Raw genomic sequence first — 62851 nt, forward strand, 5'->3', positions numbered from 1 at the left:
AAATCAGAACTACTTATATGTTAAATTCTATCATTTTTGTGCGTCCATTATTTATACATAGGAACAAGAGTGTCCTGATTTTGCCTAAGTTTCTGTAATTCTCGAATTTTTTATTCACATTGATCGATAGCAAACGCTTAAGTACGGTTGTCATAGACGAATTGAGTATCCTGAACACACTTGGTCGTGTACTTGGTGCCGTACTTGTCGAACTAATTACTTTTATGATGAGCTTATGAAGGGTAACTATGAACTAATGCCTAGGAAAGGGACCAATCTAATTGGCAGATGGCGTACACGTGTTTTCCATCTGCCCATGAGATTGGTATTAGTTCTTAGTTCATTCATTTATTTTGTAGTTTCATAGGGTGACTTGGGACAATGCCTGCGCATTGGCAGCAGGAAATATGCCGATTTTTCTCCGGATATTCTTTTTACTAATCAAATTAATGCAGATGCATAACATCCGCAGATAATGAAATCAACAAATGTTACGATCTAAATCGAACTAACAAACTACCATCGCTCGAAGTATTACCAGAAATTTCATTTCGTCAACAAAGAGTAGATGCTGACCATGGTTGCAGTCTTATTTGACCTCGTCAGAGCAACAAAACTCATTCGTCAACGACGTGCTTTTTTTTGTGTAGCAGGAGGAAAATCTGCAAAACAGACGAACACACCCTCTGCTGAGGGGGAACAGTGTGGGGATTCTCACTCTCTGAGCTCAAGACCCACTAAAAACCCTTAACTGCTTCTTCATAGGTTCCGGGCAATTTGCCTATTAATCAGTTGACTCTTATGGTTTCTGGACTCTCACACGATCATAGTCGTGTTGATAGTTGTATGCTGCCTATATCTTTTATAGGTTAAGCTCTTCTTTGGTTACAATTAAATCCTTAAATGATCTCTCGGCCTTCGGTGGTAGGTTCTTGACCTTCTAGTTTCTTCTATTGGATCGTAGTCGACTAATCTTCGTAGTTCCTCATTTGGATGTTGTTTGGCTTAGTCGAATATCCTTTCCGCCTTTCTCCTCATAAATTCTGTAACTGGTTCCCATTCCAAGTCCTTGTAGATTTGTTTGTTCCTAACAAACCAGGGTACGTCCATCGCCATTCTAAGGAGTTTATTCTCAGTGGCCTGTATTCTCTTGATGTGGGTCTTGGCTGCGAAGCCCCATGCCGCCGATCCATATGTGAGTTTTGGTCGCGCAATAGTTTCAATCATCGTCAACTTGATGTTCTTATTCATATGACTTCTTCTGCCTATGAGTGGATAAAGTTTACTCATTGCGGCTTTTGTTTTATCAACATCACATTTGATGTGGTTTTTCCATGTAAGTCTTCTGTCAAGCGTCACTCCTAGGTATGTTGCTTCATTTTTCCATTCAACCTCTTCTTCATCAACTTCCAGGTTTTCTTCCATCCTCAATCTTCTCTTTTGCAGTAATATTGCTTGAGTATTTCTTCTATTGATTTGGATTTTCCATTTGATGCACCATTTGAGTAATTCATCTATGGCTTCCTGCAGTCTCCGGTGATGATCTCTGGGCGTCGATGTCTGAACGCTATTCCTGTGTCATCTGCGTACAAGGTGAGCATATTTCTAGCATTCTTCGGCATATCATAAACGTATATTACGTAAAGCAGAGGTCCAAGTACCGATCCTTGAGGCACTCCCGCTTCCAATTGTCTGGTTTGAGAGGTTGCTCCATCTATCTTCACATAAAAGTTTCTATTCCTCAGATAGTTCCTTATAATCTTGCATAGCTTGGTCGAATATCCTGCTTTTTTCATCTTGTAGATTAGGCCTTCGTGCCATACTCTATCAAAAGCTCTCAATATCTGACTATGCTTATTCAGTTTCTTCTTGTCTTCTTCTCTTTTTGTTGTTCTGTAGATTTTTCTGAGTCTACTGTTCTTTTTTATAAGTTCCTTTATATCCCTTGGCGTATCTCCATGTGAATGTTTCGGAATTGGTTTCCTTATTCTCTTGGTGCTTTCTTCATAGGCTTCTTTTATTTGATTTTCCAATTTTTCAACTGCTTCATCTAATTCATCCCGGGTGTTTATTTGGGGAATTTCCGTGATTTTCTCCTGAAGTAAATTCTTATATTTCTCCCAGTCTGTGCGATCCTTGGTTTGTGTCTCTTCTTCGTTTCTTGGGCCATGTCCCACTATGAATTCTATGGGATTGTGGTCTGAAGTTCCGTCTTCTATTGTATCAATGCTGATTTCTTCAGTGATGTCTTTCATTACGACAATGTTCAGTACATCGGATAGTCCATTTACTCTTGGTATGTAGGTCGGTATATCAGGTCCTATCACAACTGCATTAAGTTTTTCAGCATAAATCTTCAGTCTTCTACCGTTGCTATTTTCCACCCTACTATTCCATTCCTGCGATTTGCAGTTAAGATCACCAATTATGATTTTAGGGTGTCTTCCTTCTAGTAGCATTTTTAGATCCTCTTCCAGCATGTCCTTTTCCGGTGATTTATAAGTTGAAATAATCTTCATTTGTCCTCGATTGGTATTCACAATAATCGATATTGCTTCTACTTCTTGACCATTGAATATTTGGTCGAAATGGTGATCCATATTCCTTCTAGCCAGTATAGCAACGCCACCTGTGCTGTTAGGTCTATCATTTCTGTAGATACCGTAATTGGGAAATGCTATCCGAACGTTGGGGTTAAGTCTTGTTTCTTGGAGAGCTATGACATCCGGTCTCTTCTCTTCAATCAGTTCATCGAATTCTGGTCTGCGGACTCTCAATCCTTCGACGTTCCAAGAGACGATTATGAGATTGTTCTTTATCGTCGTATCAGCCATTAAATATTCTTAATAATTTGCTGCATCTTCTTCTCAATCTCTTTCTCCAAATTCTGCATCATCGTGCTGAGGAGGTTTTTCGTGAACTTATCCAGTTCCTCAGTGATTCCAGAAATTCCTTTCCTGGTTTCGGATTTTTTGACGGTTTTTGCCTTTTCGGTCTTTTTCTCTGGTTTCTTCGTCTCTTTGACTACTTTGGTTGCAGTTTCCTGGGGTTCCTTCACTTCCGAAGAGTTTTGGGCTGGCTTCGGAGTATTTTGTGTTGGCCTCGAGCTGGTTTGGTTCGATCTTGGCGATCTCTTGGTCTTTTTAGTGACCAATTTCCATTCTCTACATCCCTTGTAGCTGGCTGGATGTCCTTGCTCTCCACAGAGAACACAAGAAGCATTTCGCTCCTCGCTCCCAACACAGTTCATGTTGTAGAGCCTTCTCACCTCGAAGATACCCGTATTCTGGGTTTTAACCAGCAATAAGGGCATCGGCCTCTTTGTTATATTTGAGGTAATCCTTATGACCTCAGCATCGACGATCCCTTGATCCTTGAGGTCGTCAAGGATCGTCGGGATATCTGCATCCAGCGGTAGATATCTCACTACCGCGTAGATTTTCTTTTCTTCCTCCCGTTGAAGAGTGTAAAACTCCCTATTTATTTTAAGAAGGAAGTCCGTCATCCTTCTGTGATCATCGGCGGTTTGTGGGACGATCCTTATACCGTCCTTTACTGTCGTCGCTCTTTGGTATTCAATACCGTTCCGCATCAAGGCGTTTGAAATTGAAGTCCATTCGGACGTACCTCTCAGGGTGACTGGGGGGATTTTTTCTTTCCTTTCCTCCACTGGAGTGGTTTTCTGTTGGGCTGGGGTTTCCAAGACTCTTTTTTTGTTCGAGTCTTCATTGGACGAGGAGCTATCCTTTCTCACTTTTTTGGCGGATGGGGAAATTTTGTTTTGAGGGGTTTTGACCACCTCCATCTTCTGTTTTTGAACCGGTAAGGTCACTTCTTCGACATTTTTCAAAGCAATGTTCTTTTTGAGTGCTTTGGAGTAAGGACTTTCCTTATGTCCCTCCTGCCCGACATGCTAAGAATTGCCGGCTCCTTTTATTCCATTTCAGTAGCGGGTATGATGTATAAATACATCGTACCGACATCTGACAGAGAAACGGGAACCAACCCAATTCAATTTCCTAACTCTCAGAGCGAAGATAGCAGTATGCATCCATATGCTTTAGGCCCGGTACTTTCACCTTCGAATAAATTTTATTCAATGTCAATAAGTATCTGTCAATTAATTTCCTATCTGAAGGATACCTTATTTTGGTGCTTTCAAATGAAATCATTTGACGAATAACAATTCTATGAAAACACGGTATACTACTTCTCACTGATTAATGTAGAATAATACACCGCATTGTAGAAATTGTCGTAATTTCAACTAGAAAGCAAATATTTCGTGAAAATCACACAAAGAATAACCATATATCAAGAATCTAAAAAATTCAACCAATAATGATGTACCGACATTCGATCTATGACAAATAAACTCTTTTAATTAAGTTTCAATGACAGATTTATTCGATGACTAACACTATCTAAAACTGAAAAGACTGCATTTTTACTTATCCTAAGAATAAGACCTATCTTTCGAATAAATTTAGTTATTCGCACGTGAAAGTACCGGGCCTTAATCCCATATTGCAGATATCGTAGATTACGATAATTAAGCAAGGAAAAAAGCGCGGAAAGGTTCGGATCATAGCAGTAACCGATCCTCCGCGGACATGGAAAATAAGAAATGGATCACGCCTTCATAGTAAGGCAGGTAAATAATAATCAAATTAGATCGTAACATTTGTTGATTTCATTATCTGCAGATGTTATGCATCTGAATTAATTTGATTATTATTTACCTGCCTTACTATGAAGGCGTGATCCATTTCGTATTATTATTTACGTTATTTCCACAAAGAAATCACCAAAGAATGGAATAAATCAAAGTTCCCTTATTTTGTTCAGTTTTTTTACATTTGAGTTGCAATATATTTACTTTCCCTGTAATAGGGGTTTATCATTTAATTTCCTTACTGAATTTCAACTATATAATCGCAAATTCTAATTTTTCAAAACTAAGCACTGACTACTACTGGCTGCGCGTTCGATTGTCTCTTTCCTATTTTTCTGTCATATTTACTGTGTATCTGAATAGGGAATGCTCAGTCTATTCTCTATGTCGAATTTATTATTATTTTTTGATTAGTTCAGAAAATAGAATACAGCAATATAACTCTAAAACCTACGTTTTGTTATTTATCAATGAAACGATGAACCTTTGTTCTGTGCCCCTTAAATCGGCATAATCTAAATAATTGCATAAGCTAATATTTCAGTCCGTGTCAAATTCGTTCAATTAAAGGGCACGTGTTGAGGATAAAATGGAACAAGACCTCAAATTTCTAGGTGCAATTCCTCAGTTCAAAATTGGACGGCTTAATAGGCTGGAAGGTTGACATTCGAAACTTGGGTTATTAGGTTCAAACCCTTTGCTGACCGCCACATTAAACTATCATCTTTCATTGAACTCATAGCACATGGGAATTACCAATCTGCATACTAAGGATGATCTGTTGTATTTCATCATTGTATATAATATGAGGAATATGATACGAGATTAACGCTTCATGAGTAGGTCCAATTCATCATTGGGGATTTTTTTTCCCTCACACTAGAGATACCTACTGGAAAATGATCTAAACCTGTTAATCAATTGAAATAAATGGACCGCTTTTAGAAAAGTTCAAAATGAATTTAATATAAATTTTGATTTCACAATAATTAAAGTTTAGGAAGCGATTTCGGAAAAAAATAAGATATTCAATATTTTATGTTCCCAACAGTAAATTTCAAAACGAATGAAAAATGTTTCCAAGTACACAGACTTTTTTTCGAAATAATCCACTGCGGGTGACTTAATTAAATTCGTTAGACAAATCATCCACAGTGTTTCTTCCAAATGTTGATTCTAACAGACCCATATTGAAAGTAAAAATAAGAGAAAAAATGAAGAATTGAAGTTTCCTTAAATAAATAACCTGATCAGGTTTTTATCAAACCTGTTTTCATTATAGGGATAAAATGGTTACACATATTGTCTTCGAATTTAACATCACACTTTAGGAAAGATTGATGCTTTTGAGATTTTATTGAAAATATACCTTTGAGTTATCGGCCAAAATATAAATTTGGGCGATTTCGACTTTTTTGGTCATCATCTCCGTTTCTGACACTTCTTTGAAAGCAATCCAGTAGCGTACTATGATTCTTCCTACAGGCTGATTGGCTGAGATATAACATAAAGTTGTTTTTTCTTATGAAAACAGAGGTTTAAAATGACTCAGAAAGAAACGCCATTTTTTACCCGTTCAGAAATATATCATACATCGCCCAGTCTTTCTAAGTCATTTTAAACTACTGTTGTCATGTTCCTGTTGGAAAAATCATAGTAGCATAAAAGTATAATAAAAATTTCTGAACTGGTTTTTTCAAAAGGCAACCCTAGCTGGAATTCGATCATATTAATTCGACAATCCCAACACATCAAAACCAGCTTGAACTCCTGCATTTTTGACTTTATGATACAATCCGTTTGGTCTTGTCAGGTATTCCTTTACACATTCCTCATCAATTTTAGATGTATTGACAAAATCTTTTAGTAACTACAATGCGTGCTATGTATCATATAATATTTTGTATGAATTTGTCTCAAAGTTTCCCAAATTCCCCTTGCACTTTTATATTCGATCACGTCATATAAATCTTTCTTGATCATTAAATATATTATCGACTTGTCACTATGATCGAACTTTTTATTCTCAGCTATCATCAGTTCGGCGTCGGTAAAACCTGGATCAATTATAAACTTCTAAAATGAGGGGAGCTGTCATTGACCAGTATTTGTAATTTTCTGCATTCAGTTTTTCCGTCCATTTTCTGATTTCAGCTAGTCATTACTAGGTTGACTTCTTCAATCCCTTGTCAACTGGCGATTAGAAATTCATTTCAACCAGAAAATCAAAAACCAGTATAATTTCCTATGGCTGGGCCCATAACCTGTCAGATTTTAACTGATTTCGCAGTGTACAGGAAATGTAATATATTGAAAAGGAAGATGAAATAATTTTCACGTCTTTTTAAGTTATATTTTATTGACAATTAACGTCACACTTAACGTCTAACTCAAAAATCCATAGTAGCCCAAATACTACCAAAGATTATAGAGTATAAAGATAGGAAACGCCCTCAAATGTCTAGTGCTAAAATCCGACTATATTTTGGCCAGTAAAAACACATTTGACGATGAGATGGCGCTGAAATCCTACTATCAGTACAATGATTCTATCAAACACAGTGGCGACAATTGGAAATTTAGCAAGAATATGGCGGCTTAGAAGCACATATTTCAATGCTATAATCTCTTATTCGGAATGCAGATTGGCTCACGTCACGTCAAGTGACCAAGTCCGCCATATTCTTGCTAAAACGATGAAAAACGAGACCACAATTGTCGCCACTGTCTCGTTAGAGTCACTGTAACTATCAGAAAAACTGTTTAATTACAGTTTTCTATTTTATAATTGAGAGTCTCGAAATTCGAATTCTATTCCTTGTATTGAATTGCAATATCGATTTTGTTGAGACGAGAAAACATCCTGAGCGACAAAACAAAATTATGGTTTTTTGTGTGACTAGGATGTTAATTTTCATCTGAATATTGTTTGGAATCAATTGATATCAATGAAATACTCTGTCGGATGAGCTACATTTTTATTCCTCAATTCATAAAAATTTACAAAAATTTGAAATTATGGACAACGAATAGAGCTTTGACTAGGACAACTCTTGTGATCTGCTCTACGTCAAAGGTGTTATTTCTGCGCAATGCATTATTTTGATATATTAAGTTAGTTGAATCTGTACAATTTATATCAGAAATTATTATGAACCAATATTCAATATACCATCATAGCATACGCAACCACAACCACAATTCAAAAAACCTTACAGAGGATAATACAAGCCCGTCAGTATAGTTTCTTCATGCTTTTTCATGATCTCTTCATGATATTGTCTCTTTGTGACGCAATATACATATTGATCAATGAATGAACAGAACACTCACAGCAGGTTTCATAGAACTTTGACTTTCCAAACAACAATTTGACAGTTACTCGATTCATAAAACGAAAACGAAATCAATAAAACCTTTGCATTTCTGAATATTTGAAGGAGTAGCAATCAGGAATCTTTGAATGGATGTTAAAGGTCTTAATTTTACCTAAATAGGCCCTTCATGCAAGGGATGCTTCATGCATACAACCATTCACGTGGATGAACAGTTCTCAATTAATTTCAAATGTTCACTGCACATGGTGAAGCCAGTAGTGTTTGCATGCCTTTACGCACTGAAAATTTTATCCACTTCAGAGCACTGAAAATAAAAATGAATGACCGAGTCACCTGTTAAAAGCTTTAATATTTACATTTCCATTTTTCTCAGTAAAGTAAAAGACTTAGTTTGTGAAAATCCATTTTTTTTTTTGACAGTAAAGTTCTACCGATTCACAGTTCTCCACCATATAATAATTCTCGAACGATATTTGAAGGAAATTAGACAAAAGAATTCAATTATCAGCAACCAGAACGAGCTAGATAAACAAAAAGCGGTTTGAAAATCAAAACATTCAAAGCCTACTCGATCAAAATGTCCATCTGAAATGCTTCTGCAAATGACCCTCGAATTAATATTTTAACCAGTCCTAGGGTCTCAGAACCACATTTGAAACACAGATGGCGCACACATCACTTTATATAGTATCTTCTTTTCCCATCTTTCTACTCTATAATCTTTGAATACTATATTATAACAAGAGGTTCATTTATACTCGTAACAAGAAACAATTTCAAGTGTTCCTCTTATGTCAAAGACATGAAATCGGCAATGTCAAAAAAGCAGCTGATTAAATCTTGAATTTATGTAATATTAATGTACAGTTCTTTTCTGAAAAACTGGTAATTTTTGATATCAAACTAATTTTAATAGGATGAGTATGGTTGATATCTACCTACAGTACCTATATTCAGAACTGAGATCCCTCATTATTCTCACACAGAAATCCAATAGCAAGCTGCTTTCAAGAACAGAAAAAAATTTCTTGTAGCCTTTCAAAAGTTATGACGTATTATGCAAACTTACCTGTATGTTGGTCATAATTCCCGATTTAGTTGCAATTGAGACTACCCTCCATCTGATCAATTTATCATAAATCGAGTATTCGATTCAATGCAAATGAGTCGATTCGAAAAATCCCACAACTGCCCCAGTATTCCCAATGTTAATATCGCTGTCACTTCTCTGTCACAAGAACCCTGTCATCCCCTCGGCTTCTTGGTATTCATCGGACACGTGTAATCAAGCTCGACTCCTGCCTTTTGAATTGAGAGATCCCCCTCAACTCATTCGTGTTGATCCGTTGGGTCTTCCGGCGGATCAGAATTAATACAGCCCCTTCTGTGACCCCGTTATTCTCCGAGGTAATTGTGGAGTTATTACGTTTCCAAGAATTAATTCCGTTCTACGGTTTCTCATCCGGATAGGTTTTTTTGGTCCTTGATTAGATATCTTATGTTATATACTCAATATTGTAAAAATAAATTTCTTCGATTTTATACCACAATGTTTACATATCGCGATTCCCTAATAATTAATGTTTATATTTATTTTTATGAATATGCATATCGAATTTCAAGCGGTTATTAATTTTGAGGCCTATTTTTGATTTATTCTCAAATCTCATAAATAGGACTGAGAATCAGCCTTAAAAGATGCATTTAAAAACTCTCAAAATATATATCATGCTTAAGAGTTTATACCACGGGACTTTCTCGCCATCCGTATAAGGCGTAAAGGGGAAAAGACTACGATAAAATGGGGTGTTGCTAGAACGATAAGTAAAAGTTACGAATATTACAATAATTTCCACTTCCTTCGAAAGATAGCAGCACTTAACAAATGTCTTTTTTCAATTTTACCAGGTTACGAATTGTAGCCAATGGCGAGACTTCTCGAAAAAGATTTCATGTGGAAATTCAAAGAAAAGATAATTTCACCTCGAAAAGTTAATAACATGAATGAATATATATTCTTCAATGAGATAGATGTTAATTTTTTTCTCGTTTGACGAATAGAAAAAATTCTGATTTTCCGAGATGACAAACTGATTGAATTGATTTAAAATGAAAACCCCATATAAATAGGTGGTTTCTGACGCAAGATATTCATTTTCTCTTTTTTAACTGACCACTAAAACGGTGTAGACCCCTCTCAAGCACTTCATGGAAATTGGTTAATGTGGACCATTTTCATCTATTAAAATGAAATTTTCACCAATATCTGCCGTGAGCGAAATGAGAACGCGCCGAACAAATCTGCACGACAAGCACCAAACGCATCCTTCCAAATACTGAAAATTCTCTAAAGAATGGACAATCAATTTTCATCAAACAAAAATGCAAGGAAGATTGGAGGTATGGTCGAGCAAAGATACTAAACTGTCAAAGATGCGTAGCCACCCATGACTTATGTTTGCAATTTGCAGCTGAAAACCTTATTTTTCGAAACTTTAGAGTTTCTGTGAAAAAATATTGATGATGTTCATCCAAGCGTTTTCAAAAAGAACGGCCTGAAAGAGTGTGTCATTTTCAGAAATGTTTGTAATATTTTGATAGTTTTGTAGCATTATCAGTGCACAAGCTGAATTTGTATACCCATGTTCCAATGTTTCATTCCAAAAATATAATTAAATGAATATTCAAATGCAGAAAACAATATTGGCCTTCATTAATTTTAGCGTAAAAAGCAAATTCTCTTCCTTATATTCGAAATTTGTTTCATTGTCTTACGCCATCAATACTTTTTGTTTTATTTGGGCTATGAAAATTCCAATAGAAGATAGAATCATTACAAAGTACTACTTCGAAACTTCCGAAGTAGTAGGTACATACGATTCGAGATCAAGACGATCAACATTGCTTGCTTTAGGGATGCTACCCTGAATACGAAAATGTGCCACATCTTTGAGCAATACCCTGAACTACGAACTGATACAGTTTAAAAATAGAAACTACCACGCCAGAGGCGTAGCAAGCTCTTGTGACACCCGGGGCGGAATTTCAACTTGTCGCCCCCCAACATTACATAACATTGTTGAGCCTTTTTTGTTTGTTAACAAAATTACAAGTTTTTATTTGAAGTGTTTGAAACATGGGCATAGAGGTGTGAAGGGCAACACGTAAAATATTATATTTCAATGAAAAAAAATAAGTTTTTTGCACAAATTCAACAAATTATCAGCATCTTTTCTTTCAGAACTTCTTTTTTCTGACTTTGCTCTCTGCAAACTGAGAAATGGTCTCATCAAAGTCGATCCCTCTGGCTACACCATGCTCATTGGATAAAATAGCCAAGCAAGATAGTCGAGCTTGGCTCATAGTAGATCTGAGATAACTTTGGATAAGCTTAGTTTTGGAAAAACTCAGAAACACATAATGTAAGGTAAACGCCAAGTGCTAACGTTAAATTTGGAACAGAATCTGGAAGCTCATACTCGACATTAAACTGCAATAGTCTCCAAGAACTCCACTTCAGAGCTTCTTCTTCAGGAACGCTAGCCGCACTTTTAAAAACCTCCTCAGACGTGGGATTTCTTTCAACATGTCTTCTGAAGATATTTCTTCATAACTCCAAACTGAACTGCCAACTAATTCTAGCAATTCAGTTTCTGAACTCTTCAGCAAGTTCTTGGTCTGCAAGATAGCACACCTGAGTGATATCACTTCCATGCCTTGGCAACGAGTGTTTATTTTTTGTTGAAACGTGTCAATGCACCCTAACATCGATCGCCCGATATCTTTCTCTCCGGCATAGATTTCCTTCTTCTGAAGGTTCTTCTTTTGACGGTAGGAATTTTCATCTCGTCATAAATACCTTTCGCACATTCCATTGCCTTTTCCACAAGAATTTCCCTGTTTTCAATCAAAAAGGCCATTAAACTTCTCATTCTGATGAGGCACTTTTCGACACTGCAGGAATAAGTGTCAAAAAGTTCCTCATAAGATTGAGAAGGTTAAAAGCCTTTTTTCTTCTAGTGCACTATTCCATAGACTCAAATAGCACAAGAATGAAAAATCACATTCTGCAGTTAATAAAGTTTGAGCTGCTCTTCAAGTGTGGATAGTTTCTGAAGGGTCACAAAGTTCCTCAATGCTATACCGGCAATCTTCTTGGAACTTTGGAATACAGTCTTAACAGCTTCATACTGAGCACTCCACCTTGTCAGTCCTCCTGCTACTTCTCAACAGATCGACCTTCACTAAATTGCGAAAGTGTGCATATGTACATTACCTACCTCTGCTCCTCATCCTATCACATTTCGAACTATCAAAACGCATGGGAAAACAAAACTCACCCAAATTCCTAAATAGCTGCCAGATCGAAGAGGTAGAATAATATGGACCACTGATTCAATATTTTATTTCTGTACGATTATACGTATACCACGGCACCAATAACACAGCTAGTCTAGATTACCACAAAGAAGCACAAACAATAAACGAGTAAACAGCGCTTGCGTATTATTGCAGTCGAATTTAGGTACTGACGCAGACGCACTGAGGATGAATGACAAAACTACTGGAAGAGGCAGGCGCAGTGGAAACATAATGGGTCATAAATCACTCCACCTGGACACTCGCTGCTCCTACTCGTTGCTCACTGTTCTGCTCCTCGCTTAGTAGTCATTTTCAAAGATTAACCTTCCTCTTTGCCATTATACGATATCTATCCTAATAGATAATTGTACTTTACCCACAATTTTAGCGATCGTACGTAAACTATATCTAAAATCGATCCGACTTAGATGTACTTCTTTATTCTTTGCTAGGAAAATACGCTCTAATCAAATATAAGCCTCTTAAGATACATTTTTGTCACCCCCACAGGGCTGGCACCCGGGGCGGTCCGCCCCCTCCGCACCCCCCTTCCTACGCCTCTGTACCACGCGAGAGGTAATATTGGAAATATTTAATAATTTTCAGCTATTCTTGAATTTTTGCAATATAAGTATAAAGAATTGAATCGCTGATTTTACCCGGCCGCTTTTTATCGAACTATTTATTTTGAAAAACCGTTGAAAAATGACAAGTCTTATAGACCCTAAAGTTCAACCTTTTTTTTCCCATAAAAAACTAACTATGTAAATTGGAAAAAAGAAGCGGGGTGACATCAAGATGTCCTTTAATTTCAATTTAAAAAAAAATCAAGGCCTTACATAAAAATTAAAAGTGCAAATTAAGAACTAGTGGATGTAGTTTTTGAAAACAGATTCTTGAGGTATTACTTCTTCTTAGATATACAAGTGTTTCATTCGGTTTTATGTTCTACTGGAAATTTCTCAGAAAAATCTCATATATTATACATAAGTAGAGTTTCCCTCATCACGTGAAACATCTTCTAGTTACTGTCTTTCTGGCAGTGAGTTCATTTTCTACCACATTTTGTATAGATTTTTTCACACTTCGAGAAACAGTAGGTACCTACTTATTGTAAGAGGTTTTGATTGAAAATTCAGAAAGAAAGAAGATTAGCAAAAATGTATAAATCGGCTTCCGAAAGTGCGTTCAACCAGCTTTCCCACAGTGCCGTTCAAAGCTTTATAGTCCTAATTAAACAAAAGTTTTCGAATTCGTTAGGTCAAAAAACATGGCAGGTAAAGGAAAACGAATATCGAAATATCTTCGAAACGAATTCGAAATATGTTCTTGAAAAGGGTTGGGTGATTAATATCACAATTTTTGTTTCATTTGACGTATAGTAAACCCTCCCGAAGTTTGGTCACATAATTACTGGACACTCTGTATTCCGTTGATGAATTAATAATTAATGTTTTTCTTCATTGCTGCCTATATATTTTGAGAGGGTGACCCGTCGTAAAAGATTTTTACAGGCGGAATTAAAGTGGATTGTGTTAACGTCATCAACGTCACCTACTAAATGAAATAATTAAATTCAAATGCACCAAAAAGAGTATAAAGGTTTTATGACAGCCAAACTCGTAAAATCCAGACGCGGCCGTATAAGCCTTTAGCGGCGCATTCATATCATACCCATTAAAATTTTATCTTGCATAAATTAGTTGCCAGAAGGGCGGTTGTCGCTGCGAATTGTTAGATGGTGCTCGATCGTAAAATTCTGAAAATATTTAATTTTTCTCAAAACTGCTCAGCCTCGGCCGAATGTCTTCCTGAATCCTAAGGGGTGAGCATCAGAAATGGTAAAAAAATTTCATAAGTTTCTATACAATCGAGAGGGAACACTACAAAATTAACAATAAAATGTTGATTACGACATGAACCTTTGACGAAGTGACGAAGAGTTTTCTCGTCTATCGGTATTGAATTCGTTTATAGTCCAGTTAACCAAATGGCGAATGCGCAATTCGAATAGAGATTTTCGGAATTAATTGTCAGCGAATACATTCGAATATTACAAAAACAACCTTCCTCAGCTTATCACAAGACCACTTAGGCCCGTTAATAATCTAGAGAAAATACATCAATGGAATGGAATTGCTGAAAATCAACCTAGAACTCAGAAACAAGTTGGTGGTGTATAAGAGATATATGAAGATATTTTGAAAATATTTTCTTGTGGTGTGTATAGGATGTCCCAAAGCACAATCTAAAATTATTGTCATATATACAGGGTGTTCGAAAACAAAGATATAGACCAAAGTTACACTTGTTTAAATGTAACACCCTATATTTGACCTCAAAAATATAAATAACCTCAAGTTATGATGAGTTTCTTCAGATTACTTTATAGCTCAGAAGCACCCTTTACGATATAATGATGAAAAATCGAAAATATGGAATTTTTATAAATGGAAATTAATGAAGAAACAAGTTACGCCAGCGATACAGACAGAATTTTTTCGAGTAGATAAGTTGGCTACTCCTACATATAAAAGAAAATTTCAACTTTGGAATATACAGGGTGATCATATAATAATTAATTCTCAAACATCAAATAATCGTCGAAAACATAGTTGTTTCAAATGGCACACCCGGTATTTCTATATCTCGTTAAACGTAAAAATAAATTTCGAAACTATCTTCATAAAATGTTCCTACATCTAAACCTGATCCTGATAATTTCTGAGCAATTTTCGATTTTCAATTCAAAACGAGTAAACCATTTTCGCCATTATCTCGTAAATGGTCCTTCTAAGGTATAAAGTGATTTGAGGTCAAATACAAAGTGTTACATTTAAAAAAGTGAAACTTTGGTCTATATTTTTACATTGTATATATGACAATAATTTTAAATTGTGCCTTTGAACACCCTACACACAGCACAAGAAAAGTTTTTCAAAATATCCTTATTTACTCCCTCAAAATGAACGCCACGTCTGGGGTGGGCCACCCGGTATATCTTCTTTTGAATAATTATAAGAGATAATGCACAATTTGTCGATTATCGTGACATCGTCGAGTTTTGAGGAAACTAAAATTCTAGATATGGATGCCGAAATGTTATCATAAACACTTTGGAATAGAATACCGGGTGAGCCTTGGATTTGTACATATATTTTAACAGATTCCTGAGGTTAAAAGCAACACTTTTCCCTATAGCTTTTTTCCCATTCAGCTCGATTGAAGAAATACAGACTGTTGAAAATCCTTTAAAAAATTAATTGTCAGTTACCTATATCTCAAAAACGATTTTATCGAATAGGATGATTTTCATTCATATGTTGAATCTTCTTCACAATCACAAAATTTCGCCAAACTCTTCTGATTTCTTCATTATGGCCCACCATAAAAATAACAGAAATTCAAAAAACTCAACTTTTAAAAATGAGTTGAACGCTCACTAACGAATATTTTACTATCTTGGAAAATAAAAATACTCCTCATATTATTATGTTTTCGTTGAATGATTCGTTTCCGAATAGTTTTGGAAATAAAAGGTAGGTACTTAATTATGAAATTCGAAAAACTGGATTCAGCTGAATGCTGTTCAAGTTAAAGATACACAGAATTTTAGTTCAAAACATTACTAATGCATAGTGTCACAGATTCTATTATTCTATGTTTGTTAACTTGGCACTTGGCAGAAAAGAAAAACGTTTGAACGTTCAGGGAAAATATCATTTATGACAAGAAATGAAAGGTTGAACGGGTTATGTTGGAATCTAGTAACTTTTGTACGAAACGAAATAAACTAAAGATTATATATTATGAGTACCTATTGGAGATTTATATAGAGCTAATATGGGTGGTTGCAAGCTGAACTCGTTATTATTATCGAAAATGAAATACAAATCAAGAGAAGAATATTCAATATTTATGGCCAACGAAATTTCGGTAACTTATTTATTCTATTATAATTACTCCTCGTTCACTAAATGGAATGGAAAAGACCATTTTATGCTTGTTTTTCTAATATATTGTAGTAATTGTAGACTATTTCGAAGATTAAAATATTGTATTTGATAATGAAAAACTCTTTCAGGTATTTGGATAGATTGTATTAATACAATACAATGCTATCCAAATACCTGAAAGAATTCTTCATTATTACATTACATGGATGATAATATGAACCGCAAATTGTATTCAACGATTAACAAAACTTAATTGTCGGTTTTCCAGGGGTGGCATAGCTCATAATGAAATCTTGAAATGCTACATACATATTTTCAGGATAAATTCAGATGCATACCACCCGACGATATGAATATCGACAAGTGTTACGATCTGAATTGAGCTAGCCAATTCGTCATCGTCAAGGCCCCCAAATGGAGTACGCTCCACCGAAGAAAAGCAGATGCTGACCATGGTTTCGGCCTCATTTGGCCTCATTAGAGCAACATAGCATTTTTCCACGGTATCCGATTCAATCCCCCCCAGATAGAAACCAAGACGAAGACAATAGCATATGTCCCATATTTTCCCTATGCATCTGAATTTATCCTCATTATTTTATTCATTGCCTCCCTGTTTAGGCGTGATCACATTCTTCATTATTGTACCGCCGGCATCGTACTCTGTCGCGAACCGAGCGCGTCTCAGACTTCCCATCATACATCCGACGTTCGCAAAAGCGAACCGGCGTACTGAATTAGGGAAAATATGGGACATATGCTATTGTCTTCGTCTTGGTTTCTATCTGGGGGGGATTGAATCGGATACCGTTTCATGTTGGATGGCGCTGTGGGTAAATAAATAATACCCACTAGAACATGACAACATTGAATAAAGTTCCATCAATTCCAAACGTTCTCCACCGTGGAAAAATGCTATGTTGCTCTGATGAGGCCAAATGAGGCCGAAACCATGGTCAGCATCTGCTTTTCTTCGGTGGAGCTTACTCCATTTGGGGGCCTTGACGATGACAAATTGGCTAGCTCAATTCAGATCATAACACTTGTCGATATTCATATCGTCGGGTGGTATGCATCTGAATTTATCCCCATTATTTTATTCATTGCCTCCCTGTTTAGGCGTGATCACATTCTTCATACATATTTTCATCTAGGCCCAATCGAAAAATACAGTACAGGAAAAAGGTTTATCCTTTGACCTCAAGTATCTACTGTTAAGCCTGTTTGCAACAGCCGAAAATTCTCTAGAGAATTTACTCGTGAATTCAAGCACCGTGAATTCTCTGTAATTACATATGTACTTTCGGTAAAATTCACTGTTCAGTAGCATACAAATTAATTTATGCCGTTTTCTTGCCAAAATTCTGTAGAGAATTCTATAGGGAATTTTCGGCTGTTATAAACGGGCTTTGAAATACAGTCAAAGACTCGCTCTATTGCATTCGTTTCAACTTTTATATAATATTGGTGCTTAATGTTCCTTTTGTATAAATTTCCTTCATATATGTTATTGCATTCATTACAACTTTTATACAGAGTGTCCCAGGATTATTGGGAATAAATTTGGACATAATTTCAGAACCTCAAAGTAAGAGAAAAGTTCCCATGGAAGCATGTCCGGAAATACTTCATTAGTTCATAAAAAAGTTACGTTGCTTCGAAGGTCATTACTTAATTATGTATTTTTTCATTTTCCTCAAAGTAGAACAGTGGTAAAGAAATGAAATTTTGAAGTGGTATTTTCCAATACATATTTTACAATGATAATGTTCAAAGCCGGCATGAAAAATTATTGTGGTTGTCGATTTCACCCTTCGCTGGCTATAGGGGTGAGTAAAAATTTGGGTTCTAGGTGCATCTGAACTTGAAAAACACCATTGCAATATATCATTTGTTCGTCGTTATCCCACTTCAAAAAAATTGAATAAACCCATAATCAGGTCATCTTTAAGTCAACGGAGCTTTTCCAGACATGACTTCTTTGGAACTTTTCTTCTTATTTTGGGGTTCTGATCCTATATCCGAATTTATTCCCACTAATCCTGGGAGACCCTGTATAGTATCGAATTATCGAGCCTATCTTCTCAACTTTCTACTTCTTCTTATCCGTATTCTAGAGCTGAGCCCTATTGCTTTCAGCTATGAGGTTTCTTGTGTGCCTGATGTCTAAGAGTAGGCCCAACGTTTCGGAGGAAGTCCTATGGGTCTTTTTCTACCTGTTTATACGTGCTTTTCTGATATATTAAATCGGTGGAGAGCTCTGTGAAGATGATATTCATTTTCTACGAACAATCCGTCATTCAGGTGTTACTGATACTGTGAGCACCAAAAGAAAGCGAAATTTTTTTTATTTTATCATGAAACATCACAAAATGATATAAAATATTCAGATGAAAGCTTTCTAAAATATCGCGTGCAAAGAATTATATTCTCTGTTTTTGAGATATTCTTGGAAATGTTCATCTTATCAAATTGTTAATTTGCAACATGGATTTTACTAGCATAGGACACGATCGAATTTTAATTTCTATTCAAGAATAACAGATTATTTCTGACATCAACGGACACCTTACTTTCTATTACCCTGGAATACTGCTAGCTACAGGTCTATACCTATAGGAACTTTTCCCCCTTTTCTTTGTAGAGTTTCTCTGACTGAGAATCCATGCGCCTGAAGTTGAATGTGGATCTTGGATCCCTCACATTATAGCGTGCGTTATTAGGGATTTTATACAAATTCTCAGAGTTATAGCAATGTCTATCCCCTCGAATACTCGTTTGTGAGTCGTACGTCAATGTGGACGCTTCGAGTAATAAAATGTAGAACGAACTTTGTGGACGTTTATGCGACTGTAAGTTATCATCTCGCGCTTTGTTCCGGGTAATCTAGAGGGCGCTCGTCACTGTTTAATGACGTCGTAAATTTCCGCTTTGGTCACCGTCAGGTTGTGAATTCAAAGTTGACAAAAACCCCCGAGGGCGAAGGGTTCACAGCTGAGCGCCTAAAGATATATGTTCATAGTATTAAGGACCAATGTAAAATGCCCTTTACGACCTATGTTTGCATATTTAAGGGACGATAAAAATATTTTTCTATACCCCACTGTGGTGGCGAAATGGTTTGGTTGTGCGAAGGTTCATTTTATAGTCAATGAAAAAATTGAAAGGGGGACAAACCTGTCTTCTGGACCGGCTTAACAAGAATAGAAAAGAGTTTTGTTGGATTTTCTTGGTCCGGCCAAAGCGATTATGATCCTAAGGACCAAAGATGAAATATATGCAAGTTTCATAATTTCAAAGTACTTTTTATTAGGTACCTTTCCATTTCATCATAAAAATTCTATATTTCCATCCACATTATCTTGTACCTGTTTTATTTAATCCTTGAAATAATATATTTCCTTCAACTTCATCTTATACCTATTTGAAGTAAGACTTTTCTGGATAGCGCTTTTTTTCCATTTCAGCCACTCGTTTTACAAATATTCACATTCGAATTATGAACAATGCCGGATTTTCTCGTTGCTGCTCTGTAAATCAATAGAATTTTTACTCATTTATACTGTTTCGATGCCTCGTATATAGCAGTTAACGATTATTTATTTATTCAAAATTTGATTGATTCATACAGTATGCTTAACGGAATGACCAGTACTCTACAAAATTTAAATGTGAACATTTCGTTCGAGAACTATTGAAATAAATTGAAAAAAAAAAATAAATATGTAGTCTGAACTCAGGATAGAAAGGTCTTTTGAATGGTGTATCGTTTACCCCAACTTCCCTATTCAAAATATAGGGGTTCGTGTTGTAAAACTAAGGGTTGAAGCTATGTGGTTGTGAATTTCATCTTAAACGTTTTCTCTGTCGAATCAGAAATTGTCGCGTCCGAGCATTTTTTTGAAATCATTTCGTCTGTTACCTCAAATTTTCGTTATATCCTTGAGGCAACCAGCAATCAGTAATTGAAGAAAAAATTGAAATTCTGCCTTAAGCCTGTTTGCAATAGCCGAGAATTCTCTAGAGAATTTACTCGAAAATTCATGCGCCGTGAATTATTTACCGTTGCATACGCACTTTCGGTAGAATTCTCTGTTCAGTTGCAAACAAAATAATCTCTGCCGTTTTCTTGCGAGAATTTTGTAGAGAATTCTCGGTTGTTGCAGACGGGCTTTAAAAAAATTCGCTTTCGTTAGTTGAAAAATTATTCGGGTTTTTATATGAAAATCTCGGCTTCAAATCGATTTCAACCTTTTCATGTGTACCTATATTCAGTCCATAACCATTAGTTTAACCGAAAATTATAGAATTCTTCCTTTTTTCGAGCTATGCTCGTGGTAGATGTATAGATAGTTAAAAGTGTAAAATTATCGTATTGTTGCACAAAAACCATTTCGTAACATTGCCATTTGGGAAATTTTCAATATGAATTCATTTATATAATATGGCGTGCCAAAAAAGTAACGTTACCCGTAAATTATTCTTTTACGAAGAATAATTAAGGAAAATCCTGGCACTCGTCGATTTTTAATTTATTTTTAATTTCAAAAGCAATTTATCGTATGCTTTTTGAATTTGATAATTCTCACCCCCTACGCCCACCACCCCTCTACTTCATTTTTTCAAATGGAAATTTATGGATTGTAATAATTCAAATGAAAGGTAATTTGATTACCGATTCAGTGATATGGCTAAAAATAGAATAGGTTGTGCCTTTTTTTATTGAAAAACTAAAAAAATAATTTACAATTTGTGATTGGAGAGTACCTATACTGCAATTAGACCATTATTCTTTCACTAATTATTATTAAGGGAGATCCACGAGTCCATGGATTTGTAATTTCAAAAGCAGGTCATCAAATGATTTTTGATGCGATATATCACAAGCAATATTTTTTCAATAGGAAAAAAATGTTGAGGGTTAAGGGTTAAAGACCCTCAACATCAATTCTGCATGCATTTCTCAAACTTCGAAAATAGAAATCGGTAGGTAGGAGGATATTTCTCAATATTTATTATTTCAAGAATAAGAACCTGACACCAACCACAAATTGTTAATTTTGTAATGAAAAACAGCTTGACAAATTCCTTTTTCAGTCACACCGCTCAATGTGCAATCTAATGTCCTTTCATTTGATATATCACAATCCATATATGTATTCCTATTTAAAAAAAAGTAGAGGGGAGGGGTGTGGAACGTAAAGGGTGAGAGATTTCAAATTCAAAAAGCATAGGAGACCTGCTTTCGAAATCCATGGATTCATGGATTTGCCTCGCTAACAATCAGTAAAAGAATAATGGTCTGATTGCAGTACTCCCCAATCACAAATTGTAAATTATTTCGTATTTTTTTGATGAAAAAACGGCATAACCAATTCTACTTTTAGCCACATCGATGTGGTTATCAAATTACCTTTCGTTTGATGTATCACAATCCATATATTCCAATTTGAAAAAATAACGTAGAGAGGTGCGGGGCGTAGAGGGTGAGAATTATCAAATTCAAAAAGCATACGATATTTTGCTTTTGAAATTAAAAATCTACGGGTGCCAGGATTTTCCTTAATAATTCATCGTACAAGAATTATTGACGAGTTACGTTACCTTTTTGGCACGCTGTATATTGAAATAAAAAGAATAGTTTAACAATCAAATTGTGTTTTTATTGGGTGATATAATTCGTATCACAATCAAGACTATAATTTTCAACTTATATATACAGGGTATATCAAAGATGAGATTTTTTTGACTGAAAGTATCAAAATAAGAAATTCAAACAAAAATTGTCTATATAAAATATCCAAGATGGCTGAGATACAACCCCTAGGAGTTCGACCAAATTTCATTGAATTTCAAGTAGGTACGGGACTATGAAAGGTCGAAAGGTGACTCCGGCATCGCAAAAACAAAACATAAACATATGGCTCGATGCTCGACAATGAATGGTTCAGTACCAAGTTCATCGGATTAAATGCAGGTAACTTTTGAGAGAAACATAATTGTTGTATCGTCCAATTCAGGATGCAAAAAAAGTGTAGAAAATCGAGGCAGTTTCTTGAAAGTGTTTATGTTAGTTATGTTGAAAAAGTGCTGGGATGTTTCCCCATTTCATCCCATTTTTACGATGATTGTTGGAATGTTCGAACGAGAAGATTATGATGCCCATTGTAAAAAGTTCGCGAATAATTTAGACGAATTCTATTGGTGAGATGTTGAAGTATTATTCAATTCCTTACACTTGTGTCCTGAGTCTCTTCTGTCAGTTGATATCGAAATAAGCCAATTCATGAAATCGTGTAAGTTACTAAAAAATAATGAAAACAATTCGGCAATCTATTTCTGTAATCATTTTCAATTTTTTTTTCAACTTTTTCATTTTGAAAGTTTTGTATAGGTGATTTTTGGTGAAACGCTTCATTTTCACCAGTTCTATCTTTTGTTAAAAAAAAGCCTCACCTTCAAATACACTCTGTATAAATATTCTTATTACGTATCCGTATAAGATAAAACATATCAATTCCGCATGACTTGTTCTAAGCGTTGTCATTCCTCGATGTGGAAGTGATGGAGCACTCGAAGGATACATTCTGAATGCTACCCCAAAAATCCAAAATCTCCCTATCACCTGGGATTCGAATCCAAGTAGCGGACCCTCGTTCGCGGATCACGGTAAGCTATGAATATATAAAATATTAATCTCCTTTATCAAACTGTTGAATGCTCTGCATTCATAAATCACAACCTAATGCCTTTTATTTACATATTTCATTTATACCGAATGACATGTAAGCGTTAGCTTTCCATGAAAAATGCACCTCTACAGGCATAAAAAATTATCAGTGAATGTATAATTTGTTTACGAAACTCACATCATTGGTTACAGAAAAAATGATATGCGCCTGTTTATTTTTGTAGTGGATGTATATTCGCGCATTAGGTATTCACATTTCGCACCCTATATTTCCCAACACTAATTCGAATGACTGATGAAATATTCTATTTATGAAATATTATTCATGTTTTTCCGTATTTATAAAAAGCGCCGACAAATTCATTGAAATTTTTTTTGTAACAAAAACGTCTGAAGTCGAACGAAAATTGAAACTTTGAAATCTAGTTTGGGTTCATATTGTCATCCATGTTATCGAATCAACAAAACTATTATCAGGTATTTGGATTATCTATTTCACCACTCCCTATTCAATCATTACACCGACGTTTCGGTCGCCAATCGGACCTTTTTCATGGATAAATGATCTCAAAGAAGTTGAGTCAAAAATAATAAAAACTGCACACAAGGTTTCATTAAAAACGACTTTGAACTCCAGTGGAAATTTTCTCAAAATTTTCTTTAAAACAAGTCAATAATGTGTAGGAAAAACTGTTTTCCTATACCATTTTGTCCTATTAGGTCCTGATGAAAAGATATAGTCATTTTAAGTCTTCATAATGAGCTGTGCCACTCCTGGAAAAACAAAATTACAGAATAACTACACATCAGTGATTTTTTCAAACAGAGTTGAATTCAGCCAAAATACCCAATTTTTCAAATTTTACAGATACTTTGAATTTTTGAACATCAAATTACTCGAAATCGTTGCATTATACGAGAAAATATGAAAAATATACTTCTATTTTACAAAATATTCAGTAGTCCTTCTAGGTTTCAAGAGTTGGGTCCTTGGAATTTTTGGTATTTTTATGGTACGTAATGGTCATAATGAGAAAACTGGAAGACTTGGGTGATATCTTGTGTAAGAAAAAGATCTATCAAATAAATGAAAAACTATATTCCGAAATTCATGTAATTCGATAAAACCATTTGTGAGATAGAACTGAAAATAATAACAAGAGGATTCCTATTTTTTAATGCTCAATTTCAAATGTTTGCTTTTTAGGATAAAAACCAAAACGAATGAATAAGGACAAAAACTCAATTACACGATTTCCCTTTACATGAAGGTACAGATAAGCTTCACGTATCGTGGTTAAATAACTCATGTTAATGAAAATCATGTAATTTAGTTTTTAGTTCAATTACATGGTTTTTCATGAAGTTTATTCTCAGGGCTTTCTTCATTGATTCGCTGACATTGAAATGATTCCTTTAAGGTAGGTATACCTAATTGGCAATCGATTGAAATATGTTGTACTGTTATCACATCATTACATTTAGCACATCTTGGAACACCCTCCTTCGCCACAAGGTCCGATTCAAAGGATTCTTAATATCACAAGTACTGTCCTTTTTGCGACTTCGGGTGGTAATTAAGTTGTTGAGGAGTCGATGAGAGCTAATGTCGATCTTTGATGTTGCCACATATTTTCCCACTTGTTGCTTATGTAGTTTTTGTATTTGTTGATAGGGTTAAATAGGTCACGATCGTTATTTCCTGCCCGTTGCAAATTGCTTCTTTTGCTGCTACAATGCTACAATGAGATGGAACCCAAATTAGACGGCAAATATTGTGTTGCCAATGTCGATTGCTTGCTCAGCTTACTGTATAGATATCAGATCCGCCGTGAAAATACTACAATACGAAGGTAGTTTGATGTTTTTCGGTCCCCTATTGGTGATATAGGTCACCTACATCCTACTTCTTATGTTGACTTGGACGGGTCAGGTAGATGATTTCATCGTAATTGCATTCGGATATTATTTCGAGGAATTTTTTTTAAACACACCTGGCTGAATCTCGATTTTTTTGTAGGATGTGAGTGATGATTTAAGTTTCTGTTAGTTACTGATGTGAGTTTTCCATACTTCTGTCCATAAGTTTGGCTTTGTAGGAGGGGGTTTTGTTGATCCGCAGAGATCCTTGACGTATAGGTCAACTGTAGCTTCTGTTTTCGAAGGAACAATGGTACTTTGCCAGTTCCTCTGCACAGACTTTCTGAAGGACTTTTTATGCAGACACCTATAAGAGCTAATATGCCTAAACACTTGGATTTCTTAAAAAAATATCGAGATGAATATTCGAATAATACCAAAACTATGTAAAACATTTGTACTCTTTGGAATTATATCTAAAATTTTTATATGTACCTCATTTAACCATACCATTACGAGTAATGACCTAGATGTTATTTATTCATGAATAAATAAAAATTTAATCCAGTATTTGAAATGATGAAATGAGGACATCTTGATACTTCTTTCTATACCTACTGAATATATTTTACGGAATTGGTATGGTCCTATGTTACTCAAATGATTTTTTTTTTGTCCCTTACGTATGCTGTACATATTTTGAAAAGTTGAGCTCAGTCAATAAATGTAGGATTGAAACCATGAAAATAATATTAGAGGGCGGATAAGGTTGATATGAATTTATTCATTAACCTCGAGTGAGACAACATTTAATCTTCCTGAGCAATGTTATTCATCAATGTCAACTCAAATTGGAAAAATTTGCTTCGAATCAACTGAATCAAGCATAAAATAATTATTGTGGTCACAAAAGGTGTGCGAATATTTGAACTGATTCATTGGAAAAAGTAGCGATCTAATTGAACGAATTAAATAATAAACATTCATTAGTTCTGTTTTAATTACTAATCATATCTATAAGGTAGTATGATCTTGTACAAACGAAGGTTATTTGGAACACCACGTTAATTATTATATATTTGCGGTACCTTTTCGAGATTAATTGGGAACATTTCCTTCAAAATATCAAATCACAATCTCCTGAAGAACCTTCTTGTAAAAAATTTATGAGGAGGCTTGAACATAACTCCTTTTCGATAATTCGTTATTTCAAGACTATCTAGAAAATCATGGCAAACTGAACGTTCACATTTTGTCATTGTAACAATTAATTCACAATGAAAGTTGTTATGAGTATGATAGTGGAATCATATCTTCATTTTCTTTATAATCAATACATATATGTATAACCTTCATCAAGACTTGGGAATGACAAATCAGTCACTATTGATACTGGAATTATGTAACATCATAACGACAATTGATTTTATAATAGTTCGGAACTGATTTTACGCATAAATTGAACGTGATTACGACGTTTGTTTAATAGAAACCAGTTTTGAATTGAGGAGACTTATTTTATACTCTGGACGATGTATGTGAGCACAATAGGTAAATTGCTCGGGAATAAGAACGTGAACGCCAATGACGTTTTTCGTTCTATGAAAAACAAAGTTTACTGCAAAACCGGACAAATCTTTTGTTCGGATTTATTAGGATTCTTATGAAAAATTGGTGAAAACGGGAGGTCACACTTTTATGAATTTTTTCGCTGAGATGTTTTTTCAAAAAATTTTTCACCAATTTTACTCTTGCCATAATGTAGTATTATAACACTATTCGCTGTTGAGGCCTAAAATATATAGGGTGTTTATGAGAACATAATAAATATAAAAAATTTATTTCATGCCATTTTCAAATTAAAGCCTATATTTTGATCATCTCAGTCGATTCTACACCAGAAAAGGAGAGTTCCGGCCACCACAGAATAATCAATTCAAGTTGCTCCTTAATAACTGTTTTTTTTTTGGAAAAAGTCTCCCGAGCAGAAATATCTAAAAACTCCCATTTCACAATTTATTTTATAATAATTCCAATAACTCATAAACAATATAAAGGGTGTTTCAAATTGCGCGGTTTTTTTAAGAATGAATAAAATGGTGCACCGAAATCGTCTGGGTATTTTGACATTTAAAAAGAATGATGTACGACATTTATAAAAATGGCTTCGTACACGATACAACAACGGGTTCAAATTGTTAAATTATTTCATGAAAATCAGAGTTCTGTGAGAAGTGTTTTCAGAAAACTAGGTAAATTTTATGGTTTACATAATCGTCCATCTGAAAGCACTGTTGGTCGAATTATTAAAAAATTTCAAGAGACTGGTTCGGTGATAATCGAATTTTTGTGGCCTGAATTAATTAATATCGATAAAGAGGACATTTGGTTTCAACAGGATGGCGCTGCACCTCACTTTGCAAATGACACAATTGATTTATGGAAACAATAATTTCTTGGACGAATAATCTCCAGAAACGCTGATGTCAATTGACCACAAAGATCATGTGATTTGACACCGTTGTACTATTTTCTTTGGGGGTTATGTGAGAAGCCAGGTCTATAAGAATAATCCACAATCGATTCCTGAACTGAAGAATGAAATAATTCGTGTCATCAGTGAGTTAGAGCCTTTATTATGTCAAAATTTCATTGAAAATTTAAAAAAAAGTGTAGACGTCTGTAGAGCTGCAAGAGGAGGTCATTTGGCAGATATTATTTTTCGTGCATAAATGTCATAACTGATACTTCAATTACCAATAAAAAGTTTTTGAAAACGATTGCAAATTATGTGTTTTATTTATTTTTTTTTAAAACCGCGTAATGTGAAACACCCTTTACATACTTAGTTTTTAAGGCTCTTGAAATTGACACATTACCCATCTAACCAATCTAACGATGCAAATATATACTGGGTGTGAATTCGAATTAAGAGGGTAGCAGGATGTTTCCGGAATCACCAGAAGTTGCAGAGGTCTGAAAATGTTGTACGGAGGAGATTCATTCTCGAAAACCCCAACGTGCAAATATTTGCACAAAATATCATCAGTTCTCTATGACCGTTTAAAAAATCTGTAATGAAACGGGTCTGGCTTCTACAATATAGTTACAGAGGGAGTTAAAAGTAACGCACTGAATGGCATATTGAATACATATTTTCGGTACCTATTCACTATTGTGAAAAAATATTCTTGAAAAGGTCAATTTGCATTTCAAATTATTAAACGTTTGTTTTAAAATCAAGGATCTATTTCAGTACGTTTATTTTGTATATTGCATAATTATTGTTGATAAAGAAAGAAAAAATAATTCAACAGAAGAAATATTACATTTCAAAATCATAAATAATTCTTGAGCATGAAATGTAATTGAATCAACCAAATAATTGGTCCTCGGTATGAGTAGTATAATATAAATCAAAAAGATTATAAAATAGAAATATGGGAAACAAAGCGACTTAAGTGATATGAGCATCCCCTCTATTTTAAATGTGTTACACTAAAACTGGTTAAAATATTAATTTGAGGGCTATTTGCAGAAACATATGAAATTTCAGATGGTCATTTTGATCAAAGAGGTTTTTGAATATTTCGATTCTCGTACGGCTATTTATTTATCTAGCTCCTTCTGGTGACTAATTATTGAATTTTTTGTCTGATTTCTTGGCGAAAACCTCAAAATATCGTTCGAAAATCATTGAAAGATGAAGAACTGTGGATCAAATAAAATTTTTCAGAAATTAAGTTTTTTTACACTACTAGGAAGAATGGAAATGTAAGTATTAAAACTCGTAACATGTGACTCGTTCATTCATTGATCTTAATTTTCAGTGCTACGAAGTGGATAAAATTTTCAAGGTGTGAAGAGATGACTTGAGCAAACACTACTGAATACACCATGTGCAGTGAACATTTTACTGCAAGACAATTGATTCACGTAAATTGTTGTATGCAGGAAGCATCCCTTGCATGAAAGGCCCATTTAGGGGAAATTATGACCTTTATACATCAATTCTTGATTCTCAATTGCTATTTCTTCCTATATATTCAGAAATGCCAAGGTTTTATTGATTTCGTTTTGGGAATCGAATGACTTGTTGATTGGACAGTCAACGTTTTATGAAACCTGCTGTGAGTGTTTTGTTCATTCATTATATTAATCAATTTGTATTTTGTGTCATAAGGGCATCATGAAAAAAGCATAAAGAGACTATACTGACTGGCTAACATACAGTTTTGTGTACCTCTGTAAGGTTTTATCAACTGTGGTTCTGAAAATTATGTAACTAATATGTAAAGAACTAAAATATGTATGCTAAGATGGTATATTGAATATTGGTTCATATTAATTTATGACATAAATTGTACAAATTCAACTGAAATTCGTACTGAAATTCAAATTTTTCATAAATTGCAAATACAAATGTAGCACATCCCAGCGTATTTTATTAATACCCACTGATTCTAAACAGTTTTTCTATATTGACAGTACGTTTTCAGCGCCATCTCCGTGTCAAATGTGTTCCACTGATCAAAATGTAGTCGATTTTTGGAACTAGAGATATGAGGGCGTTTCCTATCTTTCTACTCTATAATCTTTGATAAATCATTTAATATTGGTATTGGTGGCAAGTATCCCAATGAAAGTTACTGGCTCTGATTGGATAGAAAAAAGTAGTTTATTGCATAATCCTATTTTTGATCGATAGTTGCAGAATAGTTGTGTCAATTTTATAAGGTAAACGAAGGAAAAACAATTAGTTAATGTACCATTATCATTAATTCTCTGGGGTTATCAGACGGCAATCAAGCCTGATCGAGATTTACCTATATATTGTTGTGGAACTCCTATTAAGCCATACCCCGAGGACAACTAAATCTCCTTCTAACCACACAATGTCTTTAATGCCGCAACCATTACTCCCAACAGTAAATATTCCCCACGCGGATAGTGCATCAAAGAGCAAACACAATGTGCTAATTGAAAATACAAATAGCAATATATTGTAGGAAACGTTCGCTGCAACATGACACAAAGGCAGCGCCAAGAAAAGCCGGGGAATCTAATCTAGTAGGCCTCCTCGTTTCGGACCACCGCTTCTCATTTGTTATGTTAATGCAGAGCATTCACCGACACCTTACAAATGACTTTTCTTTGTCCGAAAATCCGACGAATTTCTGAGGCTGCCAAGATATTATATTCCATCTTTGCGTAAGAATTATTCTGATATTGACAGAAGAAAAAATTCGAGACGTATTATGAATTAATCCCGACTCGGAATCACTGGGTCGAAAACTGAGATGATGAAAGACGTACCAGATACATCTCGTAGTTTTTCTTCTTCGCTTTCCTCGTTTCCACTCGCAGTTTTCCAGCGGTAATAATATCGAATAACTTTACCTCGAAACCGAGTAGACGAAGATTACAGTAATTTTGATGTCTGAGCCTTTAATCGACATTTTTTGTTATTCATAATTGTGGTGAACTCTTTGTTTACTATTTTTGGGATTACACTCAACTGAGAATTCAAGAAAGTAGAGTAAGTTATCGGAAAAATCTCCCTACTTGACAAGTGAGCTTTACTGACTCCAAACCGAAAAGTATTGAAGCCAATATATCCCAGGAAGTCAAAATATTATAAGTGTACGTCATGAGTACTTTATAGATCATGTCCGATAGTCCGATGTCATATTGAACTTGAAGTTGACGTCCAGCTGACTTCTAAATGACGGTCAAATGTCAGCGTCATCATGATGTCATCTTGACTGTCAAGATTTAGCATATGACGCCATTACGCAGGCCCGGATCTAGGGGGGGGCAAGCGGGGCGCTTGCCCCGGGCGTCAGCTTAAGGGGGCGCCAAAATCAACCAGAGGTTGAAATTTTTTTTTCAGTTTCTCGGAAAACATTAATTTCCTAGAGCTAAAATCAAAACTATAGAATGGAAACATGATGAACCATCCCTATGCAAAAAATCTTCAAAATCAATGAGGGATCAATTAACTGTATATGCATTATTCAGTCATCTAGGAATGACCGCCACTCTTGGGTGAAATAGGTTAAAAGATGGGATATGTCTTCACTTCAATGTGTCGCAAACATAGAGCCAGTAATTTCTTTGCCTGGGGAATTACCGACTCATCCCCATTTCATCTGGAACTAAGGGCCGAAATTTCCGATTTTTTATGGACCATAACTTAAAAACTAATCCTTTCAGCAAAATTCTGTTCGCATATTCATAATCTACGCCCTCGATTTGGTAAATACCACAATATTGGTGGAAATCGTAGAGATCGAAAATTTTTCAAATTTTCCATAGGTACTGTATGGATTTTTTGAAAAATATTTTTGGTCTCCGATCAAAACCAAATTCGTACTGTACACTAATACGAAGGCGTAGAACACGAATATGCAAACAGATATTTTTTTAAAAATTAAGTTTTCAAGTTATGGTCGATGGAAAATCGGAAATTTTGGACCTTCGCGGAAAAAATTATAAAATCTAAACTGTTAGAGGTAGATGAATGAAGTGTGGTTTTTTCTATTCGCAAAGAACCAATCTATCACAAAAAAATGAGCATATGACTAGTGCTTTTTTTCTGGCTGCTACACCTCCTCAAAGTTGACCAATTTCTTCGAAATTTTGCACTTAAAGTGATTTATTTCTCTAAATACTGATCCTACAAAAAATCAAATTGCATATTCGTGATCTACGACCTCGAATTAATAAGTAAAATGACCCGGGTCGATATATGTCGCTGAAAAAATTAATTTTCTTTCGGAATAATTCCGTTCGTAAGGCGCGGGTAAAAACGATAGGTGAGCGAGTGTTGCAAACGACATTGTTGTAAAAACAAAATTTTTTATTTTTCGAACGATTTCAACCCGAGTCATTTTTTCTACTAATTCGTGATCGAAGATTACGAATAAGCAATTAGATTTTTCCTAAGATGAGTACTTTGGGAAAAAAATAACTTTTAATGGAACAATGGGAAAAAATAAAGTACTAAAGTACTCATTTTAGGAAAAATCTAATTGCATATTCGTAATCAACGACCTCGAATTAGTGAAAAAATATCTCGGGTTGAAATCGCGATGACGAATATGCAATTATATGTTTCCTAAGAACCATAGAGGGGGGGGGCGCCATCATGAATTTTTGCCCCGGACAGAAAAAATAGTAGATCCGGGCCTGCCATTACGAGGTAAATGTATGGTGTCATTTCGACGTCATTATAGCTCATCATATTAACGTTCATGTTAATATTGTTCATGAACTATTTGATCGTATATGAAGGTGGGTTTACACCAAATGAACAGAGCCCACAAGCTAGAACAAGACGTTCTGTGTTGAGCTTTTAGTGTAAATGAAAGCTCGTTTTGAGCGTTTACACCAAAAACATCAGCTAACAAAAACGAGAACTAATAGCTGTATATTCAGCTTTTCCTCCGCTACGAATCTGTAGCGTACGATCGATCTACAAGTGTCCGAGTTACAGATTCGCAAATGCAGTTCTGGAAATGTTCCATCTTATTTACAGAGATTCGAATGATACTGGATAACGTAGGTGAAACGATGTTAAATGTAGTAAATTCCAAATTTTTTATAGACGCCAGAGGATTTCTACCAATTATTATTATCAGCGACATTAGGAAATCGAGTATGCTCTTTAGAGACGCGATTCCTGAATATGACAGGCTACCAATGACTTTAAGATTTTTGGCAACTGGAGATTCCTATGAAAGCCTGATGTACTTTACCAATTTATTTAAATCCACAATATGTTATCTATTTATATCTGAAATATATGCTGCTTTCCGGCAGTAAGATAAGATGCAAGGGGCGAGTCCGTCCTCTTACCTGCTTCTTCAACATTACATTCTCGTAGTTTGTAGATTTGCAATGTCCAAGCCAGCATCTTGTTTATATGAGTTGTATTTTTATAGTGTTCAAGAGTCCGATCCCACAGATTTACAGATGTCTGGAATTTTGACGTCTGAGCCTTAAATCGATATTTTTTGTTATTCATTATTGTGCTGAACTCTCTTTGTTTAATATTTTTGAGATTACACTCAACTGAAAATTCAAGAAACTAGAATAAAATATCGAAAAAACTCTCACCTCCTTACTCGGCTAGAGAGGTATACTAACTCCAAACCGAAAAGTATTGTAGCCTATATATCCAAGGGAATCAACATAGTATAGGAGTATGTCATAATGACGTACTTTATAGATCACGTCCGATGTCATATTGACGCGCAGCTGACGTCTAGATGATGGTCAAATGTCAGCGTTATGATGTCATCTTGACTTACGTCAAGATGCGTCATATGCTGAGGCATGTCTTTTGATCGTCTATAAGGGTGATTTTAAATCAAATGAACAAAAAGCATAAGCTATAACAAGACATTTTGTGTTGATCTTTTACTGCAAACGAAAGTTTATCTTCAGAGTTTACAACAAAAAATCAGCCAGCGAAAACGAGAACTAAGAGCTTGCAAAAGATAGATAGGTGTTCAAAGCCTCCGAACTAATACTCATTAATGTCATGTCAATTTTGTGGTAGGTGCATGAAGCTTCGTTATGTCTGACTCTGACAGTAATATCTAGCAAATGCTGCCTTTCTCATTTCGTCTCAACAAAGCAAAAAGAAAAGAAACAAGAGACGTTGGTGGATTAGACAAATTTAATGAAGCGAATGATACTGGATAACGTAGTTGAAACGATGTTAAATATTATTATGGCAAATTCCAAATTTTTTATAGAATGACGACAGAGGATTTCTACCATTTATTATCAGCGACATTAGGAAATCGAGTACGATCTTTAGAGACTCGGTTCCTGAATATGACAGTGACTTCAAGATTTTTACCAGCTGGAGATTCCAATGGAAGCCTGATTTACTTTACCAATTCATCTTCACCACAATATGTCATGCTATATATTATCTGATGTATATGCTGCTTTCTCGGCGGTACAATAATATGCAAGAGGCGAGTCCATCTTCTTTTTTGCTTCTTCAACATTACATTCTTGTAGATTTGCAATTTGTTTGCGAGTTGTATTTTTATAGTGTTCTAGAGTATGATCTTACAGATTTACAGATATCTGGAATTTTAGTAGGGTATAATCATTAAAAGACATTTCTCTTGGAACCAATCCATAGTTAAATTGATACCGATGTGAAAAATAGCTAGAAGACAAGAATGATATGAAGATTGCCAGGGAAATAGCACCGACCGAACACGCAAGAACTAAGCCCTAAGCAACTGTTCATACGCTGTAGTGCTGTTTACATCAAGCCATCCAGCATTCTTAGAATTTTCCATAAAATCTTCATAGTACCTAATAATATTTCATTATTTTCGTGTTTTATTGCAATTATTACAATCGTAACTCTTTGATTTTCATTTTTCGGAAGTACCAAAAAAAAGTCAAGTGATCGGCATTTCGAAAAGGCAATCGAATTACGTTTAAAAAAAGGTATCACTCAACCCCTCTTCTCATTTAAGATTTTAGGGGTTGATGTCATAACGCGGACAGGGTTGATACAAATTGATTCGAACCAGCCGTATGAAATGTTCTCCTACCAACCAAAGTTCACTTCTTTTTGCATTTTTTCTGATTTTGCATGGGACTTGAGATATAAAAGCTGGTAACTTTTCAAACTGACTCACTATATTCAGATTTTGAAGTCTCCAGAATCGTGACGAAGACTCAGTACCATAAGTTTCATGAATTGTATCGAATATTCAGAAGTCAAGAACATGTTTGTAATGATATTGAATTTAACTGTATCAACTATTGCTCGACGCTTAACGATGTCATTATTCTTTGTCTATCTGAAAAGGAAATAGTGCTAACCTTTATTATCTGGTTTTAACATTTTCACTCTCTTTATTGATTTACTCACAAAGCACTTATTCCATGAAAGTAACACAGGATAGTTTATGAGTGGATTCGATGAAAAAACGGAAGTTTTGTAAAAAACAAGTTTAATAAATAACATTGCACAACATCCTTAACATAGTTCTTTAAATAATTAATCTACCAGAGAAAGATTCACATTTACAATAACGACTTCGATATAACCATTTGGCTTCAGCTAATCCAAATTTTGCTATCAGTGCTGAATCAGTAGAAACCAAAGAAGCTTCTGTATCCTAAAAAACAGAAACAAAAATTATAAAAGGTCATCGATTTATTCAAGAATATTCAATTGCCGAAATTGACACGTATTTCCAATCAAGTCGAGAATTAATTATAACTGTTGCTAGACAGTGACTCTCGATCGGATCAAAACTCATTTGTGGGTTTGATACTGGTAATACCAGATGCCAATCTTCATTAGAGTAGTTCAGACCAACGGAAGTGCCTTGATTACATTTACAATGTCAAGTTTAATAAACCAAGAAATGTGGACATATAAACAAAACGTGATGTATGCGGCTTAAGATGTCCTTGATATATCTTTAACAGGATTTGCCTGGGTAGCAGAAAGGAAAAGTTTTTGTTGGAAGTTCCGCCTGTTCGTGTGCAAGATATGATTCAATACCAGAGATTTCATTCTTATTCCATTTTGATTAGGAATCTAAACGCCCTTTATTTCACAATGAGGCATTTATAGTAAAACAAAGGTAGTGGCTCTCTGATCGAACCAAGAATTTGAAAAATCCATCCATAAATATTCATTACCCTTGGTTGCCACTCCGAATGAATATCGGAAATTTCTTTCAATAGAAGTCCAACTGACTGCTCAATATGAATAATGTCAGTGATTACAAATAGGAATTTCCATTGCAAAAGAGTTTAAACTGTCAAAAACATCAACCAGAATCTTCATTGTTATCCATATTTTAACATAAGTATTGATTACATGATCCAGAGGTATGAAAGGAAGGTCATCGTTAAAAATGTCCGTAATTGACGTAATATGATACTGTTCCGTCCAGTTTCACGTAATCTACTTATTTATGAATAGCCCCAATACATGAAGAATCCAGCCCCAACCTTGCTTTCATCATCAACGGCCTCGGTTGAATGAGAAATTCGAGACTCCCAACATCCCATAAAATTATGTTTTCTGTGAGAAGTCAGTCGAATAAACAAGAAAATGAACCTCTTGTATCGCAATGTTTATTGTTTGGCACACATTGGATTGTCTTCACTTCGAAACGTAATACAAAGAAATGAAGTGTTGAAATAATTAAAATGCATATAACATCTCTCATGTGAACTCTTCAGACCAGTCATGATTTTATACGATGTTCTAACATTTTGACATTCTAACATAATGAATCAAGTATATAGGTGGTTATAATAAGTGAAAATAAAAAATAAAATCATCCACTAAATTCGTTTAATAGTGTACCTACATTAGTTGTTTCACTGGCACATTTTCAGGTCCACATTGTGTAGTTTTATTTATTGACAATGATGAATTGAAAATCTAAGATGGTTATGGGGAAAACAAATAATATTGTTTGTTTTATGTACATAAATGGTGTTAACTTTAAGTTTTCTCCATGGGAAAAGTTTTCACAGTAAATATGAATTACATTGGAAAAGTCTTCTTCAACGAATTTACACTTGATACGCACCTTGTCTGTTCATAAATGTTAAGCCAGTTTGAGAGAGGGACCTGTAAAGAAATTGAACTAGAAATTTCCAAAGAGATAACTAAGAGTTTCCCAATTTGATGATGATCAGCAACAGCTACATGGGTCAAGATGATCTACGGTCTCCAACAATATGAAGAGCTACTAAGTACTACAGCTTAATAATCTCACTAAGGATGAATTATGAATGGAATATGTTATTCTATATTATATTATTACCATCTACTTGAGTTACTTAGGTTCATACAAGTTTTCTGATTGATTTTATAACAGAAACTTCAGAGCTACTGTTTTCATTTTCTGATTATATTCATACCCATAAGACGAGAAAAATCTAGTTATGGATTTTCACCGACTATGATAGCAAATCTCCAATCTGTCATTTTGAAAATGATAGTGTGCAATAACACTACAACCTTATAAGGTTTATTGCATCCCCCATCAAAGCTTCTGATATCTAAATGCACCATTTAGAGCTCTCCGGGTGTTCTGGTTCTCTTCCTTCTCCCCATAGAATCTGCACTCGTTATTTTCTGCTAGATGCTTCATTAGGAGAAAATCCCCTCTAAGCAATCCAGTAGGGAGGTTTAGCATATTTTTTGCTTAGATCCAGATACTTTTTAGATCACCAAATGTTGAAGTTCTCATAGAAATTTTCGAAATGGAATATCCTCGGAAAATTCCGCCAGAGTGTTTATCTTCTTCAGACATTTTTCTGGTAGAATTAGCTGATGAATAAGGATAGCTTTAGAGTCTAAGTAGATGAAGTAAGAGTCTCCAAATCAAACCCAATCAGATCGAAGGGGTTTGAGCAAGATCTGTCACTTCTACCACCCACAAAACTATTCCACTCGACTTGTCTGATGAGTCCCGGATGGGATATTGTATTTCCATGTTTCAGTGAGCATGAAATCCTCCCATCTCCTCAAGAGTTGGCACTCCACGAGCAGCGATGACCTAAACATGTCGATGGAAATGATGGCGCATCCATTTTAACACGGTCGGACAAAGTAAATAGGTTAAGATGCATTGTTCTGGGGCGGTCAGTCGATTCGAAGATAACCCAAACTTTCTGACAAAGACAGGATAGGGACCGATTCCAGCGACTCGGATGGCGTCTCATTCAATTCGCAAGTTGGCGAGACTGATTAACCGCAGCCTCGGAACAAAGACATTTCCCCTGGAAGTTTCTCGGGAATTGTTGGACGCGTTCTTGATTAATAAGAATTAAGGTTTTGATGAAGTGGCAGGATTAATCATGCATCGCTTCAGGAGTACGGTTTGAATATGGCCCGGAATGTCACTTGATTGCCTGTCAGATGGAACAAACTCGGATATGGCGCTGAGAACAAAAGTTCTCATCAGCAAGATATGATCCTCATGCTTCGCCCAGAAGTAGATGAAATCAGTTCCGAACACTTTCCTACATAGAAAAGGATCAGAAAGTTTCGTGGCAATTCTTCACGATTATTTCTTACTAGCACTGAATAATGTAGGAGTAAATAGACTAATTGGAGTGAGGACTTATTCCTCATGATGTCTGAAAAAATCCTCTAGAGTTAAAGGGACATGAAAACCGCATTACCAAAAAAAAAAATAAAGACCAAACTTTCACTCCCACGCACGATCGAAGATTTAGATGGCTATGGCAAGAGATAAATGCTGTATCTTATTCCAATCCATTGATAAACTACATAGGTATAGAAATAATTGCACAATATCTGATATATTGTGAATATATGACTTTGTTGACTTTGTCAACTGTGTAGAACTCCTCATTATAATCAAATTTTTCGCCAAAAAAAAACCAAATTTGATTGAGAGGAGGAAAATAATACCTAGTAATAGTGGCATATAAGCAATTTTTGGTCAAATTCAGACAAAAATTCTTCCTTTTCCCTGTCAACTTAGCATACGAGCATGTCATGAACTACCAACGAATTACTTAAACGATAACATTATTCCAAAATGTTCGATAACTTTGATTATTTCGTAGTGTCCTATGAGGATAAACAATTCTAGGAATAAAAATGTTGAGTCAATTACTATGGAATCATGCTATACCTCGGTCAGACCTTGACTTTTCAAGAAAAAAATGGAAGCTTATAAATTTGTCAGATGAAGCAGAACGATTTAGTGGAGGTGAGAGTAAGATTGAAAGATTATGCGCGGTTAATTCTGATACCTCCAAGTTGATCAAATTTGAATTTGCCTACATACCAACTTTTTTCTCTTGATTCAAAACCTTCACAATATTTGATTCCAAAAAATAACAGTTAACTTGAACCACGAAACTTTAGAGAACATAATGAGCAGAAACCCAAAAAAAATTAATTTGTTTACAGAAGCAACAATTTTGTTCTTCGTCGACCTCAACAAAAAAATGACATTTAAGTTACTTATTCCCGAACAAAAAGGCGACTATTTTTGATGGCAAGTATTTTTCGTAAGCATCGCAGATACTTATCGTCCGCAAACAATTTTCGTCCGGTATCGGTCGCTTAGAAACAAATACGATAGTGGCAATTTAATCAATTTTGAGAGCTAGGATTTGACAAAAGCATAAGTGCTTCTGACAATAACGATTCTTTACGAAATCTGCTTGATTTTACGAGTAAATTAAGAACGTGATTTGAATATTATTCATTATCATTATAATGAAGAATGGATAGTGCTAGCGATAACAAGAAAAATTATACAGCATTCATTAAATGATAATGAACCAATTTGAAGAAGAAAAGTAGCAACGGAAATAATGTCTTTTATGCGAAAATTGGTCATTTCATTTGTATGACTTGCTAATCTACATATTTCCACAGGGTACTTGGTACTTTTGAATTATAAAACGACCTTATTTCAAACAACTTTTTTCTTAGTAAAGCTTTTGTTCCTTTTTAGGACCAGCCAATGTGGAGCGGTAGGCGTAGAACCTGCACCAATGAAAGGCCTTGTGACAAAACTTCTATATCAGAACACGAAATCCCATCAAAGTACCGAATGTGTATCTCTTTGCTCTTCTCGTCATTCTTATGTTTTAACACAGCCACAATTGGAGGGTTAAGAATGCAAATAATTTTTATCAAAATACTTTGACCTCTACACCAAAAACTGAAAAATCGTCAGATTTCCTGTTAATATCTTCCTAATTCCCAATTGTGATGCTTAAGATATATTTCAGCGTTATAAATGTATACCTAACCTATTTAGCATTAAATGGATTCATGAACTAAAAACATGGAAAACTACTCTGAATGAATGGATTAGATGTCATTCAATAAATAAGCGGACTGGTCAATCTTTAAAATGCAGTCAATCAATTACTACGAAAATATCACCACAACTCACTCTGCGAACTTGGAGGAACGAATCCAAATCCTGAAGCTCCTACAACTACCCCGCTGGTTTCACCGTTGTCTGGTGGAGAGGGCGGAAAAACTACTGGTCCGGGATTCTGTCTTGGATCTCTAACTGATGTGAGAGAGGAATCCAGAGCGAATCCCCCGAAATGGCCAAAATTGGAGAACTGACCCCTGACGATGGCTGACAAGCAGATGATGAAGAACAAGATTATCTGTAAAAAGAAGAACATTAAGCACAATTTCCCAGGTGGTATCATTGATAGGTTGTGGGAATTCCTATTTTCACAGAAAAATATTTGCAATATATAAACAATGGAATCGCCGATGTCACCCTGCCGCTATTTTCATCGAAATATCTTGAAAAAACGTCGAAAAATTATTGTAAAGACAAGTTTTATAGACACTAAAGTTCAACTTTGAAAAAAACAACCACAAAATTGGAAAAAAAGAGGCGGATTGACATCAAGATATCCTTCACCTCCAATTTGAAAAAAAATCAAGGCTTTACGTAAAAAATTAAAAGCGTAAATTAAGAACTAGTGAATGCAGTTTTTGAATGGAAGATTCTTGGCTCGAAAAGTCGATTGCAATTTTGCAGTGTGTACTCTGGAGATTTTGAAACTGATGCCTTCATTTTCGAAAAATGAGCTGGGCATTTTTTATTTTATAGTGTATCTATTCAGAGATGATGAATCTTCATAGAGAAGAATATCGAAGAAGCGAAATCATAAACATAACTTGAGATGTTGATTATAGTAGGTATTTCAAATCAGAAGGCTCAAAAAAAGAGTAAGAAGCTGATTTATTGCCAATTAAATCACGTTGAAAACTCATAATCTTCAAATCAAATATTTGAATGAATTTTTTTGCAGCAGTTTCAAGGAAAGAGCTGAGAACACTGTTGGCAAAAAACTGTTTTGATTCGGAAATCAATCAAATGTAAACTTTCTATTGATAAAAAAAACCAAAATCAGAGCATGGAAACTTGAGCTAAATTTGATTTGAACTTTTTTTGGCCCCTCCTCACCAAAAAGAATGCTCGGTATAAACAGTTGCATTTTTCAATAAACCTATTTCTACGTTCAATATTAAGTAATAGAACAAATAACACGTTGCGAGGTAAAAAAAAACACTAACATAGGTCCACTCTGTAATCAAATTAAGATACCTGCGGAACTATCGAAAGGAGCTCACGACAAGGATATAAAAAAAATCTATTAAACCCACTATTGATAAGCACCTCAGAGCGTACAGCCTCATGGAATAACCTTACGATGTGATCTACTTTCGAACGTTCTGTTTGCGGAACAGCACCGTTCAATAATTTCAATGTCTTTCAGGCGCATACTGTAGTCTGTGATGCAACTAGCAAGTGAACCCTTTCGACAGAACTCGCGACATTGGCAATAATAACCCAGATTTCTTCGATAATGATTCGAACAAACAGAATTGATTTGTGGAGAATGCGTATTTGAAACGCCCACCCGATCGAGAGACTTTTTTTTGCACGTTAGAATGTGTTACTCGAATATCCGCATGCGTTTTCCAATCAACTGTACTTGACCCACCTGAAACGAAGGTTTCGTAAAGTGGCGTTGCAAAAAAATAAAGCAACCAGTAAAAATATATCAATTTCAATCTAATCTATGCAAAACGTGTGTTCATTTGAAGTGAAGATACATTTCAATTCATTTTCACAGTCCATTGCCCGGTTTCCATTGCGTGATCGACGAAACAGCATTTAAAGACCTGGAGCATACAGTACACAGCCGTCAAGTGCCTCGGAATTATTGTCCCTCATCAGTCATGTGTAACACTGCACTGTACTTATGAGGGACAATAATCCCGAAAGCGATCTACAGTTTGTGTTCATATGTTTCAGTCTCTCTGGGAATTCCTACGCTGATTTATGTCTAGCTCGAAATGATGGAACGACAATTCTGAATGGTCGTCTCCATTTTCAAAAACAGTTTTTTTTTTCAAATTTGTTTTCGATCGATAATTCAGTTATGCGCATTCGAAATACTTATAATTCTTGCTTCAAATTATTATGAATATACTTCCTTTTGATGATAATCAATTGGTCTTCAATCTACTCGGAAATAAAAAGTTTCATTGACCTTTTTTTGGGAACCGAATAAATGTCTTTGAAACGTGTTAAAAGTTTTCTGAAACCTGACGCTTGTTTATATTTCTGGGGAAGTTGCCCCAATCTTCTTGAGTTTGATGAAAAAGCTCCACTACATTAAGGTGAATTGACCATCACATAACTGAAATTATCTTCTTTGAAATTCTTGTGTTTCTTGTAGTATTATAAACATTTAGGGAACATTTGAATAATCTTGTTTGACAGAGAATTTGAATCGATCCTCGCAGGCATGACAATAAAAAGTTGTCCATAAATCTTTTTTATTGAAACAGTATTAAAAAAGTGTGCCCATGTCCACCTATAATAATGATTAACAGGTATTATTCTGTTCACATTTCTTCATATATGTATATCATATATGCAGGTATGAATGGAAATTTGACATATTATCTACAGAAACGAAAATTAGGGATATTATAGATAATGTTCAAAAAATGTTATGGTCTCTTGGTAAATCTTGTTCATTCCAAGTTTTTCGTTATAATTGCCTACTGAACTGAACACGCATTCTCAAACCAGTTAAAAATCTAGTCGAATCACCCAAGAAGATGGTTATATCTGTGGAAGTCAAGGCAGGATAGATTCATCTTATAAATTTTCATGAATTATTTCCAATCAGAGTTGACGCAGACAACTATTTCGTGTCAATGCCACGTTATTATATTGAGGGGCAAAAACTGTATAACAGAGGTGACAAGCACGCAATTTACGCTTCCAAAAGATGTTTCAATGTCATCGTCTGAAAGAATACTTTTTTAAGTGAATTCAAACAATTTTCATTCGTAACGCCGAGTGTTTTTCAAGTGCAATGTGAATGGTAAACGAATTATTGACATTGGCTTCCGATATTAACGGTTGTATTGTGGTAAATTGGCAATTTTGCTCGGATACAGAAACGGAATCCTCCACAAAAGCCCTGGAAACGAACTCCAAAGATAAAAATGATTAATTCAAAAACTACTGAACAAACTGACTTATTTTTCACTGTGGAAGTCGGAGAACGAATAAACAAGAAAATGTGTTTTCTCCATAAGAAATAAAATATAGTCCGAACAAACAGTAAACAGATTCAATCCAGAAGATGAATCTGCACTCAATAATTGTTGAAATCAACATATATAATCTTTATATGTTGGATTAAGATGATGAATTAATATATCCCTCAAGAGGAACATGCAATAGATAAAACAAAACTAAGGAAACTTTGGTCTATGATTTATATAAGCAGTAATTATGATGATTTATGGCAGAAGAAATTAATCAGAAATAGTCCTCATATGGGGGAGGTGAAACTTTGTCCTAATTGATAGAAATAACACGAATTTGGCATTTATCGGATATTGAAGAATTTCGTAGAATTGGTTTTTGCATGAATCTTTTAAACTGGAGGATTTCTTCTTCTATTTGGATAAGCTTGTTTCCTACTTTCGCAGTTACAATTCTTCTATCGCTATTACGTATACCTAGTGTCGTCAAATCCTGAAAGAGGGAAAGTGCCTATACACCATCACTTCTACCTTATATCGCGTAGAATTGCATATTATCGATGATTTACCAATGTTACCGTGTAATGCATAAAAAGTGCAATGTGACATTATTTAGTAATCCGCGCTTTCGACACGAACAATAACTCCTTCAATGGGGATTCATAAATGAGTTTTCAGTTCTCCCTGATAAGGTGAAAATGTCTTCATTTTTATGGTAGAGATTGAGGTTTCGTGTATACTGCGAATTTCAGGTGTTGCGTGAAATTTATGGCTTCAAAATAGGTTTACCACTAAGTATTAAGACGAAAGATTCTGATGTAGTGCGCAAGTAATTGAATGAGGAAGATTTCTTTGAAGAAATTGAAAAAAAAATGTTGGTGGTAATGATAATGAATAAATTATGAAGAATATTAAGTGGAAGTCACTCGTACTTCAGGAGATCTTTATTCTTTGTTCATTTTCTTGCACTAATAGTTCTGATTGAACCTGCACACACCCCTGGTGTGAACCCATTTTATCATAAATTCCAACGATAGTAACTGCCGTTTTTTTGGAATATCATAAAAAATCAAATTGAATTCATCCGGGAGGCGTGGTGAATTTTTAATCAGGAGACAATAAACTGATTATATGAGTACTATGACTGCTTAACAACCTTGAACGCATAAAACGATAGATCAATCGTTGTTCGATGGTATTTTCCGATGCCAATATAGGTTATAAAATTTCAAGGGATTTCCTTTGGTGAAAAAGTAAGAAATTATTCAAGAAATTTTGGAAGAGGTTTGAAAACCGATATTGAAATTTGCCGAATAATGCATAAAATTGAAACAGGAATTATTTCAACTTGTTAGATCTTCGAACAAAGGTAGGTGAGCAGATAAATATGTCTTGAATATTGACTTTGAATTGTTTCACCTGATAAAATCTGTCAAAAATTTACGTGACTTTTTGGTTGTTGCTAAGAAAAATTGCATTTTGATTTTGTCAAAAAACCTGTAAAAATAGAATTTTAAACCTAAAATGGTATCGCTGTGTTTGAGGTTCCGAATGCTCCAAATGACTTCGTTTCGGAGATATAATTAATTTTTTTTGTCAATATTCGACAAGATACCGATCATATTGAATTTGAATCCAATAGATAATTGAACATTGTCCATACGAAGACTAATCTATCAATAATATCAATATATTAATACTATAAATATATTATTCATCCTACGGGAAATTCTGCATAAGTTTCATCAAACAAATCCTTTGCCTAGGTTAAAAGTTATTGACAAAAAACCGTCGAATCTTATGGAATGAAAAATATTATAATACTCAAAAATTAAAGACGGTATCAACGGCTTTACTATTCGACACAAATTTTAATATGAACTAACATTGAAATAAACCACACATTTTGTACCTGAGGTAGCACAATATGTATAACTAATAACTATAATAAAAGTACCTAATCCTATCTGAAATTATTGAATGAATCTGACTGTTGCGTCAGCTTTTGAAAGGTTTTTTCGATTATAATTATTTTTTACATAAATTGATCGCCTTTATTCACGAAATAAAATAAAAAATATCAAAATAATAGATATAAAAATATGTATTTTGTATTATATTATGACATTCATATCTCAATATTTAGTGATTATTCCTGAAGTGACATTTGGATAAAAACTTGTTTTTGGATCACTGAGGAGAAAATCAGCACTAAAAATTTCTGAAAATCAGTGGAATTCTCTTGTTATATGACTTTTTTGCAATGGGCCGTATTGGAACATCTTTTTTCTATTATATGATTTTCTATGGCTATTCCCCCCTCATGGACCTAGTATTATTCTTTTCTTATGGTTTAAACATCTCTCTGCAGATAATTTCGAATTTTTCCGATTTTAAATCACTTTCCTGAGAAATGAAAAACCAAACGCTACCGAAAACTGTTGACCGAAATAAGGAAGGCATATGTTTTCTGAATGAGTTCGTACTGAAATATTCGAGCCGGAAGAAGTTGTCCTTTTGATTTGGACATGCTACCATTCACTGCACCGACAATTATTAGAGGTAATTGCAGCTACGCAAACGTTGAAAACTAAGCGGTTCGACCTTGCCTGCCCAGTCTGTTCAAAGAAGACTGGAAGAGTATCTATTTTAACGTCAATTAGTACTGTGCGAACTAAGTACTCTGAAACTGAGGAAACAGCAAACAATTCAATCATTTCCAATTTGAATAATATGTCATAATTTCTTCAAGGCTCTCAACAAGGGAATCGATGCTTGCACAGATTGACACGCGAGCTAACAATGGTAATAAAAGTAGTAAAATAAATTTAATAACACTAATTATTTCATTGATACCAACAACATTATGAAAGATTTTATCTATGAAAATATCATGACGATATGAATCTTCGGAAATGAAGCAGTATTACAAGGAATATTCTCCTTGTTATAACCAAATACATATACAGAGTGTTTCAGAATAAGGTACCGTAAATTCGGGATCTTATTTCTTAGATGATTTTACGATATAAAGATTTTATGGACTATGGGTCTCTAACACATTGTTTCGGAGATACAGGGTGTTGAAATTTGAAAAAAAATTGGTTTTTCAAAAATATTTTTCGAACCGTACACGTTTTTTTGAGTTTTGGTAGGTTATCATTAAAACACATTTTTTTCAATTCAAAATGTTGAAAGTAATCATAGAATTTCAGAGCTCTCTTAGATGAAATTGCATTTACTTTCATATCAGAAAGTGTTTATCGTGGCTAAAAAACTCAAGACCCCATTTTCACTGTGAATTATGTGGTAATCTTGAAAATAATTTCAAATTCGAAAAAAGCATTGGCCTACCATTTTTTTCACCAAATTTATTCAGAAGGAAATCTGTGCGGACACCACTGGTGAAAATGAAAAATAATTTGAAATTTGTAAAAATAACAACAAAAACAAAAAAAAATTTTTTTATTTCGACAACCTTTACCCCAAAAACAATGCGTCAGAGACCCATAGTCCATGGAATCTTTGTATGATAAAATCATCTGAGGAATGAGATCGCCAATTTACGGAGCCTTATTCTGAAACAGCCTGTATATATAAGCTTCCCTTGGGTTTTCATCTTTTAATAATAAATCCATAATAAAATGGTAATGCAAGTAAAAGAAATATTTACTGAAAGAAAAGAAGAAAGACTGGTTATAGAATTTTGATAGTTCATTTACGATTAAATACACTCCTCCGATTGAGTTTTTATTGTTTGGTTGAATACAAGGCATTGAGTTCACTGCAAATTGCAACGTACAATATAAACTGTGCCCAAAGCCAAAGTTCTGCGTAGCATGCAAGTCATGCTCTGTTTCTTCGAAAGTGGGTTGGTTCTACTGTTCTTCATAAATTACCCTAACTGACAGCCCAACAGTTTGAAAAAAATTTTTGATCAATCAGTTTCAGATTACAAAACTGATAAGTACCCGTGTCTTGATTCTGCTAAGTGAGTTGAATAAACATAAAACATATTCAATCAAGTGAGATGTTCATTCGAATTCTAGAACCATGCATAATTTTATAGAGTTTTGTTGTCGATAAAAAAGGAGAATTACGATTGTAATTTGAATTGCATCATATAAAACAAGTACTGTCAGGCCGATAGACTATCAGATACAATAATTCAGTATAGCATCATAATGTAGTCATCTCATGCTTAGTGATTTTGGAATAATATTATTTTTTCTTTCCACTATATCAGATTCGGTTGCTTAACATAAAATTATCTTGAGTAAAGAGCAACTTTTGCTGCTTTACTCCTTCTTGATTAATTTACACTATCAGTGACAAAATGAAGATCGAGGAATCATTATGACCACATATTTATTGACGAACTTTGAACCAAACTAACAGACAACGATGGTCAACGCTGTTCTTGACCTGAAAAATTAAAATACAGGTTCTTCGATATAATAAAATATAATCAATTGATATAGTCTGATAGAAGCTTTTTCGTTGATGAGTCTTGAAATTATTCGGAAAAATATATTCTCCAAAATGTGAAATATCCATATTTTTTCTTGATTTTGTAAGTACTTAGGTACTGTACATAGTACCCACCAATAAACACTGAGAATATCTGTAACGATATCCACTTAGGTAATGCAAAAAATTAAATGAGATGTTAGAATTCGATATGTGAAGGTTTTTTCTTGAAAATGCCATCAATTATCTAGATAGAGTTTTCCAGAAAAAAGAGAATGAAATGCAGATTTCTTTAGGTGGAATACATCCATTCGTTAAACAAGCAAACAAAAATGATACGAAATGCAGCAACCTTCTGTCGATGGAAAGCAGTCCTAAAATTAAACGTTATAGAAACCAGTGAAAATGCGACAGATGGCTAATGAAAGTTCATTATTTGGCTAACCGAAATCGAAATTCTTTCATTCAGTGTTTACCGCATCATCTGCACGATGGTAAATCGATCATGCCTTAAAGCATAGGAATCCTACTGAAAAAATCATGACCTTTAAATGAAGCACCTCAAGTGATAAAATACGGAATGTAGTTATATCAGTAACAGAATAAAACATAATTTTTCTTCATAAATATTGCGATTTCAGTTGCATAACTCTCTATGGTGTTGGTCAATTGAACAAGAACATAAGAAATTGTGCATGGTGTTTGAATTCAAGCACAAAACACTAAACTTCTAGTCAAATAGGAAGGTAAAAAACAGAAATCTGTATTAGTTATCCGATAGTAGTGTAACAGTTCAATAGAACGATTGTTCCAAAATTACCCAACAAACATATTACAGATCAGATAAAGCTAGATTGAATCACTCCTAAACCATAATCAGATATAAAGATACGACCCTTTCTATTATACTTTCAGCAGAACCATTCTTTGTTTCGATCACGAATTGATGAAATTAGATTTTCAGAATTAATGGTAAATTTCATCAATGGAATGTGTGTAATATTTTTTCGGCTATAAGTTAACACACGAATAGATAGTTCACTTCATCTAACGGATTGAGTGTTCAATAGATTGTTTATTCATGGGTAGATCACGTTATTTCCTCATAACAATATAATATCTAATAAGATGAAGTACATGAAATCCACCTCCTTATGATTATGGATTTTAATATTCTAATATTCAATAATTTGTTCAAAATATGACCACTACTCTCTTCCACTTATAAAGTTTCCTTCCAATTTTTCTACGTAGAATATACCGTTAAATTTTCAATTTGATTTGTAGACAGCCTGTGTACCAACAAAAAAACTTTTATATTATTTTCATCGAATAAGAATTATGGAGCTGAGGGATCTAGACTATGAAAATAATTAAAAAACAAATTTTTATATATAATATTATACTATAACTATGGATTTACCTAACTTGACAGTTTTTCCAGTTTTCAATAAATTGAATCTTTCTCAAATAAATTGCAACTGAAAGTGAATATTTTGACGCATCATAATTCGATGTAACAATGATACTCTGGTACTCAGAACTAAAAAAAATATTGATCCACAACAAATCACATCAGTCAATCAAGCTTTGTGGAATTGGCTATGATTATGGAAAATCGGGGTTTATTCTAGACCTCAGAGAATTTGTTCTATTGTTGTACCTATTCGAGACAAATCTTTTTGTGAAAAGTCTACTTTCACCTCTCAGAATAAATCGAAACTCGTGTTGACTTGAAGAATAATTCTTTGAGCAAGAAATTGAAATCATCTACGAATTTGTGTCAACTGCTATAGGAAATGACTATTTGCCTTGAGCCACTATAAATAAGACACAAATTAAGCGTACAATCTACCAGTTATCTTTGCAATCCGCCCATTAATGAATATCAGATACGCGGGTGTTCATTTTTCCAAAACTTCACACCTTCGAAATGTCGTAACCAGCGGAGCATACAACCGATCTGAATACGAATTAATTTTCGCCATAGATACCTACAAATTACGATTGAAGTTACGCCATTATTAGCAACATTCGTTGCACTATCAATTAAAATTCTTTGTTTTCCTAATTAAACGTCTACTTGCAACTAAAAATTGGAAATGCCTAATTTCAATATAGACAAATATGAAAAATATCCTTGTGGAAGAAGGTTTTTGATTAAATTCACTGAATTTTTGTAGTCTGAACTTTCTCTGTACTGTCAGTGTACATGGGCACACAAAAAAATTGTACGACTAATTCTGGAGTTGAATTTTAATATTACGTAACCGCTCATTGATTCTGTGAAGTTTTCATTATGGCACAATGTTATGATGATATAATATCCATTAAAAAGAGTGATTCTTTGATAGGGTGTCCTAAATTCGATGTCCAGTGAGGGAGTCACGGAAAAAAAGAGCTAGAGCAAAACCGATAACAGTTTTCCGAAATGTTTTTTAGAGAAACAAAGAATGGTGAAAACCGTACGATCCTTCGTTTTTTAGTTATTAACAAAAATTAAAATTTTGACGATTTCGAAAAGTACTCATAACTTTGTTGCCTTTGAAGTTACAGATCTGAAACTTTTATACGTTGAATCTACTGACAAACCTTTTTTTTTTCAATTCAAAAATAACAAATTCAATAAAAGCTTGCATTCAAAAAAACAGAAGTTGGCCCAGTGGCGGCTGGTCTGTGAGGGCTATAGGGCTACAGCCCCCCATACAAGAAATCACAAGAAATCAATCCTTTTATGCTATTTACCTTCCCATACAATTTTCAATGAAAATATTACTTTCCACGGTTATTTATATAATTTATTAATGTAAAACTTTCATGCGACTCCTGCAGTTTTGTTTATTTCAATCATAATCTAGCAGTTCGTCCCTGCATGGGCGATGAATCGTGTAGCCCCGAATTCTTGCATTCGGACAGTCATTCGGCTCCAGCCGCAACTCTTCGTGTCGGTCGTTTTAAGGAGTAAAAGGGCTACGATAAAAGTCGCCCCTATCCGCTTCATTCTAGCCGCTGCCGGCTAGCGTATAGACATCTTAGCGTGCGTTCGTATTTGTTTACGTTTTCAAATCACGGACAATAGTGTTCAAAATATTTTGAAAACTGATTTCGCGAGGCTTTCGCTGGCGAAAAAAAGCCGTATTCAACTGCTGGGTAGACCGACTCCCGATTTAAATTTAACCCAGGCAGATAAAACTCCAAAAACTTCTCAAGACAAGTGTATAACAATTGATAACGTATGGGCAAGGGCAGGATTTAGAGATTTGAAGCACCTCAATGAAAAAATTAAGAAGCATGAGCTATCTGCCAAGCATGTAAATTGTTCGACAGAATTAGCTTTTCTGGTTACGACTAATATCAATTAGAATACCGGAATAATATTATTAAGCACAACGAGCAAGTAGATAAGAACAGGTATGTTTCAAAAAGAATTATAAATTGCATAAAATTTTGCGGAAAACTGGTTTTAAAATTTCATATTTTTATTATTATTCTAAAAGTAGCCCCCTAGTGAACTAGATCACGAGCCGCCACTGAGTTGGCCTCATAATTGGAAATCTAGAAAAGGAAAAAAATTTGAGCTCATCAGTGGATTCCGGTTAAAAAAGTGCCTGTAGAAGTTTTAGAATTCAGATCTGTAACTTCAAAGACAAAAAAAGTTATGATAACTTTCCGAAATCGTCAATATCTAATTTTTTGCTAATAACTCAAAAACGAAGGATCGTAAGTGGCAATGGTTTTCACCATTCTTTGTTTCTCTGAAAAAGAGTTCGGAAATGTGTCATCAGTTTTGCTCTAGCTATTCTAGTTTCAGAGATCCCCTCACTGGACATCGAATTTTGGACATTCTGTACATATACATATTTCAATATGTTCATGAGGTCTTAAATTTTTACAGGCATTAAATACACCATTTTAACCTTGGAAACTAACTACTACATTAGAGAAACCAGCATAAACACACTTTTTTCATTCCATTTGGTGAACGAAGTAGTATTTATAATACTGTGAATGAGTTAACGCAATTTCGTTGGCGCTAAATATTGAATCTTCTGCTGTCGATTTATATTCCATCTTCGATAATAATAACAAATTAAGTTTGAAACCACCCATATTAGCTCTGATGTTCATCTCCAATAGATGATCATTTACTATCGTTATTGTATTTTGTACAAAGGTTACCAGATTCAAACATTACCCATTTAAGCTTATATTTCTATATGAATAAATGAATGATATTTTCTCTGAACTTTCCAACGTTGCCGAGTTGACAAACACAGAACACTATGATGACAACAAAATTCCCTTCAGAATATCAAGCTAAACTCTAAACCAATGACATATCTGTCTTATGCATATCAAGCATTCTCCGATGTTGAAAAAGTTGCATATCAATTTCTTGCATACAGTGTGAGTAAGAAGATCCAGTTTCAAAACTGTATAATTCTCGAAATAAATGAGCTTTTAAAGATTGAATACTGAGAGATTACCCAATGGCGAATATTTTTGAGTGCATGTTATGGTGATTAGGAGATTATATCAATACTGCCCAGAATTTGAAGAAAGTTCTTGAATTTTCGGTGCGTATGAGTGATTCCAAGACATATTCTTTAAACATTACATTTCTTAACATTGTGTCAGTTGAATCAGAGACACACGCAAGTGATTATTTCACTGAACTTGCTTTCGCTAAATTTCATGTGCACATCTCATAAATTCGCAGCTACACATCACTCTGATGTTTTCTCTTTGATCGCGCCCTAGATAGTTCCGTTAGTGAAGATGGCATCTAGTGTCTACTCATTAAATCATTAAAATTTTCGCATAATCAAGTATGTTCTGGCCAATTTTCCAATTTCCAAGCTTTCCTGATGCCAATATCGATATATATATATGTTGTGGCACTCAGAAATCTTTGATAAAATACACTTTCCAGACAGATTTTATGAAAAGTGCGTTATGACCGTCCAACATCTGTCACTGAACGCTCGCAAAGGAGAATTTAACCAGTTTCGAAGGAATTCAGAATGCAGACTATGAATTTCACAATTGGAAACGACGTAGAAGATCTCTGATGAGCAAATATCTCTTTCCAAGGTAGATGTATGTTTTCGAAGATCTACTAACTGAATGTGAAAAATGAACGCTTGAATTTGGAAGGATCGCGAATATTCATTCTACATTATACGTTTCATGCGACGTGAGAAACTGCACGTAACCAAGGATGATCTCAACTTCAGCTAATAGATTTAAGTTAGAAAAAAGCTTCAGTTTCGAAACTAAATATTCAAAATATCAATAAATTCAATTGAAGTAAGTGACAAATAAAGTTTCAATAAATCAATTTCATTATCATTTTATCATTTTTTATTTTGGTGATCCCAAAAAATGGCTCTACATGTTCTTGAAAAATTAAAATTGCAGTATTTTAAAATTTGGGGTTGACCAAAATGCGTGAATGTAAGACATCCTTGATTGATATCATGAGCAAATTCAGAATTAACCTCAGTTTGTAAATTTTGGGAATATAGAAGTATTTGCTGAACCCTTAATCAATGTAAATATCAAGAGTAGTTGATTTACTGCAATTGTTGGAAATATGTGTCTGAACAAAAGGAGTATGCATTCCGTTCTATGTAAGATTGTTAAGAATAATAATAATAATCATTATTATATAAAAGCTGCCTTTGTACTTTGTATTTCTTATATCTTATATGTCACATAAAAATTATTCAGGTTGTTCAGAAGGATGAAGAGATCATAAAAGAAATAAGATCACGCACAGGATTTCTGAAGCACTCTCTACACATAGCAATAGATTAAAAAAAGGTTTGAATTATAAGACTTGTGTACCGAGCTTTTTCTAAACAGTGGCACATATATTTATAATTAAACACTATGTAGTTATTTTCCAATTCCTTTCAAAACTGGTGAAAATTAGGTATGTCCGTTTCGTTATAATTTTTGGCAAGCAAGCGGATATCCTATTTTCATGATAAGGCCGACTATACTGATTAAACTAAATACCTAAACATTTGTTTCACTTTCAGTTCCGTACGTAAGAAAATGCTTTTACATGGGATAATCAATAATGTAAGTAATTCAGCTATTGATGATTACAGTGAAAGTAAGACAGAGCAACACTCAAGACAATTATATTTGTGAATCATGCACCAGTTAATTCCACTCCACTGAACACTGATAGTTCAGTCTTGATAGGGACTTTCGAGTAAAGCTTTTTTGTAGAAAAGACGAATGAATAAATCATGTTATATTTTTAATTCTGATGAAAAATCTGGGACTAAACATGGATAAAGTTGATCTAGACTGACTTATGAAAAAATTAAACTCCCAGGTTACTCGTATAACCCATAATTAGTATAATGAAGGATATCATGGATTCAATAAAAATCACCAACTTTTTTCGATAATTTGAAAGAATGAATCCGTAACGAATCAAGGTTGAACGGGGATGTCCATTACAGATATCATAATCACGTAATCGAAGGCAGAATAACAATCAATTAAACTTCATTAAACAAATCCTAATCGCCACAGGAATCACGCACATCGCATCCTACTCACTCTCAGCAAATTCCGATGGTTATGTAAATAAAAATATTTGAATAAATTGAAATTCATATTTTCAACATTCGATACCTCTTCTTCAGTCAATAGTATTTATTGTCAATGAGAATGAGAGTAGTCCAGTAAACTTGACCCGCTAAACGATGAACAGAGTGGTTTCGTAATTTTCTCAGGAAAGTTCACATCGGAGGCAACATTTTTAGTTCGATATTACTCAAACATCATTGGATTTAAGTGATTAATAATAATAATACTCTAAGCACAAAAAATTAAATTCCAAGAAGGAAATATGAATAATTAACTGACTTCTCGTAATTTTACCAGTGAAATTACTACACTCCATTTCGGTTTTACTTGAAATTGAGTATTTTCAAGTGATCAACTTGAACTCTGAACTCTGAAATCCAAGAACGAAATGTTGAGAAAATTTTTCCGAATGAAATTTCATTTCAACAGTTTCTTTAATTTTGAAACAAAATTCAAACTATCGGAACTATATGAACTGATTGCAGCACCTGTTTTAAAACATTAATTTCTAGATGCAAATGCATCTAATATCTAATAAACAGACCCTTGTGAACATTCAATTCCGCAGAATATCTTAAACAGCATTGCCATTCGAACTCTAAAATTGAAAGGAAGTGAACTTTCAATGCAATCTCAAAAATGCCATGTAGATAACTGATAAACTCTTGAACACAAAATTAATTTTCAATTTTGAGGTTCTTTATGAATTGAATGATGTGTGAAAATCATAAAAATATAAAAACATATCCAAGAAAAACTTTTCAAGAAAGTCCACAATTTTAGGGGTAGTGAACAGATAAATTTCTCCACGTGAAGCAGATGGTTTCACCAAATGTTAATACTGGAATACGAATAATTCTTAATTCACACCTGAACTGATTGAATTCGATAAAACCTCGGTTATATCTCAACATTTACTTAGAAATTCATAAAAATCTCAAATTTTGCTATGTGCCCTAAATTATAATATTAATCTGTCAGTCGCTCATTTCTCAAGAATGATTAAAAAATGTTCGTGGTGATACTGTCCTATTATTTCTCGATAATTTTATCAGATCTTCCAATTTCAGTTCCATGTTATATAAAATCATATTTCATTCAGATGAAAATAAGGTACATATCTCCAATTAATGCGAAAATTCCAAAGTAATTATAAAAAAAATCAGATGAGCATTTTCTTTTGTAATGAATTCTTCTGGTGATAATTATCGTTAAATTCATGAGTTGACTTACTTGGACACTTGGCCTCCTCGCAATGAATTTGGAAAAGATCGTTACACACTTATCTCATAATTGATCTCATACCAGAAAAGAAGAGCTATCAATCTCAGAATCAGCCCGTTACGCCACTTATAAATAGTAGAAATCCAGTAACAGTGAAATCCTCAAGTGAAAAATTGAACAACAAACGGTGAAAACTACATAATTGCGTTCTTCTATAATTCAATTGATTTATCGTGGATAAGCTTGAGGATTCTTGCAATTTTTTGTGGATCATGAGAATAAATGAATTAAAAATCACTGTAAAATAGTGAGAAATGTTGTCATCTGCTCAGTTTCATGGAAAGAATTTTTCAGCAATTTTCTCACAGAAAACAGATAGGTGAAATTGTTGAATTTTTCTGGTGGAAATCACTTCTGATCACATATAACACTGTTCATGCAACACGCAGATGGGTAATCACACTTTTCACTATTTTACCACCATTACACTGGTAATGAACACTTACTACTTTCATGTTGGAATAAGGGTAGTTTTCGGTGCGATGGAAAATCTCGATTTTTGGTTGCTGTCACCAGGGGTGAATCCACGAATGGAACTGTCACTGACACTGAATGGGTTGAAATGGATAAGGGGGCAGTGATCGCTCTTTAGTTATATATCGAAATGCAGCCTCGAAGAGCGAGGCCAACGTGCGGAAGAACGCGATCACATTAAGCAGACGGCGAAGGTCCCCACGTGCTTTACCAAGCGCTGCTGGTATTGCGGCGTCTTCGATGGGTGCACGCGGATTCATTACCTACGTCGGTGGATGCAGCTGATTTCGGCGAATTTTCCGAAAGTTCACAAGAAAATGTTCTAGGAAAATAAGGTAATCTCAATTATTACCATCTATACAGGTGAGTCTTCGACTCGTACAAATATTTCAACAGTAGATTCCTTAGGTGGAAAGAAACACTTTTTTCAAATGCCATTTTTTCCGATTCGGCCCTGATAAAAAGATATAAACATTTTAAGTTTTCATAATGAGCTGTGAGACCCTTGGAAAAACGAAATCCCCTTCAGTATAACTAGCTAAATCTGTGACACTACACATCTGTGGGTCTTTTAAACAAGCTTGTATTCAGCCAAAGTACCCAATTGTTTTAAATTTCACAGATACTTTTTCATTTTTGAACATCAAATTACTCGAAAACGGCGCATTATACGAGAAAATATGAACTTTTATCTTACAAAACGTTCAAATATTCATTAGATAGCGTTCAACATTGTTTAAAGAGTTCGTTTCTTTGGACCAGGTCTCAATCCTTCTCTGTAAAAGTCAAAATATAGCACTCTAAAGTAGTGATTCTGTGCAACAGCATCCTTCTGGATTCTGGACAGATATGCTTAAAAGATGTCTGAATTAAGAAATCTTGTAAACCAAATCAGGGGACAATCGAAACTATTCCTATTGATATTTCAGCTAAGGGTGCGATACCCAAGAAACATTCAGAAAATTTGAGGAAGCTTTAATTTAATTAATCTCTACAGTATCAGGGAGAAAGTGATACTGCCGGGGACTACAAGAATATAACGCAGATTCATAGCAAATTCAGAAAATCATGGAAGAGAATCCACTCACACGAACATGATATTTGTCATTAGGATTTTTTATTCTGCTTAAATATTGTTATAAAACAATTGGAATAATGAGACGTTATAGCCTTCGGAGGATTATATCATTTAGATTTTATTTTCATTGTTCTTTTTAGAGAATGTCGTAAGCAAAAAAAAAATTATTGTTATTAGATTTGTAGACAAAATCTTATAAATATTGCATAAATTACCTACAGAATGACAACTCATGGTTGGGGAGCCGAAACAATAAAAATTGGTCATAAGGGTCAAAAAATAAGTTTTTTTGAATTATCTCCTCTCCTATGTTACAAATTGTTTTTGCATGTATTATAAAAATTCTAGAGCAAAACATTTTTTACAAATTTTGTACGAAGCAATTTTTTCTACGTTTGAACGTTTATGGGATATATGGTGATGAATGTACCTTAGACTGGGTTTCTTACATTGACCTTGGCCTTTCGCATGTGTGGGTAAGCTCCTCGCCCTTATCGCCCTCGAAAACGGTTAGAAGTATGTGAAATTGCATTAGACAAAAGTTTTATAGAATTTTATCATCTACAACTTTCATAATGAAAACAGAAATGATGAGAGGTACAAAAAGGGAGATATTTTTAGAAAATGCCTCTCCAAACTGTTAGATTAATGGGCCAACACGTCTGCAACACCGAGATTATCCATCTGTATGCAAATCTGACACGCTCGAGTATGTACCTACAGTAACGATTTTTTTTAGCATTTTCAAAAGAGCGCTGTGACCTTGCATCACGTTCGAATTGTTTCTTGAAAAGTAGCTTCCTTTGGGTCCAAAACATATCTTCTAAAAATCTGACATGCTCGGAAATCAATTTTTTCCATTTCCAACTCTTTCGTTCAGCCAGCCCCACCACGCAAACTGTCAGATTAACATTAGTTTATTATCAAAGACCCGTAGGGCATATACAGTATCTTAATCTGACACGCTCGAGTATGTACAAGGTGGGCAAAATTCGTTGTCTACTGACCTACTGAAGGGATCTCGAGAACTATAGCAGCTAGAAGAAAACGGATGACACATTCTCGAGCTCTTTTTTCTTGACTAATTCAAAACTGAAAACAGATCTAGCCTAACGGTCATAGATTTCGAGTTATGAACGAAAATTGAGAAATTGTCATTTTCAATGAAGCTGAATAACTCGCTTATTTGAAATCGTATTCGAAATCCGTTGTTACATTCTACAGGCACTTTTTTATGAGGAATTCTAATATGGTATTATTAAATTTTTTGATCCAGTAATTTTCGGGATACGACGGGGTTTTCTGATTTTTCAAACGTAAACTATAGTTGAAAGTTCTTTCATCTTGCTGCAATTTTTTTGCTGATTTCAAAAATGTATCATATGACGCTATTCACATGACTATAACATTAGAAAAAAAATTCAATACTTTTTTCTGCTTTTCGCTTCACTGTTGAATTTTCAGTAGGCTGGCGTAATCATAGCGACCGTTGAAAATGCATTATGGTTCGTGAACTCCACATAATCCTATGTGAACTCAACCTTCTCTGAAGAATCACCGACTGCCGAATAATTATTTCTTTTATATATTTATCGATATCGAGATCGATATCCTCCAAAAGAGAGTAAAATAATCGTTTTTCTATTTATGAAAGAAACTTGAAGAGTCAGTAATATAAATAAAATACGACAGCTATCTATAATTATAATTTTTATAAAAGTAAGATGATGAAAAATAGGTACTTCTGTCAACGGTAGTGTTCGAATTGTGAACCATCGTAAGATGAGCATGCCAAACATCGCGAGAACAAACGATGGAAAATTAATCATCGAACTATTTATTCAACAATCCGTGATTCCAATCCAATCATAGAGGCTCAGGTTCACAAAATATACTGAATGCATATTTAACGATTGCTATGGTAAGCCAGCCTACTTTTAATTCAACAGAAAATCGAAAAGCAGGAAAAAGTATTGAATATTTTTCTCGTGTAACATTCATGTGAATAGCGACATATGATACATTTTTGAAATCAGCAACAAAATTGCAATAAGATGAAAGAACTTCCAACTATAGTTTACATTACAGATCAGAAATCCATATCGTATCTCGAAAATGACTGGATCAAAAAATTTTATAATATCATATTCAAATTCCTCATAAAAAAGTGCCTGTAGAATGTAACAACAGATTTCGAATACTAGTTCAAATAAGCGAGTTATTCAGCTTCATTGAAAATGACAATTTCTCGATTTTCGTTCATAACTTATAATCTATTACCGTTAGGCTGGACCTGTTTTCAGTTTTGGATTAGTCAAGGAAAAAGAGCTTAAGAATGTGTCATTCGTTTTCTTCTAGCTGCTATAGTTGTCGAGATCCCTACAGTGGACAACGAATTTTGCCTACCCTATACACCTGATGATTTTTTTACATTTTGAAAACCTGCAGACGCTTTTCCGATAGCTGAAAGAGCATACATCATAGAACTTTTTTTTCATTCTATCATCTAATCTTCAAAATCCACTAGGTCTCCACGACGCTCGAGTAAATCCCGATTTGGCGATTTAGCATCATCGGCTCCCCAACTATAACATTTTTCACGAATAATGAACATATATGACGTTCGTTTTCAATACTTCCTTCAAGCATTTCGACAAATAATATAATGTGTCAAAAATTTTCAATATACTAAATTCATCCTTGGAAGAGACACTTCCTTATATTAATTATTGAATGTATCAATTAAGGAATTTATATATTCAAATGAACTAATATACTTCGATATCCAACAAAATTTTGAAATAATTATTTCTTCTCAGTGAAATGCCGTGTAGTTCCAAGTAAATCTTCTCCTATGCACATTTCCCAAATAGGTTGAATGGCAATCAATCAAAAACCATCTTTCCTTTCCTACTCTTTCTTTCTTTCAAGAGAGATCAATGATAAAATCATTCTCAGGCAAATGAAAGATATTCGTTATAAAGATTCAAATATTTTTGCGAAATTTCAATGATGATAAACTACGACGTTCTCAAAAATTGTTACGAATTGTTTTTCTATCATAATCTAGTTAATAATAATAATAAAAAAATCACATTGTTTTCTGAAGGTTTATTTCGAAAAGATTGGAATCCGGTAAATGAATATCTCCACATTGTCGAATATTTCATAATAATTCATCATTTCGCTAAAAGAAGCTTGAGGAAATCAGTTAATGTATGCATGACAAATAAATGACCTCCATCGATAAGCCAAGCTATGGATTTGTTCAGTCTTGAACAGATAATTCGAGGAATTCTTCGGCTGATTCATTTCATATCTCGAATAAAGTCCAATCAATTAGGTACTCGACTTTTGGTATTCGCTACAGAATATTTTCCTGCGTGCTTTACTCGATTTTGCAATATTCACAATAGAAATTTCTGTGTCGGAATAAAATGAATAAAATCATGATAGAACCTCTTACCCTCAAATAAATTGGTATAGGTATTTGTATTCTTAAGCCAATTCCGGTATATTAGAATGTTATCATTCATTGTTTCACTTCATGTATAATTCGAATAGTTAATTCTGGTGTATTTTTATTGGAATACATAGTTTAAACTGAATACCTGAAATGAGAAGTGAATTGAATTAAACACGTGTATCGTTCATGAAATGTAGAATCGAACAGAAAGTAGTGTCCATGAACGTTCAAAGGTTTTTGTGGAAATATTTATGATAGAAACCTTCCTTCGCAGGTTATAAGAGAAATTAGTGCGAACGAATGAAGGCGAATAATTAAAAAAATACCCATTTGTCATAGACCACACATGAATTTCACACTTTCAAAAAATTCTCTGGAATAACAATTCTAATATAATAGAATGTATATGTTATCCATTATTCAACGACCGTGAGATGATTACTTAAGGAAATAATACTAGAGCACAAGCGGATGGCAGCATTGTCAACTGTTATATCAATTCGAATGAATATTAAAACTATTACATGCCAATAAAGCACAATTTTCTTCATTATGGCAAAATTATCTCTTCTTCAGTACCCCAGTATCCAAATGGTTGTCTAACGATAATATAAATTTATTGGCTGCATTTTCCAAGTTTCTATCAATCATATTCATTGATTATTTTTGGAATCCTGAATTTTCCAATAAACTATGATTTATTAAACATGGCCAACATGATCAACATGCCAAAATCGTTGAATTTTTCAAATATTCACAATTAATCCTAAGTTCTTTTTTATACGGAAATGTCTTCTGTATGTATGTATTAAATATATCGTTCGCAAGTTTTTCAGTGAACAAGATTTTTGAATTATGTATAAGAAACTAATTGAATTAAAGATTTATTTAAATAGCAATGTTTCGATAAGTGTTTATTTATTTTATAACAGTATGAGCAATTAATAAAAAATCTAAAAATGCCCTTCAGTTATCGATTGAAATTCAATCTGGGAGGACACTGCATCTTCTGAAATTCGTTAGGGTTTTCAATCACAGTCTCTGAAACAAAATCAATTGAAAAATTGAAATTTTTGATTTTGCTCCTGCTTAAATTTTTCACTAATTTGTCAGGAGCAAATCAGATAGAGAAAATTGTTTCCTGACAATGAACGAAAAATGGAACTTTAAATTGGTAACTTCGTGACGTTTCTCTATATTACTCATTCATCCGACGAATTCTTGAAAAATCTTTCGAATTGTAGTTTCTAAATTGACATTAATTTGTCAATGACATAATTCGCTTCAGACAAATTCGTGCAAGAATTTACGCAGGAGCAAATCAATTATTTCAATTTTTTAATTGATTGACTGAAACTATTCATAATCTTACAGGGTTAGAACTATTTAGAGCAATATCGAAAACCGTTAAAAATACAGGGTGGCTTAAATTACAAAAAAGTAGTACACCAGTATCATCGCTATATAGTATTATGACTACAAACCGAATTTCGAGTAGTTATCTCCAAAAAATATAATCTTGATTTTCAGTTTTTTCGAGATATCTCAGGAACCATCAGAGATATTTGGGAACTGTGTACACCCAACCACTCATCCTTGAATAACAATTTTTTTGTAATTCAAGCCACCCTGTATTTCTAACGGTTTTCGATATCCCTTTAGTCCCCCTCTAAATAAATCTAACCATGATATAATAATACTACTACTCGAAGATAAGGAAAAATAGTGAAAACTAGTCTAAACAGCAAGAACCTGACTAAAGCAATTAATACCTACGCTTGCTCGGCACTGAGTTTTTCAATCGGTATCATCTCTTGGGCCACCACCGATTTAGCAGCCTTACAGACAAAAGTAAGAATAATGATGACAAAACATCATAAACATCACCCTAAAAGCTCAATAGAACAAACAGAGCTGCCACTACACTTTGGGGATCGAGGAATTGTGGTTTTGTCTCAGAAAATTGAAAAACTTTTCTGAACAAGGCTGCTTCATCAAAACTTTATCGAGTAGTTTGTGATGCTGACAATGCTACTCCGTTAAAGCTGCAACAAGCACTCTTAGAAATCGCTGAACTCTCCGCAGAAAGTAAAATGCAGAAATTGATTGACACACCTTTGCATGGAAGGCAGCACCAGAACGATGTCAACCAAGATTACGTCGACATATCTGCGTCGAACTATTGGTTCACTTCCGGAAGATTGTTTCCCGAGACAGAGGGTTTCAAAAAACTATATGAAATATATCGCCTTTAGCTGTCATTATAGCTGTTCGACACATAAAACCATCCAGCACATCACCTGGGGATGTCAGAAGTTCGCAGACACGGACTACAAGAATAGACATGATGCTTTTGACAAGATTTTACACCAAGAAACCAACTTCTGAGCTCAAAAAAGTTTCCTTATTACAATCACCATCCAGATTCTGTATTATAAAATGATCATCACAAGCTCTACTGGGATACTCGCAA

General features: G+C 34.3%; 1 protein-coding gene across 2 annotated transcripts; it reads right to left on the reverse strand.

Annotated features, from left to right (window-relative positions):
- Nucleotides 1-34860: 34860 nt before the first annotated feature.
- On the reverse strand, nt 34861-56066 carry LOC123315816. 2 transcript variants are annotated; one of them, XM_044901681.1, is made up of 4 exons: nt 55807-56066; nt 39846-40071; nt 36483-36523; nt 34861-35045 (listed from the first exon to the last, which is right to left on the reverse strand). In XM_044901681.1, the coding sequence occupies exons 1-3, from the start codon at nt 55813-55815 to the stop codon at nt 36501-36503; spliced, it is 258 nt and encodes an 85-aa protein (XP_044757616.1). In that variant the 5' UTR covers nt 55816-56066; the 3' UTR covers nt 34861-35045; nt 36483-36500. The 2 variants fall into 2 exon arrangements, with proteins under 2 accessions (XP_044757616.1, XP_044757615.1); XM_044901680.1 differs by lacking the exon at nt 36483-36523 and having other exon boundaries at nt 55807-56063.
- Between the last annotated feature and the right edge of the window lie 6785 nt (nt 56067-62851).

Source organism: Coccinella septempunctata, chromosome 6 (genome assembly GCF_907165205.1).
Source record: "Coccinella septempunctata chromosome 6, icCocSept1.1, whole genome shotgun sequence".
Taxonomy (NCBI): Eukaryota; Metazoa; Arthropoda; class Insecta; order Coleoptera; family Coccinellidae; genus Coccinella; species Coccinella septempunctata.

What these genes read in the sequence shown, in the direction of transcription:
- LOC123315816 (XM_044901680.1), bottom strand. An exon ending in CGTTCCTCCAAGTTCGCAGA is followed by an intron (nt 35,046 to 39,845) that starts GTGAGTTGTGGT and finishes TCTGTTTTTTAG; the next exon opens with GATACAGAAGCTTCTTTGGT.